Source organism: Podarcis raffonei, chromosome W (genome assembly GCF_027172205.1).
Source record: "Podarcis raffonei isolate rPodRaf1 chromosome W, rPodRaf1.pri, whole genome shotgun sequence".
NCBI classification, from domain to species: Eukaryota; Metazoa; Chordata; class Lepidosauria; order Squamata; family Lacertidae; genus Podarcis; species Podarcis raffonei.
The window spans coordinates 30,369,377-30,440,538 of NC_070620.1; the positions used below are offsets into that span (position 1 = coordinate 30,369,377).

Sequence of the window (71,162 nt, forward strand, 5' to 3'; positions counted from 1 at the left end):
ACGAAAAGATTATCCTTTTCATCTCCTCAACAGTAATTTGAAATTGTGTGGTTTTTGCCAGAGAAAATTTAAAATTTTCCTTTTTACAAACTTGGTGATCATAAAAAACAGCAGTAAAATGTGAAATCCAAGCCTCATCGCTTATATTAGGGAAATCAGTGATATCTTTTATTGAGAGAAGTGACCAAAAAGTTTTGGTATCTTTAATTTCTAATGCAGTAACAATTTTAGACCATTTGGCTAGTGCGAACTCAGATTTTTTTTCCAGGAGCATGTTCTTAAAAGCTTTTTTCATTTCAAAATAAGTCTTCCAGAGACCTTGAGAGTTGGTAATATAGGCTTCTTTTAGACAAGTTCTAAGTTCTTTCTTATAGTTAATACAATCTTTATCAAACCAGTTATACTTATTTGAAGGTTTGTTGCTGAACTGAGGGTCTAAAAAAGAAGAAAATAATTCCTGGATAGTCTTATAATAACAGTCATTATCCTCCAAGGGCATCAAATTTTGGTTAGCCACAGGTTCGAGAATAACTGGGTTATTTTCAAATACTGCTAATAGATCCTCCCTATTTTTATCACTTATATAAATTCTTTTGGCATAGATAGTCTTATCAATACTAATAAGAGGACTAATATCATTATTTCTAGGATTCCTGTGCATCTCTAAAACTATTGGGAAGTGGTCACTTTCTGAGCGAGGTACAACTGTAAAAGAGGCAACTTCATTTAACATTTCAACGGAAACTAGAGAATAGTCGATTACGCTCCTACCCCTTTTGGAGCTGAAGGTAAAATTTCCTGGAATATCCGGCCACATTGAGCCATTCAAAAATGAGAGGTTAAATTCTAAAACCAATTGTAAGAGTTTTCCTCCCGCTTTATTAATAATGATGTCCTTTGAATTCCTCCCTCTTCTCAATGGAAGTGGGGCATCTTCAGCTAGATTTGAGACATAGTGTTTATAGAGAGCTGTATTATCTGATCCAATTCGAGCATTGGTGTCTCCCATTACAATCAGGGGGATATTTGGGGATTTACTACGTATTAAATACAACTCTTCAGAGACTATATTCCAACCATAATCTGGTCTAATTTCTAACTCTAAGGGAGGAAAATATATATTTAAAAGAAGAATTTCCCTGTAAACAATGGAAAAGGATAACAGTTGTGCATACTGTCCAATATTTCTGATATAATTAATTTTAAGGTTAGAAGACTGTTTGATACCACAGATCAAACCAGCTTTAGGGCGACCTTTTGTTGACATTTTAGTAGCAGGTAAATTATAAGTAATAAAATTAGGAATATTTAAAGGTTTAAGAGACCAGGTTTCCTGCAGAAGTATTATATCATAAGACTCAAGAAAATTTATAAAATCAGAATCAGCTAATTTACATGAGAGTCCAGCTACATTCCAGGACATAATAGAAAGAGTTTGGAGAGATCTTTGATTTAAGGGTGCTAGTGAGGTATGCGTGGTGCATTCCGGATGTCACACCAAGTTCCTCTGGTTCTTACTATTAGCCCTTTCAGCGGGTTCAGATAGTTCAGATGCTAATTCGATGATGTTTAAAGATGTATTGAGTATGCTCACATTTGAGGAGGGTGGAATGCTAAGATTGCAACCTGGCGCACCCATGCTGGGGACTTTATTTGGGGAGCCCAATTCAGTCTCATTTAATTCTCTCATTTTATCCCATGCTAATGTAGTGACCAGGTTTGCCTCTGAGATGGGTTGCATGCGAGCTGGGTTATAGCAGGGGCGTTTCGGCTCCAAGATCTGAGAGGATGGATTCATCTTCGCAACAACCAATTGGCCTGGGGTGACGGAGGGTTTCCCGACCCATAAATCCAGCTCGTGACGATAGAAGCATGAAGCCTGATCTGGGACATAATCAGATATGTTTTGGTTGTGTGGTCCCAGTTGGTCCTTCGTCAGCTTTGTCAGACAAGAACGAAGGTTATTCAGTCTATAGAGTATTTTGTTCTGAGTTTCTTGGGGGAGAGCGCAGTAGGAGTTAATTAAGTTATTTTCAAAACTTTCGAACCCGTTACCTTGGCTCGCCTCATATAAAGTCCCAGGAGAGTCTGGTCTTTGAAGATCATTAGTAAGTAACTCTGGGTGGTGATTAGGCGAGTCCTCAGTGGCTTTTATATCAATTAAAGTGTGGTATTCAGCCTTTTGATGAGGTGCTGCAGTCGAGGTTGCAGGACTGGGGAATAGTGGGATAGGAGAGGCCTCATTTTTAAAGTATCTTGATATTTTTACACCACTTGTCTTTAGGTGTTCTCTGTGTTTATATATCAGTTTTGCCAATCTCCGATCATGGAATGTAGCCACCGCCCTGGCAAGCAAGCCATCAAAATATAGATATTCCACTTTGTCCAACTCTGAGGGATTACTCAAAGTACCTGGCATGTATGCCTTAAGGAAGTTCAGTAAATGGACTTTGCGATCCTCTTGTGATATAAATCCTGGAGGCTTAGGATAGCTTGAAAAAACAAGCTTGTTTTGAAGCAACACCAGCTTCCAGTTCTTATTTGTTGGAATGCTCTCCTTATTGGATTTGGAGTTGTCTATGGTTAAAACGTAGGACCATGGGTCTTGGGGCACTAAATCTTGCTCAGAGCTGGGTGGTGGAGCATGCGCTGAAGGTTTTAGACAATCCAGAGCTTTATCAGCACAGACGTTTGAGGGCAAATCCTGTTTAACTGACTTCTTGGCTAAAGACTTCACCAGGTTCCCTCTAGTCCCAGAGGCTGTTGTGCTCTCAAGTAGGTTAAAAAGCTTTTTAAAAACCATTTTTTTATAATGCACTGTCTTAAATTTTTTATGTTTTTACTTTTTTTAACATTCTTTACAACTATGGATCTCCTTTTACAAGCATTAGCTCTGCAGGCTTTCTTACCCTTCCTTAATGGGCCACTCCTACAGAGGGTGGAGGCGAGGCCATGGTTACTTTCCGATTCTGCAGGCATTCCGACGGGTTTTCTCCAGAGAGTTTTACAGGAGTCAGCCATGATGGTCAGAATTTTTGTGCAAATGTCCAGGTAGGACTTTATGGATTCAATGTCCTCAGTAAGGAGCACTAGCCATTTGATGATTGAGAGACCCTCTTCATTTGTCTCATGGGAATGAGGATAAGAGTCTTTCGAAGGTTTATTGTTTCCCGAGGCCAATTCCGAAATTTGTTTTAACATTAGTTCCTCCATTTTTTGATCTAACGATGGTTCGGGGGGAACTTGGGATTTGGCTTTCAGTTTCGGGGATGCCTCCTCGGCTGTATTGAGGATATTTTGTGTTGCTTCCAATATATTCAGGCTTTTATCACTGCTTTTAGTACACTCCTTTCTTTGCATAACCAGTCCTTCACTATGGCTGTAAGAGAGATTGGTAGGAGAGAGTAGAATTTCTCTTCCCTTCTTGTTCTTGTTCTCACTCATTTCAGTCGTTTCCTCATTTGTTCCACATTTTGCTTTGTTCATGTAGAAGCGAGTGATTTTTGTTTGCGCATTCTTTAGAGTGGTTCTTTTAAAGGTGGGTCTTACAGCCTTCAGAGAAAAGCCTGAGGTTTTGCAGCCACTCCTGGTCATCACCATTGTTTCTTTAAAGTTGTAAATTATTTCTTTATTGTTGTAATAAACACGCTACAATGCTCAGCTGCAGTAAAAGTTCACAGCAGGTTTCCTTCAGCTATTAGCCTTCCTTATCACTTAAAACAATGATAAAACACTCAGTGTATCTTCTTAAAAAGTTACTTTTTAAAAAGTTAGTAGGGGGAAAGAAACAATGGCCGCTAGGGCAACTCACTTTCCTTTTTCCGCTCTGCATATAGCTTTGCGTCTGTGCTGATTTCGGCTGTCAGCTGAACTCGAAACAATATAAATTAAAAGCCTTTGCTGATGATCTAGTTCTGACATTACAAGATCCAGATTCCAGTGCAGTCATAGAATCATAGAATCATAGAATCATAGAATCATAGAGTTGGAAGAGACCACAAGGGCCATCGAGTCCAACCCCCTGCCAAGCAGGAAACACCATCAGAGCACTCCTGACATATGGTTGTCAAGCCTCTGCTTAAAGACCTCCAAAGAAGGAGACTCCACCACACTCCTTGGCAGCAAATTCCACTGTCAAACAGCTCTTACTGTCAGGAAGTTCTTCCTAATGTTTAGGTGGAATCTTCTTTCTTGTAGTTTGGATCCATTGCTCCGTGTCCGCTTCTCTGGAGCAGCAGAAAACAACCTTTCTCCCTCCTCTATGTGACATCCTTTTATATATTTGAACATGGCTATCATATCACCCCTTAACCTCCTCTTCTCCAGGCTAAACATGCCCAGCTCCCTTAGCCGTTTCTCATAAGGCATCGTTTCCAGGCCTTTGACCATTTTGGTTGCCCTCCTCTGGACACGTTCCAGTTTGTCAATGTCCTTCTTGAACTGTGGTGCCCAGAACTGGACACAGTACTCCAGGTGAGGTCTGACCAGAGCAGAATACAGTGGCACTATTACTTCCCTTGATCTAGATGCTATACTCCTATTGATGCAGCCCAGAATTGCATTGGCTTTTTTAGCTGCCGCGTCACACTGTTGGCTCATGTCAAGTTTGTGGTCAACCAAGACTCCTAGATCCTTTTCACATGTAGTGCTCTCAAGCCAGGTGTCACCCATCTTGTATTTGTGCCTCTCATTTTTTTTGCCCAAGTGCAATACTTTACATTTCTCCCTGTTAAAATTCATCTTGTTTGTTTTGGCCCAGTTCTCTAATCTGTCAAGGTCGTTTTGAAGTGTGTTCCTGTCCTCTGGGGTGTTAGCCACCCCTCCCAGTTTGGTGTCATCTGCAAATTTGATCAGGATGCCCTTGAGTCCATCATCCAAGTCGTTGATAAAGATGTTGAATAAGACCGGGCCCAAGACAGAACCCTGTGGCACCCCACTAGTCACTCTTCTCCAGGATGAAGAGGAACCATTGATGAGCACCCTTTGGCTTCGGTCAGTCAGCCAGTTACAAATAACTGTTACAAAGCACTGGAGCTGATACAAGAGTTTGGTCAGGTAGCAGGATTTAAATTAAACAAGAGCAAGACCAAAGTAATTGAGAAAAATCTGGATAATGAAGAAAGAAAACTATTACAAGAAAATACGGGCCTAGATTTTGTGAAAAAAGTTAAATATTTGGGCGTGAACCTGTCTGGGAAAAATCTGAACTTGTACAAAGATAATTATGAGAAATTATGGAATGAAATTAAGAGAGATTTGGAGATATGGTCACATTTAAAATTGTCATTAATGGGCCAGATTTCTGTGATTAAGATGAATGTGCTGCCAAAGATGCTCTTCCTGTTTCAAGCCCTCCCAATTATAGATAATGCGAAATGCTTTAAAGAATGGCAGAAAGCACTCTCTAGATTTATCTGGCAGGGGAGGAAACCCAGAATTAAATATAAATTAGTTACGGATTCTAAAGAAAGAGGGGGATTTTCCCCGCCAGATTTAAAAATCTATTTTGAAGCTGCTGCACTTTGCTGGATTAAAGAATGGATGCAACTAGAAGACACAGATCTATTAGATTTGGAGGGATTCGACAATGTGTTCGGTTGGCATGCATATTTATGGTATGACAAGGTAAAGGCCCATAATGCATTTAAAAACCATGCAATTAGGAAATCATTGTATAATGTTTGTATAAAATATAAAGAACTCTTAGAAAGAAAGACGCCCAGATGGCTTTCACCAATGAAGGCAAAGGCCCAGAAAAAACTAAATATGGACACCAAATGGTTGAGATATTATGATTTATTAATAGAAGAAGAAGGAGGTTACAAATTAAAACCATTTGATCAAGTTAAAGATAAGCTAAACTGGCTACATTACCACCAGATCAATGAATTGTATAAAGTGGATAAGAAAAATGGTTTTGCTTATGAAAAATCTAAGTTGGAGACCGAGTTGTTGGATACTAAAGATAAAAAATTATCTAAAATGTACAAGCTATTGTTGGAGTGGCACACAAAAGATGAACAAGTTAAATCTGTGGTGATAGATTAGGCAAGAGATGAAGAAAATAATATGTTTGAGGACTGGGAAAGATTGTGGAAGAAAGGGGTCAAGTTCACCGCATGTAAAGGAAAATATAATGAAAATGATGTATAGATGGTATTTGACTCCTGTCAGGGAACTGCCATCGCAGCCAGGAGTGGAGGAAGGGCTCCCAAGCGATGCCGGAGAAGGGCTCAGCAGGGAACGAGGGGACTCAGCAGCCGGGGAAGGAAATCAGCGTTACACCAGGGAGAAAGGCGGGCAGAGGCGGGCTTCGGAGAGATGGCTCCAGGACTCTTCGCCAGAGACCAGCGGGGAGAGCACAGGTCCCCCACTGCCCACACCCACCCTGCGCAGAAGACTTCCGCGCAGGGAGGCTAGGCGGAGACTATCCGTCAAGGAACTTTTATGTTGGAAGAAGTTCAGGAAACGCCCACTGACGGATTCTGCCAGTGACTGAGACAGACGCGGAATCAGGACTGTCCAGCCAGGGAAAGGTTTATCCAGGCAACCTCGCCGAGAGTGGCGGCAACTTACGCACGAGCAACCCCCCAATTCCCATTACAGCAATCCGTCAGTCCTTGACGTTGCTTGTGCACAACGGCAAGGCAGGCAGCACCATGAGTCAAACCGGTGGAGCAGGCGCCCAGCAGGGAGCAGCGGCAGTGCCAAGTCTGGAGGAGAGAAACCGAGATTTGGAACAGCAGGTTGCTCTGTTGATGGCGCGGCTAGACGAAAGGAGGACTCAGGATGCCCAGGGGAGGCCCACCCCCATCGCAAGGAAGGTACCAGGACTGGTGCACAAGTTTGGGGGGAACCCCCGTGACTATAATGCGTTCAGAACGGAGGTACAGTACGCTTTGGAACTGCAGTATGATGACTTTGCTGACGATGGCGAGCGGGTGGCTTATGTTGTGGGGCATCTTCAGGATGCGGCCAGGGAATGGATCAGGCCCTTAATGGCAACGCAGAATGCTGCCTTAAAAGACCTTAGGAAATTTTTTGGCGCCATGGATACTATGTTTTCCAGTCAGGTGGAGCAAAGTGTGACTCGCCGAGAACTGATGGCTTGCAAGCAGGGGAGCCAAACAGTTAGGGAGTACTGGTCACGTTTTGCGATGATTATCCACAGACTGGGGTGGGATCTGGACTCGGAACCTGTGCAAATGTTATTTGAGGAAGGATTAGCCCCATCGGTGAAGGACGAACTTTCCCGCGCGCCCCGCCCGCAGTCGATGGATCAGCTGACCAAGACTGTGCTTGCGATTGGAATACGCCAGGAAGCGCGGGCTCAAGAGAAGCGGGAGGGGAGAGGAGAGCGTTGGCATGACAACCGCATTCCTGAAATACTGAGGCAGCCTTCCCAGCCAGTGGAGCCAATGGAAATCGATGGCGCGCGCGCGCGCGCGCAAAGGGTTTCAAACTCCAGCAAAGTTCGAAAAAAGGAGGGAAGGGAGGGGAAAACAGCCAAGAAGTGGTGCTCGCTTCGGCAGCACATATACTGAAAACAGCCAAGAAGTGTTTCCTCTGCCAACAGCCAGGACACTTTGCCAGAGTCTGCCCTCAAAGAAAGGCTTGGCAAGGGATGGTGGGAGCAGCTGGCTGTGAGGAGGAGGGGGACAAGGAGCAGGAGCAGGGAAACGCCAACGCTTGGCTGCCAATCATCGGGCACAGCAGCCAGGCCAGCAACCACTAAAGGTGCCCCAGCCAGACACCCCCCCCCAAGGCAGCTATAGCCATAGAGGTGGAACTAGAACTCCCAAACGGGCACCCAGTTAAAGTGAAGGCGCTGCTGGATTCAGGCAGTTCTTGCAATTTCTTCAGCAAGGACTTCGCGCTAGAGCACCAGCTCCACCTACTGCCCCTAGATTTTCCCTTGCAGGTGACAACTATTGGTTGAAGAGAACTGCTGGGGGGGGGGGGAAGTGACGCACCAGACGCCACCAATGAGAATGAAGGTTTCCAGACACACAGAAACCATTGCCTTTCGCGTAGCCACACTGGCAGGACCCCCAATCATATTAGGGATGAGCTGGCTGGCGCTACATGATCCAGTGGTGGCATGGCATCAGCGGACAGTCACCTTTGGGTCAGCACACTGCTTAGAACACTGCCTAGGGGGGGGAACCCCGAGAATGGCCGTGGCCAGGGTGGCTGGGATGGCTGTGGATCAGAAAGGGGAGGTACCACCTCAATACGCTGATCTGCAGGAGGTCTTCAGTGAGAAGGAAGCGGATAGACTCCCCCCCCATAGGCCCTTTGACTGCCAAATCAACCTGATCCCAGGGGCTCAGCTGCCGGTGGGTAAGCTGTACGCCATGTCGGACCGGAAAATGCAGGAGTTAAGGAATTTTATTGACAAAAACTTGAAAAGAGGTTTCATAAGAGAATCAAAGGCGGTGGGGGGCAGCCCTGTGTTCTTTGTGGACAAGAAAGACACTAATGAGCCCAGGCTCATTGTGGACTATAGGGCCGTCAATTTGGTGTCAGAACCCGTGACCTTCCCAATGCCCAGGATTGACGACATTTTAACACGAGTAAGGCAGGGAAATTTTTTTACTAAGCTGGACCTTCGGGGAGCATACAATTTGATTAGGATGAGGGAGGGGGATGAATGGAAGACCACCATGTTCACCCCTTTGGGGGCCTTTGAGTACTTAGTTATGCCATTTGGATTACAATCAGGCTCCGCCTGTTTTCAAGGTTTCATGCACCACGTGTTGGGTCCCCTGCTGTACAAGAACTGCGTAGCCTTTTTGGACGACGTGTTAATCTATTCGCACGACGAGGAGCAACATGTCAGAGACGTCCGGGAAGTGCTAAAGAGGCTACAGAAGCACCAGTTATGGGTCAAGTTGGAGAAGTGCCAATTCCACGCCCAAGAGGTCGAGTTCCTGGGGTACAGGTTGTCGGACAAGGGCCTAGCTATGGACCCCGGCAAGGTGCAGGCGGTGCTGGAATGGAAGACCCCCAAAACCCGGAAGGACGTGCAGAGGTTCCTAGGGTTCAGCAACTTCTACCGGAAGTTCATCAAGAACTTCGCCCACTTAACCGCGCCCATCACAGATTGTCTCAGTAGCAAAAGGAAGTTCGTCTGGACGGAAGATGCACAGCAATCCTTTGAAAGGCTGAAGAAGGCTTTCGCTTCGGAAGAGCAGCTCCTGCACGTAGATCTGCAGAAGCCAATGAGGCTGGAGACCGACGCGTCAGACCGAGCCGTCGGAGCGGTACTGCTCCAGCTGGGGGACCAGTCCAGCTGGAGGCCGTGCGCCTTCTTCTCAAGGAAGCTGAGCAAGTCGGAGCAAAACTACACGGTGTATGACCGTGAACTGCTTGCGATTTATGCAGCATTTCAACGCTGGAGACATTTGCTAATAGGAGCGCAGCACAAGATCCAGGTGTGTACGGACCGTAAGAACCTGGAATACTGGAGGACAGCGCGGGTGCTCAACCAGAGACAGGTGCGATGGGCACAAGAGTTTTCCAAGTTTTTCTTCGAGATTCAGTACGTGCCGGGAGAGGAAAACATAAGAGCAGATGCTCTCTCCCGGAAGCCGGAGTACATGGAAGGAGAGGGACCGCCAGAAGTTAGACACGTGATCCCCGAGGACCGATGGGTGTGTGGGGGAGTGTTGGTCGGGGGACGAGAACTAGCCGAACTTACGAGAGATGAGTTCGCTCAAACCAAAATCAGGGAACTCAGGGACACAGGGGAAAACCATGGCGGTTTTGAGGAGAAGGAAGGGGTGCTGTATTACAAGGGAGCACTGTACGTACCGGGGGAGAACTTGAGGGGTAGGGTACTCAAACAACTCCACGACAACCCGACGGTGGGGCATTTTGGTCAACACAAAACCATGTTGCTAGTCACCTGGCAGTTCTGGTGGCCAAGAGTGAGGGAAGATGTACGGGAATATGTACGGGGGTGCGACCGCTGCCAGCGGGCAAAGGGGGAGAGGGCTGCACCCGCAGGGTTACTGGAACTCTTACCCACGCCGGAAAGACCATGGGAGGTGGTGTCCATAGATTTCATGACCGATTTACCCAAGTCAAGGGGGAAAACAGCAGTCATGGTGGTAGTCGATCTACTAACAAAAATGTGCCATTTCATAGCCTGCTCGCATGCGGTGACGGCAGAGGAAACAGCCAGGTTGTTTATGGATCACATATTCCGGCTGCATGGCGCCCCCTTGAGGGTTTTATCCGACCGCGGGAAACAATTTACTTCCCAGTTCTGGAGGAAGCTCATGAGCCTGCTGCAAGTCGAGGTGAGCTTCTCGACGGCGAGACACCCGGAGACCAACGGGCAAGCAGAAAGAGCGAACAGTATACTCCAACAATACCTACGCTGCTACGTCAGCGAGAGGCAGAACGACTGGGTGGAGAAACTAGCGTTGGCCGAATTTGCATACAACAACGCTGAACATGTGTCCACGGGAATGAGCCCGTTCATGGCTAATTATGGGTGTCACCCCAGGGCATTCCCGGGGAGAGGGGAGGAAGGGTGGAGCGTACCGGCAGCTGAGCAGTTTGTGGAAGAAATGGAGGCCTTACACCAGCAACTCAAGATGAACTTGGAACGGGCCAAGGAAACTTACAAGAGGCAGGCAGACAAGCACCGTAGGGAAGGGGAAACCATACGGGTTGGGGATCGGGTGTGGTTGTCAACCCGAGGGTTACCCTTTAAGGGAGAGTGCAAGAAATTAAGGCCAAGGCGATTAGGACCTTTTGAGGTAACCCAGCAGGTGAACCCCATGGCATTTAAGCTCAAGTTGTCGGCCAGCATGAAATTACACCCGGTGTTCCATAGGTCTCTCCTCTCACCATAACAGGGAGGGACGGGAATTTCCGGGGCGAGAGGGAGAAGTCCCCATACACCCACAGGTGGAGGAGAGGGAACTTCGCAGTCAAGCCACGGAAATACTCGACTCAAGATGGCGAGGGCGCCAGGTGGAGTACCTGGTGGCTTGGGAAAGCGAACCCGAGTCAGAAAACACGTGGGTTCCCGCAGAGGCCATCAGGGATGAGTATCTTAGGGAGGAGTTTCACAGCAGGTTCCCAAGGAAACCCAAACCACTAGCGAGATTCTGGGAGGAGCAATTTGGAGTCACAGAAGGTGAAGAGGATTTTGTGGGTTTTTCGGCCTCTGAAGGGGAGGGAGGAGAGGTGTCAGAGGGAGAGGAATCAGACTGGGAAGGTTACCCCGCGGGAGGAGATAGGAGCAGGTGGGAAGCAGAGTTTGAATCATCAGAGGATGGGAGCAGTTCCTTCAGGGGATTCCCCGCATCATCGGCCGAGGAAAGGGACGAGATTGGGTCAAAGGAGAGGGCCGGAGGTGGAGGGGGTCCTGGGGGGGAGGTGGATGTCAGGGAACTGCCATCGCAGCCAGGAGTGTAAAATTAGCAAAGATATATCATAATTGTGACAATATATGTTGGAAATGTAAAGAAAAGAAAGGAACCTTTTATCATATGTGGTGGACCTGTCCCAAGGTGAAAGACTTCTGGGAAAAGATTTATAATGAATTGAAAAAAATGTTGAAATATACATTTATAAAGAAACCAGAGGCCTTTCTTCTTGGAATAACAGGTTTGGAATTGCCCAAGAAAGATGTTAAATTATTTTTGTATGCCACAACTGCTGCTCGTATTTTGTTAGCTAAAAAGTGGAAAACCCAAGAATTACCAATGATAGAAGAATGGCAGATGAAGATGATGGATTTTTCGGAGCTAGCCAACCTAACCGGAAGAGTCTGCGACCAGAAGGAGGAGGAGTATCAGGAAGAGTGGATTAAATTTAATGATTATCTAGTTAAATTTGTTAAGTTAAATTAACTGAAAACAGCTTGCAGATACTTGATTGGCTTAGGATTTTATTTATGTTAAGTGATGAATTAATATGTTTAATTCCATAAGGTGAGGATTTAAGGATGTTAATGTTGAAGTTAAATTTCATAAGAATTGGGATTTGGAAAACCGTTAAAAGGACATGCAATGAAATTCAACCAAGGGGAAGCGAGGAAGTCACTTAACAAAGTTAATAAGTGTAATTTTCAATAAGGCTATGATTTGTGTTTGTTGTGTTTGTTTGTTTATAATATTGTGAAAACCAATAAAAAAAATTGGGGGGGGGGAAGGAAAACGCCCTGGGGATGTCTGCAAGCCCCCGTATCCTCCGATGTGTGCAGCACTGGAAAAGGCATCTCCCTTCATCTCCAGGGAACTCAGCGACATATACCAGCTGGCATATGCACACTAATCTTCTGGCATAACACAGCAAGAAGCGTGAAACAACAGAGATCTAATCTACTATTTATTTACACACTATATACAGACTACAGCATAATGGTGTCCGTTCTCTTCCGAGAGAACAGAAGAAGTGAAAGTACAGTCCAAAGTACATACAACGAAAGAGAGATAAGGATGTCTTCCGTTCCCATAGTCTTCTCAGACAGGCATGTGATTTACAACAATCTCAAATGCAGCGACGGTGGAGTGAAATGCTAACGCAGCCACCCGCTCAATCACCTTGCCCAAGAATGGAAGTTTTGAGACTGGGCAATAGTTGGCCATATGGGCTGGGTCCAAAGATGCTTTTTTAAGAAGCGGTTTAATAATTGCCTCTTTCAGTGGGTCTGGGAAGGCTCCCTCACAGAGGAAAGCATTCACCACCCATCTCCCAGCCCAGCACTTCCCGGCTTGCTTTTATGAGCCAGGATGGGCTGTCAAGGAGACAGGTGGTTGGTTTCACTTGTCTAAGCAGCCTGTCCACATCCTCGGAGGTAACAGATTGGACTTGATCCCACGCAACTTGACTAGACAGGACTCTAGCACTCTCCCGCCCCGGCCCTGCTGCCACGGTGGAGTCTACCTCTTCCCGAATCTGAGTGACTTTATCTTTCCTGGTGTCCCCTTTAATCCCTCTTCAAAGAATAAAGACACAAGAGTCTTTCTGAGTAAAGTAACAAAATGTTTACTCACATTTCAGTTCATTTGATCCCTGAAAGGCAGGCTTTACTTGGTAGTTACACAATCAAGAGTCTGAGTTCATCTCATATGGAGACTGAACTCATGTGCTGCTGGCTGAGAGCCAGCAGACAGCAAAATTACATTAAGACAACAAAATGGATGGAGGAGAGCAGCATGGCAGCAAAAGATAAACAAGAGAATAGAAAGCAAGTGAAGCAAGACAAACAAGACTGAGAAAATGGCTGCATGACCCGGCACTTTTATGGAGTCAGCCAGAGCGATGCCCATCTCCTAGGTCACATGCAGGGGAGGGATGCTCCACACCAGTGGAAGAGGACGTTACCCTGACTGGATGTCCCCCTGACTGTGCCCACGCTAGGGAAATAAGGAATGTTGCATTTGACTGCACCAATGGATTACATCCCACAGGGATACTGTGCTGAGCTATCAGTATACAGACGCTTTACCGACTACCATCAACAAATAAGGAAGATCCCTGCCCCAGGGAACCAACAATGTACCGTACATTTTAGCAACAGGGAAACAACAGAGGGAAGTTTTTATTTTATTAAATAATAAGTTCAGGGAAGTGAGAGATAAGGCTAACGAGGGATGACTACGCACAAGCGTAGTCTCATTTGCTTGGGATGTACTTCAGCAGCATGCAAGGCCTCACAAGCGACATCACTTTTGGAGGAAGACAGGGGGGATACTTACAGTGCTTTTGTACACCAGGAATGAGAAACCCATGGTCCTCCAGATGATGCTGGACAGTATCCCGCATCATCGCTGCCAACAGGCCATACTGCCTGGGACTGATGGGAGCTGAAGTCCAGCAGCATCTGGAGGGCCTATTGCACACTGAATGCAGTATTTCAACAGCTTAATCATGATTCAATTGAGAGTAAACTTCACCTCCAGTAACTTGACTGACACTCTGCTGAATCAAGAGGCCCAGTTAAAGGGATTTTAATGCCATTCAAGGCTTGTGAAATTCTTACCTATTTTCTCCAAATTCTTTCTCCAGCTGGCTCAGGATCCTTCTTTTCTGAGCACTGCATGGGGTGATGATCCCAATGTTGCGAAAGCTGATGTCTCTCTTTTTGCTCTTAATTAACTTCATTAATTCTATTACCAGCTTAACTTCCTGGAGATTAATGAAGGAACTGAACAAGAAAGAAATAGAAGGGGAGGGAGAAAGGGATGAGCTGAAGGCCTTGTATTTGGATGTGTGCCTCATTTTAAAAGTTATCACAGATTCTCTCTCTTAGGGTTCTTTTGGGACATACACTCAAAGAACTGTAGAGTTGGAAGGGACCCCAAGGGTAATCTAGTCCAACCCCCCTGCAATGCAGGAATTCCAACTAAAGCACTCATGACAGATGGCCATCCAACCTCTGCTTAAAATCCTGCAAGGAAGGAGAGTCCACAGTCACCTGAGGGAGTCCATTTCACTGTCAAGCAGCTCTTACTGTCATAAAGTTCTGCCAGGTATATAGTTGGAGTCTCCTTTATTGTAACCTGAAGCCATTGGTTTGAGTCCTACCCTCCAGAGAAGGAGAAAACAAGCTTGCTCCATCCTCCACGTGACAGCCCTTGAAATATTTGAAGATGACGGTCATATCTCCTCTCAGTCTCCTCTTTACCAGGCTAAACATACCAAATTCCCTCAATGGTTCCTCATAAAACTTGGTTTCCAGACCCTTGATCATCTTGGTCACCCTGCTCTGCACATGTTCCAGCTTGTCATCACCCTTCTTAAATTGTGGTGCCCAGTACGAGACATTGTATTCCAGGTGTGGTCTGACCAAGGCAGAATAGAGTGGTACTATTACTTTCCTTGATCTGGACACTAGACTTCTGTTGATGCAGTTTAGAAGATCATTATATTTTTTTGCTGCTGCATCACACTGCTGACTCATGTTAAGCTTGTGATCTACTAAGACACATACTACTAACAATGCCTTGTTAGTAATATAAGATGGTGTCCCCCATCTTATATTTGTGCCCTGAACAGTGCTAGATGACCTCAAAGATTGCTTCAATCTTAGCTTTTTAAAAAACTTTTAAGTGTGCCCACCCACCAACAGCTAAGGAGAACATGGCCACAAAAGCTGCCACATGCTCTTATTGTGGTGGAAAGTGGGAAAACACCAGATCATGATTGCTGCAGCCTTCCCATTGGGACATCTGGTTGCTCACTGTGAGGACAGGATGTGGGATTTGATGGGATTCTGGCCTGATCCAGCAAGCAAGCTCTTCTTATGTTCTTGATCAAATCAATCTGTGGCAGGTAAGTTACCCAAAGATCAGATCGTGAAGCTGAGGCTCCAAGACTTTGGCCACCTCATGAGAAGAGAAGACTCCCTGGAAAAGACCCTGATGTTGGGAAAGATGGAGGACACAAGAAGGGGACGACAGAGGACGAGATGGCTGGACAGTGTTCTTGAAGCTACGAACATGAGTTTGACCAAACTGCGGGAGGCAGTGGAAGACAGGAGTGCCTGGCGTGCTCTGGTCCATGGGGTCACGAAGAGTCGGACATGACTAAACAACAACAACAACAAGTTACCCAAATTGTCCACCAAGCCAGAGTTCCACACCACACAGCAGACCTTTCAAATGTAGCAGGGATGACACCATATACCTGTAGTCCAGCAACAATCTGGGTTTATAACAGCACCTCTGGGAGGGAAACAGGTTCCCCCATTCCTGTCCTACAATAGAGTTCAGGACTAAATCAGGGGTGGTGCACCTTTTGTTGGGACTCCCAACTCACATAGCTCAGGGTGGAGATGGTAAGAGATTGCAGACCAGCCATGAGCTCCTTACTCTAGGATGAGAGAGGGACCCTTGGGGTGGGGGGCTAAGCAGGGCTCTTTAGCTTTTTCTGAGGGCTGGATTAGATGGCCAGTGTGTGGCAGCTGTGAAAATGCTATGCTAGGGAACATTAGGAAAGGAATGAAAAATAAAACTGCCAACATCACAATGCAGTTACACAAATCTACAGTGAGACTGCATTTGGAATACTATGTAGAGTTTTGGTCGCCTCCTCAAAAAGGAAAAGGTTCAGGAAAAGGGCAGCCCAAATGATGAGGGGGATGGAGTGACTCCCCTATGAGGAAAGGTGGCAGCATTTGGGACTTTTTACTTTAGAAAACAGGCGACATGATAGAAGTGTATGAAATTACACATTGTGTTTTAAGTTTTCATTGTTTTTATCTGTTTAGTTGCTTTGAGATTTGTTTGTGTAAAAAGCAGCTAACAAATGTAATTAATAAAAAACGGTGTTGGCTTTATGTGGGATTTTAAATTTTGTTTCTTTATTTTACTCCTGCTAGCCACTTTGAAAAGTGCGACTACAAATTCACAAAGCAAATAAATGAAAAACTTACTTGCTCTCCTGTTCTTCCTGGCCATCCAAAACATCAAAGAGGAGGTACGGTAGGAAGGGCCATTCCAAAGAGAATCGTCTCTCTTCTGTCCATCTATAATGCAATGAGAAATCATGATAGCTTTTAAAAAGCAGTGTGCTGAGGTCTATTTGCTCAATTCTTCACTGCAGGAGGAAACACTATCCGTCACATAATCATTCACATGATGTTCCCCACATAGAGAAAACTAGCATGTCAGGGAGGTGGTGTGAGGGATGACAGAAACTGTTCTCCCTGATGTCATCGTTTTCTACATGAAGGGGAATATTCAAACAGCATGACAAACATATTCAGTGAATAGCAGTGGAAGGGCAAAAAATCCAGAGGCTTATACAGATTTTCCCTGGCGATGGCTCAATAAGTTTTGGGGACCCTGGGAGGCTCTTTCAGCAGTCAGGGATTGAGACCTTAACACCTTGTTCTTTCCAAAGATTCTCATTCCGTGTTCCTAATATATCTGGGCTTCCTGCCCTTTGAATTGCAACAGGCTTGTTCCAACAGGCTTTTGAGAACTGATTGCTTTTAATGAAAGGGCCGGTGTCATGCTGTTGTTATTGTAATTATGTGCATGTTTTAAACAGTTTTTATATATGTATATAGTTTTAATTATATTAATGTTTAATTGTTTTAAATTATTGTTTCTATGTTTTTAGAATTTCTTGTTTTTATCTGTAAGCTGCCTTGAGTCCCATCAAAGGAAAAAAGCAGGGTGTGTTGTGTGTTTTATATTTTAGAAGTGTGGGAGGCAGGTGCCAGTGTCCTTGATTTTTCCTGGGCTAACAGAAAACCCTACCTAAGAAATTATGTCAAGTAAGAGAAATTACAAAAATAATTCACAAGCTGTATGCATAATTAATACACGTTACAGAAACCAGCTTTTCTTGGCACATTTTTTTTAAAAAAGCTCATCATTATCAGCTTGGCGTACTACAGCTATTTGCCATTATAAAAGATCAGCCATGTATCAAAACAGCAAATAATTCAACATTAACATTTCAGAAATGGGGGAGGAGGTGTGCTCAGCCAGTAATCAAGATGGCTGCATAACTCTGAGCTCCTGCCCGAGAGCACACAATTTATGTTCAAAACAGTCGATAAATTAGGAAGACTGGAAAGCTTTTACTCCCACTCGGAAGGGGAATGTCAACAAATATGCTGAGACAAAAACAAGGGAATATACTGAATTTTCTCAAGCTGCAGGGTTAGGGAGAAGCCAGGGCAATGAGTCAGCAGAAAGATAACATGGCACCTGGCCCAACTAAGACTGGCCCAAGCATGGCAGGAAAAGATACAAATGCACTACTGAGAAAGGAATTTGCAGCTCAACATGAAGAAAAAGCTTTAAAAATTGCTTCAAGAAAATATGGATATGAAATCAAAGCTGGATGATTATCAAAAAAATACTTAGAACAGGTTAATTTTCATTTCAGAGGCTTTTCAGAAGGGACAGAAAATGACACTACTGTGCCAGGGAGAAGAGTCGGTGGAAGAAGATTGGAAGAAATTTAAAGACTATTTACAAAAATACTGCAAAATTAATGAATGTTAGAATGATGTTGGATAAGAAGTTAAGTGGTTTTTAGCTATAATTCTATAAGGAATATGAAAAAATGGATTATTAACAGGTAAAAATTTAATGTTACTATATTTTAAGATTAAAGACTAGGATAAACAAAGAGTGAAAGGATTTGCTGAACTAACAAATTGAATTGGAATACAAAAAAGGGAGGTGTGAGGAGGTCCGGTGTAATGAGTATGGGGTTGCTCGTGCGTAAGCTGCCGCCTCTCCAGGCCAAATTGCCTTGTTAAACCTTTCTGTCTGGACAGCCCTTCTCTTCGTGGCTGCCTCAGTCGCTAGCAGAATCCGTCAGTGGGCGTTTCTTAAACCTTTTCCAACATAAAAGTTGTTTGACGCCCAGTCTCCTCCTACTCTCCCTGCGCGGAAGTCTTCTGTGCAGGGAGGGCGTGGGTAGCGGAGGACCTGTGCTCTCCCCACTGGTGTCCAATGAAGAGTCCTGGAGCCCTCTCACCGATTCCCCCATCTGCCCCCCTTTATCCCTGGTGTTGCGCTGATTTGCTTCCCCCTCTGCTGAGCTGCCTCTCTCCCTGCTGGGCCCTTCTCCAGCATCATTTGAGAGCCTTCCCTCCGCCTCTAGCTCCGATGTCAGTTCCCTGACATCCACCTCCCCCCCCAGGACCCACTCCACCCCCGGCCCGACCTGTAGATCCAACTTCGTCCCTTTCTTCGGCCGACGAGGCGGGTAACCCCTGGAAGGAGCTGTCGCCATCCTCTGAGGATTCGAAACCCGCTTCCCACCCGTTCTGATTCCTTCCCGCGGGGTGGGCCTCCCAGTCTGATTCTTCTTCCTCCGAAACCTCTCCTCCCTCCCCCTCGGAGGCAGAAAAACCCTCAAAATCCTCTTCATCGTCTGTGGTTCCAAATTGCTCCTCCCAGAATCTCGCTAGGGGTTTGGGTTTCTCCGGGAACAGGCGGTGGAATTCCTCCACCAGATACCCGTCATCGATTGCCTCCGCGGGAACCCACGTGTTTTCCGACCCGGATTCTCCCTCCCAAGCTACCAAGTACTCCACCTGGCGTCCTCGCCACCTTGAGTCAAGTATTTCCGTGGCCAAGTGGTGGTGCTCCCTCTCTTCTACCTGCGGGTGTGTGGTGACTTCTCCCTCTCGCCCCGGGAATTCCCGCCCCTCCCTGTGCGGTGAGAGTAGGGACCTATGGAACACTGGGTGTATTTTCATGCTGTCAGGCAACTTGAGCTTAAATGCCACGGGGTTCACCTGCTGTGTTACCTCAAACGGTCCCAGCCTCCTGGGCTGCAACTTCTTTCACCCCCCTTAAAGGGTAACCCTTGGGTTGACAACCACACCCGGTCCCCCACCCGTATGGTCTCCCCTTCCCTGCGGCGCTTGTCTGCCTGCCTCTTGTAAATTTCCTTGGCCCGCTCCAAGTTCATCTTAAGTTGCTGGTGCAGGGCCTCCATTTCTTCCACAAACTGCTCTGCCGCAGGTACGCTCCAACTTTCCTCCCCACTCCCCGGGAAGGCCCTGGGATGACACCCATAATTGGCCATGAACGTGCTCATTCCCGTGGACACGTGTTCAGCGTTATTGTACGCAAATTCAGCCAGCGCTAGTTTCTCTACCCAATCGTTCTGCCTCTTGCTGACGTAGCAGCGTAGGTATTGCTGTAGTATACTGTTCGCTCTTTCTGCTTGCCCGTTGGTGTCCTGGTGTCTCGCCGTCGAGAAGCCCACTTCGACCTGCAGCAAGCTCATGAGCTTCCTCCAGAACCGGGAAGTAAATTGTTTTCCGCGGTCGGAGATAACCCTCGAGGGAGCGCCATGCAACCTGAAGATGTGCTCCACAAACAACCTGGCTGTTTCCTCTGCCGTAACCGCATGTGAGCAAGCTATAAAATGGCACATTTTTGTCAGTAGATCGACCACTACCATGACCGCTGTCTTTCCCCGGGACTTGGGCAAATCGGTCATAAAATCAATGGACACCACCTCCCAGGGTTTTCCCGGCGTGGGTAAGGGTTCCAGTAATCCTGCGGGGGCAGCCCGCTCCCCCTTTGCCCTTTGGCAGCGGTCGCATCCCCGTACATATTCCCGTACATCCTCCCTCACCCTGGGCCACCAGAACTGCCTGGTGACGAGCATCATGGTTTTGTGCTGTCCAAAGTGCCCAGCTGTGGGGTTGTCGTGGAGTTGTTTGAGTACCTTCCCGCTTAGGGTCTCCCCCGGTACATACAGCGCCCCCTTATAGTACAGCACCCCTTCCTTCTACTCAAACCCTCCTTGGGTTTCTCTTCCATCTCAGAGTTCCCGGATTTTAGTTTGTGCGAACACGTCGTTTCTAGTAAGCTCGGCCAGTTCTCGCTTCCCCACCAAGGTTCCCCCCCACGCCCATCGGTCCTCGGGGATCACGTGTCGTATCTCCGGCGGCCCCTCTCCTTCCATGTACTCCGGCTTCCGGGAGAGAGCATCTGCCCTTACGTTTTCCTCTCCTGGCACGTATCGGATTTCGAAGGAAAACTTGGAGAACTCCTGTGTCCATCGAATCTGTCTCTGGTTGAGTACTCGTGCGGTCCTCCAGTATTCCAAGTTCTTGTGATCTGTACAAACCTGGATCTTGTGTTGCGCCCCTATTAGTAGATGGCGCCATCGACGAAACGCCGCATAGATCGCAAGCAGTTCGCGGTCATACACAGTATAGTTTTGCTCCGACTTGCTCAGCTTTCTTGAGAAAAAGGCACACGGTTTCCATTCCTGCTTGCTCCTCCCGGGCTGCAAAAGGACCGTCCCAATGGCTCTGTCGGACGCGTCGGTCTCTAGCCTCATGGGTTTCTCCAGATCTACGTGCAGGAGCTGCTCTTCCGATGCGAACGCCTTCTTCAGTCTTTCAAAGGATTGCTGGGCCCCCTCTGTCCAGACGAACTTCCTTTTGCTACTGAGACAATCTGTGATGGGCGCTGTCAAGTGGGCGAAGTTCTTGATGAACTTCCTGTAGAAGTTGCTGAACCCTAGGAATCTCTGCACGTCCTTCCGGGTTTTGGGAGCCTTCCACTCCAGCACTGCCTGCACCTTGCTTGGGTCCATCGCTAGGCCTTTGTCTGACAACCCCAGAAACTCGACTTCTCTGGCGTGAAACTGACATTTTTCCAGCTTGACCCACAACTGGTGCTTCTGCAGTCATTTTAGCACTTCCCTGACGTCTCTGACATGTTGCTCATTGTCCGAATAGATTAAGACATCGTCCAAGAAGGCTACGCAGTTCTTGTACAGCAGAGACCCCAACACGTGGTGCATGAAAGCTTGAAAACAGGTGGAGCCCGACTGTAATCCAAAAGGCATAACTAGGTACTCAAAGGCCCCTAGGGGTGTGAAGATTGTGGTCTTCCATTCATCCCCCTCCCTCATCCTAATCAAATTGTATGCTCCCCTGAGGTCCAGCTTGGTAAAAAATTTTCCCTGCCTCACCCGCGTTAAAATGTCGTCAATCCTGGGCATTGGGAAGGTCACGGGTTCCGACACCAAATTGACGGCCCGATAGTCCACAACGAGCCTGGGTTTATTAGTGTCCTTTTTGTCCACAAAGAACACCGGACTTATGGAATGTTTGATTTGTAGCTTTTCTTTCTGGAGCCCACACGCTTCCGCCTCAGCGCTCTGCTCCCACAGCTACTTGTAGCAGAGTGTACGCTGCGTGGAAACTGTTGCTGTGTGTGTGCGTGTAATAAATCAGGCTTAACGCACGGTGCCTTCCTTATCTTCCAAAAGTCTTTATTCGTGTAGAAAAACAACTCAGAACCCTCCTGGTGACAGAGCACTCATTTTTGCCCGTCTCTCCTCCAGTAACGGAACAACACTGAGACACAGGAAAAACACTCCCCTCAGTATACTAAACCACGCCTCAGAATGTGAGACGTCACTCAGAACTTCTTAACCCTGTAAGTTCTGATTCTCTCCACACCCCCTCTCGTATTGCATTCTGAGAGGAGTTGTGAATACACATTTACAGACCTCTGAGAGTTCAACACCTTCCCCACTGCCTTTCGCTCCTTCCTGGCATCAACGTCAGGCAACTGTTGAACCTCCTCACAAATCTCAGGTTCGCACTGTGCGAAACCAACCCACGCATTGGTGACCTGAAACCTCTCAGGTGGAATTCCCTTTGTTGCCCGAGATGATCGCCTGGGCACAAACTGGGGTGCTTCTTCTGACCCACTGGGGCCAGCAAGTGTGTCTTCTTCATCAGACGACTCCCCCTCTGACTTGACCCATCTGTGAGCTTTCTCCTTTATGCTAACAGGAGATGAAGGCTCACTCTTGGACACTCCTTTAACAACCTGTGGAGACGCCCAACCCTGTTCCTGACCCTCATCATCAGGTTCAGCCTCTGGCTCTCCCTCCTCCTCAGATTCAGACAGACAATCTGAGTGAACGTCAGGGCTCGCTTTGCACCTTGCCCAACCATCCTGCTCACAGAATTCAGCATGTTTACTGATCAGAAGCTTGGTCTGATCACCTTCTGGATATGCAAACCTCCACCCCTTTGTCGCAGGTTCATACCCACAGAAGATCATTTCCTGGTACCTTGGGCCACCTTCCTTCTGCTGAAACTTTGGTACAGGCACCAAGGCTCTTGCACCAAACGCACGGAGGAAATGCACCTGCGGTTTCTGTCCGTGGAGTGCAAAATACGGGGTTTCACCTACCACTGAATTGTAGCACCTGTTCATCGTGAAATTTGCGGATTTAATCAATTCAGCCCAAAACCTCTGAGGCAAACCAGAGTCACACAGCTGAATCTCTGATGCTTGAACCAGAGCTTTACTCCTAAGCTCTGCCACGCCCCTCTCCTGAGGAGAAGTCACCTTGTGACGTATCCCTCTCTGGTGAAAGAAACTCTTTAGAGCAGACCCAGTGACCTCTGAACCTCGGTCACACTTGAACCCCTGCACCTTGGTGGAGAACCGTAGTTCCACCTCTGCAATCCAATCTTTGATCAGTTGCGTTGCTTCCTCCTTCGTTCTCAGCGTGAACGCCCATGCGTTCTGAGTAAAATCATCTGACAGCGTCAGCAGAAACCTGGCCCCTCCCAGACTTGGCTTTGGCACGGGACCAAAAAGGTCTGAGTGCACAAGCTCAAAAGGTTTTGTGGTTACTCTCTCCACCCTGGGATAACTGTATCCCTTGGTCTTGGCTTTCCTGCAAGCCCTGCAATTTAGGGGTTTACCACATTCCTTTACTTTGCACCCTTTAGTGCACTCCGGTAACATCTGGATGTCTTCACAAGAACCATGTGACATTCTCTTGTGCCACACGCAAGCACATGAAACATGAGTGTGCATGGTGGCTTTCCCAGCATTCCCTTCACCCTCCAGAGGTGTTTCCAGTACAAAGAGGTTGTTCTGATTTTTCTCAACACTTACTAGTTGCTTCCCCCCTCTGGAAATTGTACAGACATTCTTTTCAAAACAAACCTTATACCCCTCCTGTAAGAGACAAGGTACAGATAAAAGACAATGTTTTATCCCTGGCGACACGTAGACTTCCAGCTGCGCCTGCAAAACAGAAACATAAACATTTCCAACATCAGACAATGGCTTTTGTAAACCATCCGCAAAACACACTGATTTCCCAGCTGAAACAGGTTTGCAGTTCCACATCTTGACACCAGGTGTCTCAGTTATGAGATGCCTATTGGCAGCAGAGTCCACAACCCAACGCATCACTTTGTCTTCACTGGAGCTGTCCTTCATTGTTGCCTTAGCAACAGACTTCCCGTAGCCCCCGTCCTTGGGGCCTTGGCAGGTGTCCTCTAAAACCGCCATGGATGCAGATAGCTGATAAGCGCTGTCTTCTCCCTCTGAGCCACGTACTCTCTGCGTCTTCCCACGCCTGCCTCCCTTGCTGGACTGGTTGCCATGGAAACCCGACTGGTTCCCATGGGAAGCGACCTTGGAAACATCCTGCCCTGTCTCCCTTGCTCTTTGGGGGCAGTAGCGACACAGATGGTCAGGAGAATTGCAAACAAAGCAACGACGAGTGGAAAAAGCCTGAACGGTGCCTTCTGCTGGCTTGGCCCCCCCTCTGCAACCGGATGGGCTCCCTGTGCCAGCTCGGCCCTCTCTTAGGCGGCGTTCCTCCTCGTCACACAAACAACTGGTGGAAAACTTTGCAAACTTGCCTTTGGTCTTCTCTGCCCCCCCAACCTTGCCAGCAGCTCTCCTTGAGGCTGTACTGCATCTGGGGACGTGGCTTTTGGCTTCCGCTGTGGTTTCTCGGCAAACCCTCTCCAGCTCCTGCCAAACAGCCTGGGCACTATCAAGACCCTCCACCAAAGGTAGCTGCGAGCCCTCCAAACTGAGCACTATAGCTCCCAGGGCTTTCTGGTTCCTCCTCTGCGACGCGTGTGTGTTTGCAACATCTGCTGCCGAAGCTCTGGCCGCCGCTTGCTGTGGAGGCCCTCGGACCGCCTCCCACAGACCCTTGGCTACCAGCCAGGCCTTCAGCTTCCTACTCCACTCCTCCCAGTTCTTTCCGTCCAATTTTTCAAATGGGACTGCGTACGATTCATGGCTGTCTGCCATCTTCTCCCCCGGGGCCCAGCGTACTCACGTAACAGCAGTAGCACCTCCGGCACCCGGTTCAGCATACCAGATCCTCCCCAGCGAGCTCCTCTCTGCCTCAAAGGTTAGGCACAGCTCCAACTGGCTCCAGCTTCTCCTCAGCTGGCTGCAACACACACACCGGCACGTCTCTGCTTCAAAGCGTTTGCTGACCACCCATAACCTATGGAATGTTTGATTTGTAGCTTTTCTTTCCGGAGCCCACACGCTTCCGCCTCAGCGCTCTGCTCCCACAGCTACTTGTAGCAGAGTGTACGCTGCGTAGAAACTGTTGCTGTGTGTGTGCGTGTAATAAATCAGGCTTAACGCACGGTGCCTTCCTTATCTTCCAAAAGTCTTTATTCGTGTAGAAAAACAACTCAGAACCCTCCTGGTGACAGAGCACTCATTTTTGCCCGTCTCTCCTCCAGTAACGGAACAACACTGAGACACAGGAAAAACACTCCCCTCAGTATACTAAACCACGCCTCAGAATGTGAGACGTCACTCAGAACTTCTTAACCCTGTAAGTTCTGATTCTCTCCACAGGACTGCCTCCCACCTCTTTTGATTCTCTTATGAAGCCTCTTTTCAGGTTCTTGTCAATAAATTCCCGCAACTCCTTCATCTCCCTGTCCGACATGGCATACAGTTTACCCACCGGCAGCTGCGCCCCCGGAAGCAAGTTGATTTGGCAGTCAAAGGGCCTATGGGGGGTAGTCTATCCGCCTCCTTCTCGCTGAAGACCTCCTGCAGGTCAGCATATTGTGGCGGCACCTCCCCTTTCCGCTCCACAGCTATCCCAGCCACCCTGGCCACGGTCATCCTTGGGGTTTCCCCCCCTAGACAGTGTTCCAAGCAGTAAGCGGACCCAAAGGTGACTGTCCTCTGATGCCATGCCACCACTGGATCATGTTGTGCTAGCCAGCTCATCCCTAATATTATTGGGGGCCCTGCCAGTGAGGCGACGTGAAAGGCGATGGTCTCCGAGTGCCATGAAACCCTCATTCTCATTGGTGGGGTCTGGTGTGTCACTTCCCCTCCCAGAAGCTCCCTGCCATCAATGGTGGTTACTTGCAAGGGGAAATCCAAGGGCAGCAGGTGGAGCTGGTGCTCTAGTGCAAAGTCCTTGCTGAAGAAATTGCAGGAACTGCCTGAATCCAACAGCCCTTTCACCTTGACTGGGTGCCCATTCGGGAGTTCTAGCACCACTTCTATGGCTATAGCTGCCCTGGGGGGGTCTGGTTGGGGCACTTCTACTGGTTGCTGGCCTGGCTGCTGTGCCCACTGAGTGGCAGCCAAGCGTTCCCGTTTCCCTGTTCCTGCCCCTTTTCCACCTCCTCCTCACCCCCTGCAGCTCCCACCATTCCTTGCCAGGCCTTTCTTTGAGGGCAGACACTGGCAAAATGTCCTGGCCGCTGGCAGAGGAAACACTTCTTGGTGGTTTTCCAATCCTTTCCCTCCTTCTTGCGACCTTCGCTGGAATTTGAAACTTCCCCCGCGCGCGCCCCATCTATTTCCATTGGCTCCGCCGGCGGGGAAGGCTGCCTTGGTATTTCAGGAATGCGGTAGTCATGGTAACGTTGCTCTCTCCCTTCCCGCTTCTCCTGGGCCCGCGCTTCCTGCCTTACACCAATCGCAAGCACAGCCTTGGTCAGCTGATCCATCGACTGCGGGTGGGGTGCACGGGAAAGCTCATCCTTCACCGTTGGGGACAACCCCTCCTCGAACAACATTTGAATGGGTTCAGAGTCCAGTTCCCACCCGAGCCGGTGAACTAACATGGCAAAGCGTGACCAGTAGTCTCTAACTGACTGGTGCCCCTGTTTACAGTTCATCAGTTCCCGCCGAGTCACACTTTGCTGTACATCACTGGAGTACATTGCATCCATTGCCTGAAAGAATTTCCTCAGGTCCTTCAAGGCGGCATTCTGCGTCGCCATTAAGGGCCTGATCCATTCTCTGGCCCCATCCTGCAGATGTCCGACAATATAGGCAACCCTCTCCCCATCGTCTGCAAAATCATTCTGCTGCAGTTCCAACGCGTACTCTATTTCCGTTCGGAACGCACTATAGTCCTGGGGCTTCCCTCCAAATTTGTGTACCGGTCCCGGTACCTTCCTTGCTACGGGGGTGGGTCTGACCTGTGCATCTTGAGCCCGCCTTTCGTCCAGCCGCGCCGTCAGAAGAGCCACATGCTGTTCCAAATCTCGGTTCCTCTCCACCAGATTTTGCACTCCAGCTGCTCCCTCCGTGGCGCCCGCTTCTCCGGTTTTGCTCATGATGCTGCCTGCCTGCTGCTGTGCACAAGCAACGTCAGGGACTGACGGATTGCTGTAATGAGTATGGGGTTGCTCGTGCGTAAGCTGCCGCCTCTCCAGGCCAAATTGCCTTGTTAAACCTTTCTGTCTGGACAGCCCTTCTCTTCGTGGCTGCCTCAGTCGCTAGCAGAATCCGTCAGTGGGCGTTTCTTAAACCTTTTCCAACATAAAAGTTGTTTGACGCCCAGTCTCCTCCTACTCTCCCTGCGCGGAAGCCGATTCCCCCATCTGCCCCCCTTTATCCCTGGTGTTGCGCTGATTTGCTTCCCCCTCTGCTGAGCTGCCTCTCTCCCTGCTGGGCCCTTCTCCAGCATCATTTGAGAGCCTTCCCTCCGCCTCTAGCTCCGATGTCAGTTCCCTGACATCCGGGAAACATGCAAATGAAAGATAAGTAATGGAAAGATTGAATTGTTTTTAACTATTTTTATTTTGTATTTTTCTTTTTGTAATACTTTGAAAATCTTAATAAATATCTTTTTTTAAAAAAGAAAATGACACTACTGTGGACTTTATATGGTTTAAATTGCTAATACCTGCCTTGGAACTATCTCCCGAGGATACTGAAAGAGCCCACAGAGCCCATCAATTCATCTGCATGTTTCAGCTCCTCCAAGATACATTATTATATGTTTCCATAGATTTATGAAAAAAAGATGAGCTCTGGAGAGCGCTTAAGAATGTGGAAAAGATAACTTTTAAAATTCAGCTAATTATGGTTCTCTGGGACCTATCTCAGGGCACATTGTAAAAAGGAGAGAATTTTACCCAATAACATCTAGATTACAAGAAGTAGGAATCAGATAGGAAATTATTAAAAAATCTTCATTTCAGTAAAAAAAAATATCACCACCTTTAGCAAGTCTCTCACTTGACATTGTTTAAGCATTTGATTGCGCAGAACCAAATTTAATGGAGGCAGTTAAGAAATTTCAACCTGGTCCAAAATTGGTAAAAGCTTTGGAAGGCGAATATGTTCTCAGTTGTTCTCAGTTGTGAAACAAAACAGGGATGTCCTCTGTCACCCCTGTTATTTGTCTTAATTGTAGAACCATTAGCAATCAAATTATGCAGTCCCCTCTCTGGTACGGGAGTGGTTATAAAGAAAAAAGAACAAAATTTAAGCCTCTATGCCAATGATATAATTTTGTGCACCTCTGACTCTATCACAGCACGTAAAATATTATGTACAGAATTGGAGCGATTCTCCAGGGACTCAGGATTGCAAGTTAATTTTCAGAAACCAGAAGTAATGTTTTTTCATACACCATCCCTTAGACAACAGACTTATGGCCACATCTAAAATATGATTGTATCTAAATTACTTTTTTTGTTCCAGACGCTGCTAGTTTGGCTACAAATAGCTCATCTGAACAAATGACAGAAAAAATTAATAAGTTTATATTTCAATTGGACCAACCAGATATTAGCATACCGCTCTATACCCACAGGTCTCAGAGTGGTTCACTGTATTATACCACTACTGGTTGGTTAATGGTTGAGGCATTCTGAATTTAAGTAGCTATTATGAAACAACCCAACTTAGCCATATGGTGGAATTGATGTCATCCAGTAAGCAAACCCAGTGATCAACACTGGCGGATATAGAAGTTGAAGGTGTTCCTATAGAGGTATTAGCATGAATGAAAAATAAGCTTTGCTTGTTGAGTTGGCTTACTAAGCCCTATGTACTCATGTCATTTAGAATATGGAAAAAATGGCCCCAAGTTTTAGCTCCAGGACTGTCACCTATAATTTCGATCCAACACCATCCTTTATATCAAAATAAAAACAGTTTATCTAATGTGAAGCTATGGAAAGAACGCCATTGATGTCACTTGAAAGATTACTATAGGATAGGACAACCTCTTAAAAAGGTAAAAGGTAAAGGACCCCTGACAGTTAAGTCCAGTTGCGAATGACTCTGGGGTTGCAGCGTTCATCTTGCTTTACTAGCCAACAACCTCTTACAATAGCAGAAATACAAGTACGTTTAGAAAATAATCAAATTTCATGGCTGTTAGGATATCAGCCGAGATCATTTCTTACAAATACACAGATTAAAAATGAAGCTACAAGTAAACTAACAGAATATGAAAATATAGTAATAAGAGATAGCATTTCCCTTTTATACAAAACACTTATTGAGAAGCAATTTTGCCCCCAACAAAATCTAAAAAGCTGGTGGGAATTAAATTGGGATATAAACACTGAAGAGGTTAAACAGAACAATTTATGGACAAAAGCACCATATAAATTTCTGTCAGCAACTACAGTGGTGCCTCGCAAGACGAAATTAATCCGTTCCGCGAGTCTCTTCGTCTTGCGGTTTTTTCGTCTTGCGAAGCACGGCTATTAGCGGCTTAGTGGCTATTAACGGTTTAGCGGCTTAGCGGCTTTAAGAAAAAGGAAACAAACTCGCAAAAACTCGCAAGACATTTCGTCTTGCGAAGCAAGCCCATAGGGAAATTCATCTTGCGGAACGACTCAAAAAACGGAAAACCCTTTCGTCTAGCGAGATTTTTGTCTTGCGAGGCATTCGTCTTGCGGGGCACCACTGTATTAGGGAACGTTCACTAAAAATTGTACATGGATGGAATTTAACACCATCATTTTTAATATACAGTATATTAAAAAAGAAAGAACAAGAAAGTGGTTAGAATGGAAGAAAAAAATTAAAGTATCAAATTAGGTTGCTGGAAAGAGTCAGGTTTGAGGCCTATGATCATGCACAGAATTTTCATTCAACTAAGTACTCACCAGTAGTGTCAGAGCAAGTACATTCATTCACACAAACACACCAGGTATGATGAGCTAAAGCAGGGCCCTCCAGGTGTTGCTGGAATACAACCCCCACCATCCCTGACCACCAGCCAAAATTCCAGGGTAATATGGAACCTATGTCCACACTTAGGTCACCTTTTCATGAAATGCCTGTTGCCTTGAGGCAAGGTAAAAAAATTAGTAAGATGTCTACACACCGGTCAGTTTTCAGGGCATGGTCGTAGATGTAATTGGAAGGGAAGAGGCAGATCTCTGGGTGCATCCTGTACTGAGTCCTCAAGCACAGGACTGGAAGCCTGTCACTGTGTTTTTCTTGGATTTGCCCATTCAGGTGTCTGCAGAGTCGGCCCATCAGAGACTGCCTGTAGCCGTAATCCTCAGCTTTCTCCCAAAGCAAGGGAGGGGAGGAGGAGTAAAACTTTCAGGGAATGGGTTAAGCACAGGCAGCAACAATTAAAGAACAAGAGATGAGAAGTAGAAGCATGCATATGTACTCAGTACTTGGTCTGGGCCCCTTTTGCATCAATTACTGCCTCAATGCGGCGTGGCATGGATGCTATCAGCCTGTGGCACTGTTGAGGTGTTATGGAAGACCAGGATGCTTCAATAGCAGCCTTCAGCTCTTCTGCATTGCTCGGTCTCATGTCTCAAAGGTCCAATATTGCTCTATTTGCAATCCTTGTTTTGCTGATTTCATTTAATATTCTAATTTTCTGAGATTGTTAATTTGGGGTTTTCGTCAGCTGTACGCCATGATCATCACAATTATAACAAATAAAGGCTTGACATATCTCGCTTTGCATGTCATGAGTCTATCTCATATATTAGTTTCACCTTTTAAGCTGAATTACTGAAATAAATGAACTTTTCCACGATATTCTAATTTTCCGAGTTTCACCTGTATTTGAACTAGAGATTAGGAATGAGTGAACTATTCTGGGCTACCCAAGAGGCTTGGGAAACAGTCCCACAAAATAACCCAATCTTTTATTTATTTGAAAGTGGGAAAGATGGCAGCGTAAGAGGGTGCAGGAACTTCTCCCCTCTCCTTATGCTCTTTGCAGCATATCAGAACTAAGAGAAATGGTGGTGCTTGAGAAAAATAAAAGTCTCTCAAAGACTACTGCTGTGGGAATATCCCTTGATATACTGTAAGGGGAAAAGGTGTTGCTCATGCGTAAAACTCCAAACTGCCTCCAAGCAGGTTATATAGCTCAAACTTCCCTGGTTTGACAGCGCCTCGCAAATGCCACTGTCTTAATCACTGCTAGAATCCGTCAGTGGGCGTTTCCTGAACTTCTTCCAACATAAGAATTCCTTGACACCCAGTCTCCGCCTAGCTTCTCTGCGCGGAAGCCTTCTGCGCAGAGTAGGCGTGCCAAGCGGAGGTCCTGCGCTCTCCCCACTGATCTCACTGGCAGAGTCTCGGAGCCTTCCCTCCGAAGTACTCTCAGCCTCCCCTTTCTTCCTGGTGTCACCTTGGTTTCCTTCCCCAGCGGAAGCTCTCCCTCTCTCCTTGCTGGTTCCCTCCCCTGCATCCTCGGAGCGTCTTCCCTCTCCGTTGATCTCCGATGTGAATTCCCTGACATCCACCTCCCTCCCAGGCCCCTCTCCCTCCCCCTCCCGTCCCGGGGACGGCGAAGCGGGAAAGCCCCGGAAGGAGCTATCCTCCTCCTCAGATGATTCCAACACCGCTCTCCACCTGCTGTTCTCTCTTTCCTCAGCCCAATCTCCCCAGTCTGACTCCTCTTCCTCGGATCTCTCCCCCCACTCCTCTTCTGAGGTGGGAAATCCCACAAACTCTTCTTCATCCTCCGTGTCCCCAAATTGCTCCTCCCAGAACCTCCCTAAGGGCTTGGGCTTCCTTGGAAACCTGCGGTGAAATTCCTCCTGCAGATACTCATCCCTGATCTCTTCTGCCGGAACCCACATGTTCTCTGATTCTGGTTCCCCCTCCCAAGCCACCAAATATTCCACCCTCCTCCCTCTCCACCTGGAATCGAGAATTTCAGCTGCATGGCCACTGAGTTCCCTTTCCTCTACCCAGGGATGCCTGGGAGCTTCTCTTTCTTGTCCCATATATCCTTCCCTGTATGGTGAGAGTAATGACCAGTGGAACACAGGGTGCAGTTTCATGTTGGTGGGCAATTGGAGTCTAAAGGTCACAGGATTAACCTGTTGTGTGACCTCGAAAGGTCCCAAACGCCTTGGTCGTAGTTTCTTACACCCCCCTTTGAACGGTAACCCTTGGGTAGACAACCACACCTGGTCCCCCACTCTTATAGTTTCCCCTTCTCTGCGGTGCTTGTCTGCCTGCCTCTTGTACGCTTCCTTCACCTGCTCCAGGTTGACCTTAAGTAGTTGGTGTAAAGCCTGCATTTCTTCCACAAATTGTTCGGCTGCCGGTACACTCCACCTACCCCCCTCCTCCCCTGGGAAGGCCCTGGGATGATACCCGTAATTGGCCATGAATGGACTCATCCCCGTGGACACATGTTCCGCGTTATTGTATGCAAATTCGGCCAGCGCTAGTTTGTCCACCCAATCGTTCTCCCTTTCGTTGACGTAGCAGCGTAGATACTGTTGAAGTATGCTATTAGCTCTTTCTGCTTGTCCGTTGGTCTCTGGGTGCCTGGCCGTCGAGAAACTCACTTCAACTTCCAGCAGACTCATAAGCTTCCTCCAAAATCTGGAAGTAAATTGGCGGCCTCTGTCGGATAAAATCCTCAAGGGGGCGCCATGCAACCTGAAGACGTGATCCACGAACAGCCTAGCTGTTTCCTCTGCGGTCAATGCATGCGAGCAAGCAATAAAATGGCACATTTTGGTCATCAAGTCAACTACCACCATAATTGCTGTCTTCCCCCTGGACTTGGGTAAATCAGTCATAAAATCAATTGAAACCCCTTCCCATGGTCTTTCTGGTGTGGGCAAGGGTTCCAGTAACCCCGCGGGTGCTGCCCTCTCCGCTTTAGCTCGCTGGCAGCACTCGCACCCCCGTACGTATTCCCGCACATCCTCCCTTACCCTTGGCCACCAGAACTGCCTGGTGACCAGCAACATGGTTTTGTGTTGACCGAAATGTCCCGCCGTGGGGTTGTCATGCAGTTGTTTGAGTATTCTTCTCCTCAAGTCTCCTTCCGGTATGTACAATGCACCCTTGTAGTACAAAGCCCCCTCCTTAACCTCAAAACCCCCCTGATTTTCGGCATCTCGAATCTCCCTGATTTTGTTTTGGGCGTACTGGTCATCCCTCGTTAAACCGGCTAGTTCTTGTTTCCCTACCAACACTGCCCCACACACCCACCGGTCCTCGGGGATGACATGACGTACTTCTGGTACTTCCTCTCCTTCCCAGTACTCCGGTTTGCGAGAGAGAGCGTCTGCTCTGACGTTTTCCCTCCCCGGCACGTACCTAATTTCAAAACAAAACTTGGAAAACTCCTGTGCCCACCTCACCTGTCTTTGGTTCAGGACTCGCGCAGTCCTCCAATATTCCAGGTTCTTATGATCCGTGCACACCTGTATTTTGTGCTGTGCACCTATTAGAAAATGTCTCCAGCGGCGAAAGGCCTCATGAATGGCCAGCAGTTCCTTGTCGTACACCGTGTAGTTTTGTTCTGACTTGTTCAGCTTCCTTGAAAAAAAGGCGCACGGCTGCCACTCTCCCCGCCTTCCCTGCTGGAGCAAAACCGCTCCCACCGCTCTGTCTGAAGCGTCTGTCTCCAGCCTCATCGGTTTCTGCAGATCCACGTGTAAGAGTTGCTCTTCCGAAGCGAACGCCCTCTTTCGATTTTCGAAGGATTGCTGAGCCTCTTCCGTCCACTCAAACTTCTTCTTGCTGCTGAGGCAATCAGTTATGGGTGCTGTTAAGTGGGCGAAGTTCCTGATGAACTTCCTATAGAAGTTGCCAAACCCCAGGAACCTCTGCACGTCCTTCCGGTTCTTGGGGGTCCTCCATTCTAGCACCGCTTGCACCTTGCCTGGGTCCATGGCTAAGCCTTTGTCAGACAACCTGTAACCCAGGAACTCCACCTCTCGGGCATGGAATTGGCATTTCTCTAATTTGACCCACAGCTGGTGCTCCTGCAGCTTTTTCAGGACTTCCCTGACGTCCTTTATGTGCTGCTCTTCGTTCTCCGAGAAGATTAGCACGTCGTCCAAGAAAGCTACGCAATTCTTGTACAGTAGGGACCCCAGCACGTGGTGCATGAAGGCTTGAAATGTGCTTGAGCCTGATTGTAATCCGAAGGGCATAACTAAGTACTCAAAGGCCCCCAGAGGGGTGAACATGGTGGTTTTCCATTCATCCCCCTCCCTCATCCTTATCAAATTGTATGCCCCCCGAAGGTCCAACTTGGTAAAGACCTTCCCTTTCCTTACTCTGGCCAAAATGTCGTCAATTCTGGGCATTGGAAATGTCACTGGTTCCGACACCCGGTTCAACTGCCGAAAGTCTACGACCCGCCTGGGCTCTTTAGAGTTCTTCTTGTCCACAAAGAACACTGGACTGCCCCCCACCGCCCTTGATTCCCGTATGAAACCCCTCTTCAGGTTCTTGTCAATAAAGTTCCGCAACTCCTGCATTTCCCTGTCCGACATGGCGTACAGCTTACCCACAGGCAGCTGAGCTCCAGGGAGTAGGTTGATTTGACAGTCAAAGGGCCTGTGAGGGGGTAGTTTATCAGCCTCCTTCTCACTGAAGACTTCTTCCAGATCTGCGTACTGAACTGGTATTCTACCCTTCTCTCCTACCGCCATCCCTGCCACCCTTGCTACTGCCATCCTTTGGGTCTCTCCCCCCTGGCAGTGCTCCACGCAGTAAGCAGATCCAAAGGTGACGGTTCGCTGGTGCCATCCCACCACTGGGTTGTGCAGTGCCAGCCAACTCATTCCCAGTATGATTGGTGGTCCTGCTAGGGTGGCTACATGAAAGGCAATTGTCTCACTGTGTCTGGCAACCCTCATTTTCATGGGGGGGGGTTCTGGTGGGTCACTTCCCCCCCCCAGAAGTTCTCTACCATCAATAGTAGTTACTTGCAGGGGGTGTTCTAGAGGCACTACTTGGAGCTGGTGCTCTAGTGCAAAATCCCTGCTAAAAAAGTTACAAGAGCTGCCAGAGTCCAGCAACACCTTCACCTTCATAGGATGTCCGTTAGGGAGTTCTAGTATCACCTCTATGGCTATGGCAGCTCGGGGAGGGTCAGGTTTGGGCACCTTTACTGGTTGCTCGCCTGGCTGCTGTGCCCACTCACTGGCAGACAGGCATTCCCGTTTCCCTGCTCTTTATTTCTTTCCTCCTCCCCCTCCACTGCCCCCACCATTCCTTGCCACGCCTTCTTCTGAGGGCAGACTCTGGCAAAATGTCCCGGCTGCTGGCAGAGAAAGCATTTCTTTGTCGTTTTCCCCTCCTTCTTGCGAGCCTCGCTGGAGTTTGAAACCCCACGCGCGCGCACGCGCTCCTCCAATCTCCATTGGTTCCGCGGGCGGCGCTGGTTGCTCAGGCACGTCCGGAATGCGGTTGTCATACCAACGTTCTGCTCTCCCTTCCCGCCTTCCTAGAGCGCACGCCTCTTGGCGTACTCCCACCGCCAACGCCATCTTGGTCAGCTGGTCCATCGATTCCGGATGGGGCGCGCGGGAGAGTTCATCTTTAACCCAAGGGGATAATCCTTCCTCAAATAGCATTTGCACTGGCGCAGAACTAAGTTCCCACCCAAGTCTATGAATCAGCATCGCAAAGCGTGACCAGTACTCTCTCACTGATTGGTTCCCTTGTTTGCACCCCATCAGTTCTTTGCGCGTCACGCTCTGCTCCACATCACTCGAGAACATAAGGTCCATGGCGATAAAAAACCTTCTCAAATCCTTCAAGGCAGCATTCTCCGACGCCATCAAGGGTCTGACCCAATCTCTGGCGCGCCCTTCCAGATGCCCCACCACGAAGGCTACCCTCTCTGCATCGTCTACAAAGTCCCCGTGTTGCAGGTCCAGCGCATACTGCACATCTGTCTTAAATGCATTATAGTCTCTGGGATTGCCTCCAAACTTCTGCACTAGTCCTGGTACCTTCCTTGCGATGGGTGTGGGCTTCCCCTGGGCATCCTGAGTGCGCCTTTCGTCCAGCCGCGCCGCTAGTAGGGCAAGTTGCTGCTCCAACTCTCTGTTTCTCTCCTCGAGAGTAGGTCCTCCTCTGCCCCCCTGTTCTCCGGCCCCGGCTCCTCCAGTTTGACTCATGATGCTGCCCCTGTTTCTCTGTGCACGAGCAACTCAGAGGACTGACGGATTGCTGTAAGGGGAAAAGGTGTTGCTCATGCATAAAACTCCAAACTGCCTCCAAGCAGGTTATATAGCTCAAACTTCCCTGGTTTGACAGCGCCTCGCAAATGCCACTGTCTTAATCACTGCTAGAATCCGTCAGTGGGCGTTTCCTGAACTTCTTCCAACATAAGAATTCCTTGACACCCAGTCTCTGCCTAGCTTCTCTGCGCGGAAGCCTTCTGCGCAGAGTAGGCGTGCCAAGCGGAGGTCCTGCGTTCTCCCCACTGGTCTCACTGGCAGAGTCTCGGAGCCTTCCCTCCGAAGTACTCTCAGCCTCCCCTTTCTTCCTGGTGTCACCTTGGTTTCCTTCCCCAGCGGAAGCTCTCCCTCTCTCCTTGCTGGTTCCCTCCCCTGCATCCTCGGAGCATCTTCCCTCTCCGTTGATCTCCGATGTCAATTCCCTGACATATACATATAAAAAAATACATTCTTAAAGCATTGGCCCTATCTACTCTTGCCTCTGCCCTACCAGCCATTGGAGTGTCTCCCAGAAAAACAGTACTTGGTATATACACTTCTTTTTAACCAAAAGGGATGTTGTCTACTAACATGGTAATCACACAGGCTGATTTCACAGAAACTCACAGAATTGTGTAAATAATTTGATCAGATAAACTAACTGAATCATTTTCACCGTAGGCAGCTCATACACCATTAAGGACCTGATAGATGTTTTACTTTATTTATGCCAAAAGCAGGGTCATTAGATGCTTATAAACAGCCTGTCAGTTTTCAGCTCTACAACTTTTTTCTGGGATAGTCAAAACACCTTAATTGTTGACATACTGACCATAGATTTAACTGTAGGAGGGAGCTGCTTTGGGTCTCCAACCAGGACCAGCTTTTTGCAGCCATGAATGAGTGGGATGATAGTTTCAACCTCACAAGCCTGCATGGCCTTTTAAAAAGACAAAGGGACCAGTTTAAATGAGAGAGATCGAGAGAGATCTTAAGATCTCGCCGCACAAGTCGCCTTGTATCAAATCCTGCTATACCACATCTGCAACTCATCCATTCTGACATAATAGCCTCCCCTGACCCTCTGGATCCAGTTTTCAGGAGTCTGGGGTGGAAGGGAAGAGGCCAGGATCTTTCGATCCAATCCATAGCAGGGAGCTACTCAAGGATCTTGCTTAAAAAAAATAAATTCCTAGCTCTCCAACATTTATTTGGTTGCCTCCAACTTCAATACAATTTGCTTTCCCTGTATGATTACTTTGATATAGTTCAGCTTTCCCACCCCAGCTGGTGCCTTCCAAAAATGTATCACATAATGCTAAACCACACATCTTAATGTTAGCGTGCAAAAAAGACTAGTAGAACACTGGCTGAACCCCCCCCCCCCAATGGGGTAGATCACTGCCAGTTTTTAGCTCTGTGAGTAGATCGCAGTCTCTTGGGAGTTGGCCACCCCTGGACTACAGCAACTGAATTCTGAAGTGTGTGTGGGGGGGTTTCTGTTTCTGTTTTTGTTTTTAAAGGGTGGCAGCAGCTTCTTCAACTTGAGATTTAAGTTACCTAGGCATGGAAGTCAAAATTTCCACCCTCAAAATGTGCAAAGCACTCATGACCAGGGCTAGGGATGGTGTCAACTTTTGCTAAATGGTACAACTGGGAACCTGCATGGTTGAAGACCGAGTGCTTTCAACTGATGGCCTACATTTATAATGCGGACACTTAATTTAGGCATCAGGCTGTCAGGTGAGAAGCGTGTCTTGGCAGCCTACAGCTGTTCATATAATTCTATAAAGCTGTTAATATAGTTCTATAAAATTCCATGCTCACCCCTTCCTGCCCCAGGTATCTTTGGGTATGACTCCTCTGGAAGAATTTTCAATGAGGGGCATGCTGCTCAGCACCAACATGCTTGGGCTGGATGAACAGCAAAAGGAAGGCTTTCAATGTAGTGATTAGGCCCAGGGTCAGAGAAAGAGGAGGCAAGCTACTGTGCTTACTGATTAAAGTTTAAAAAAACAAAACCAAAAAAACCCCAACAACAAACTGTAAACCTGATTCATTGTAGAGGTGCAGAAAGAAAAAAAGGTTGCTTCATAGATTATTCAGAGCCGTTTTCTGAGCTCAGGTTTACAGAAGAGAGTGTTTCTGGGTCTAAGGAATTTGTAAGCATTTAAAGCTCCTGAAGGGAGTTATGTACTCTGAAACGTATAGAGCAGCAACAGTAAAAATACATTTAATCAGTAAGCACAGCAGCTTGCCTCCTCTTTCTCTCTTTTTGTCTTCATGCACACACCAGGCCCACGGTACCAACCACTACAGAACAAGTGCCAATCAGGGATTTAGGTGAGATGCTTTCCCCACTGTGACATGCTATTAGGGTTAGGCTGGTCAGGTGAATTAGCGGGTGATCATCTGGTTGGATCAAGTGGTTCATGGCCTCCCAGGCTTAGAGCTTGACTGGAGCTGCTTCGCTGACATAAATGTTATTTAGTACTTATGTAGCAATTTTCCATAAGCATGCAAAGAGCTTTCTGTAATTTTGTAAAAGGTTCTTGCAGAGAGGGGCTTGCCTAAGGCTACTCATGGGTAGCTGACATGATGTCCTCCAGAAGGCAGCTGTCTTGTGTGCAGAAGGTCCCAGGTTCAGTCCTTGGCATCTCCAGGTAGGGCTGGGAGAGATTCCTGCCTAAAACCTCGGAGAGCTGCTGTAAGTCAGTGTGGACAATACTGAGCAAGATGGACCAACGGTCTGATTTAGTATAAGGCACATTCCTATGTTCCTAAGGAGTCCCCAACCTTTTTGGGCTCAAGGGCATATTTGGAAATCTACTGTATTTTTCGCTCTATAGGATGCACTTTCCCCCCTCCAAAAATGAAGGGGAAATGTGTCTGCGTCCTATGGAGCGAATGCAGGCTTCAGGCAGCTATCCGCAAGCCTTCGGAGCGCAGCGGGTGTTCCCGCCGGGCTCCAAAGGCTTGCGGATAGCTGCCTGAAGCCGGATAGCAGCCTGCAGCCTGAAACCCAGGGAGCGCAGTGCCAACTCCCGCTGTGCTCCCCCGGCTTCAGGCAGCTATCCGCAAGCCTTCGGAGCCCGGCGGGAACTCCCGCTGCGCTCAGAAGGCTTGCGGATAGCTGTCTGTTCTGGGGGCTGGGGTCGGGGGAAACTCGATCTTCCCCTGCCCCCAGCCCAGCAAGCTCCAGGAGTGGCGGCGAGGTTGCGCACAATCTTGCCGCCGCTCCTGGACCTGTTTTGGGGGTTCCCCTGCCCCAGCCCCACGGCTAAAAACGAAGCCGCGCACAGCCTCTCCCGGCTGGAGAGGTTGCACGTGGCTAAAGAGGAAGCCAAGACAGCCAGCAGGATGGATCCCACTCGCTGTCTTGGCTTCTTTGCTCTTTGGAGCTGGGGGGGGGGAATAATTTTATTTTTTCTTTATCCCCCCCCCCAAAAAAAAAACCTAGGTGCACCCTATGGTCCGGTGCGCCCCATGGAGCGAAAAATACGGTAAGTAACAGTTAAGGACACAAGAAAATACTTATTTCACAAAAGAAAAACTGGCAATGATCTGACTCCCCCGTCTGCCCACCCACCCCCCTTTGGCAAACCACCTATGCACGCCTTGAAATAAAAAAGAGGAAAAAAGCAGGCAACACCACAAAAAAACAGTCAAAACACATCAAACAAAAAAGCTGCCTTGAGGGCTTTTAATGTCAGAAGAGGGTCTGGTGGTGGGGAAACATTTGTATAAATACAAAACAAGGCAGCCAAAGTGAACAGGGCTGTTTCTGCAATCTGTAAAAGGTACTAAAGACACCCTCCATCCTCCTGCCCCAAATATGCCCTTGCTACTGTAGTGCCTATATCCCCCACTAACCATGTCCACGATGACGCAGCTCAGAGGATCACAGTCCAGCCGCTGGAATACTGCACCCAGCAGGCTGCTCCCACTGGTGCTCAGTGTGCAGCAGATGATGTGAGACTCCAGGATGATGTTCGTTTTCATGTCACTTTGCAATCGCCCACAAACCTGGGAAAGACAAGAGCCAGGAACTTCCTTTTTAAGAGCACCTAATTTTTAGACAGAGACCAGTTTTCTTTCAGCTGCCTGTTTTGTTTTTGCAACAGCAGCCATGGTCAGGCAGGCAAAACAAGTCCATGCTCAGTGTGTGGTTGAAGATGAAGTCAGCTGCTTTTAGAAGAAGAACTGGATTGGATGCTAAAATGACAGGCCATAGTTCTGTGAAGGGGTGCCCATTTTGCATGCAGGAGGTGTCAGCTTCAATCGCCAATATCTCCAGATAGGGCAAACAATACTGACCAAGTTAGATCAATGGCCTGACTCAGTATAAAGCAGCTTCCCAATGCTCCTATGACTCAGGATAAACACAGCCAAATACCTGCTTAGAGTCCGTATGAAGGTGTATGTGTTCACCCATGTGGTGCTCAGGAATGCAACAGTGCCCCTTAGAATTTCTCTCGGTGCCCACCAAGCCACAGCCTCACCTTCTATGGCATGAGGTGGTGAGGAAAGTTACCCTAACCCAGCTTGGAAAGCACATAGGGTTGTATCCAATCCAGTGAATGAACATGACGAGCCCATTAGGCTCATTAATCTAAGTGGGTAAAAATTAATTGTATACAGTCCATAGAGCTGAAAGAGGAAGTGGGAGAAAGCCACCAGCGCCCAAGCCTCCCATGCCCAAGCCAAACACAAACAAACAAACAAGCAAACCAGCCCCCCCCCCAACCCAGACATTTCCTTTAAAATGTAAAAATCCCCCGGGGTGGGCATGTTGGCCCAACAAAAGATGACATGTCCAGGATTTCCCAGACCTATGGCAACCCTAGTCTATGATTTGGCTGAGATAATGGCACGTGGCTGATGTGCAACAGAGTAGCAGCACAATCAGTGATCTGTACTAACAGGAGAGATATTCTGATTTCCTAGCTGGAGCTAATCCAAGACACAAGCACTTTTTTGCATGATGAGATGAAGCAGTTCACCAAGGTTGTTTTTAAGAGCATCTTAGTGATGAAACTCATACCTCCTTCAGTTGAACAGTGAGCCTCTTGCTCTCTTCTGCAAGCCTGCGAGTTTCCTGCTCTAACTGTTGTTTCTGAAAGAAAGATGAGGTGGGTGGGAATTTACTCGTTTTTGACATGAATACTCAACCAATCATGGGGAAGGGCATAGCTCAGTGGTAGAGCATCTACTTTGGATGCAAAAGGTCCCAGATTCAATCCCCAATGGTATCTCTAGGTAGGGCTGCCAGGTAACCCTGTCTGAAACCCTGGAGAGTTGCTGCCTGTCAATGTTGACAATAATGAGCTAGATCAGGCTTCCTGAACCTCAGCACTCCCGATGTTTTTGGCCTACAACTCCCATGATCCCTAGCTAGCAGAACCAGTGGTCAGGGATGATGGGAATTGTAGTCTCAAAACATCTGGAGGGCCGAGCTTGAGGAAGCCTGAGCTAGATGGATCTATTTTCTGACTCAATAAGGAAAGAAAGAAAAAAGTTCTGAACAGCCTCCCTGCTACTTGATCCCCACTTTAACTGAAGACTGAGCATTTGAGCAAGTAAAACATGTGTCTCCCCACTACCCCACAGCAGGTTTCGGCCCATCCGCTGTGCCTCCAAGCCTTCACACTTTTAACTGAAGAGCATGTCTGAACTACAGTTTCAGACCACAGCCTACCGGACAGACTGAGTAGGATATAATAATCCTGGTCAAATTACACATGGCAACTAACAAGTACCTTCTCTTTGCTTTGACTTTCGTCTATAGCACACTGGCAAGAAAGAGCATCCAGTCGTTGATCTATCTCTTTCTTCCGCTTGTGGATGTCTTGATCTTTCCCAAGGGCTGCTCGGCCTAAGGAATCCAACCAAATGCTTTTAATTTAGAAATTGATATCCCACTTTCAAAATGGAACTTTGGTTGCTTACCATTCTCACACTGAAATTCAATGCTTCTGACATTCATTAAACTGTGGGTTTATACTGTTATATTGTTATATGGTGGGGGGGATCCCTAGAAATTAATAAATGGTAAGGTTTTGATTATTTGGGATATGAAGGGAATATACAAGCTGCAGAGGAATTCCTGGGCTAGCCTATGCAAAGCCAAGCTATGGCCATTAAGAAACAATTGTTGTTGTTTAGTCATTTAGTCGTGTCCGACTCTTCGTGACCCCATGGACCAGAGCACGCCAGGCACTCCTGTCTTCCACTGCCTCCCGCAGTTTGGTCAAACTCATGTTCGTAGCTTCAAGAACACTGTCCAGCCATCTCGTCCTCTGTCGTCCCCTTCTCCTTGTGCCCTCCATCTTTCCCAACATCAGGGTCTTTTCCAGGGAGTCTTCTCTTCTCATGCGGTGGCCAAAGTATTGGAGTCTCAGCTTCAGGATCTGTCCTTCCAGTGAGCACTCAGGGCTGATTTCCTGAAGAATGGATAGGTTTGATCTTCTTGCAGTCCATGGGACTCTCAAGAGTCTCCTCCAGCACCATAACTCAAAAGCATCAATTCTTCGGCGATCAGCCTTCTTTATGGTCCAGCTCTCACTTCCATACATCACTACTGGGAAAACCATAGCTTTAACTATACGGACCTTTGTTGGCAAGGTAATGTCTCTGCTTTTGAAGATGCTGTCTAGGTTTGCCATCGCCTTTCTCCCAAGAAGCAAGCGTCTTTTAATTTCGTGGCTGCTGTCACCATCTGCAGCGATCATGGAGCCCAAGAAAGTAAAATCTCTCACTGCCTCCATTTCTTCCCCTTCTACCTGCCAGGAGGTGATGGGACCAGTGGCCATGATCTTCGTTTTTTTGATGTTGAGCTTCAGACCATATTTTGCGCCCTCCTCTTTCACCCTCATTAACAGGTTCTTTAATTCCTCCTCACTTTCTGCCATCAAGGTTGTGTCATCTGCATATCTGAGGTTGTTGATATTTCTTCCGGCAATCTTAATTCCGGCTAGGGATTCATCCAGCCCCGCCTTTCGCATGATGAACAATACAGGGCCATTAAGGGCCATTGGCAATGCAAGAGAGCTGTCCTTCCCCACTGTCCTGAGGTGTGAACAGTAACCAGGGATTTAGAAGGCTTCCCTGGGTGACTGTATTTGAGGTAACATGAAGAGAGTGCCTTTAGCAAGGTGTGCTGGGAAGAAGAAAGGGAGGCGGAGAGAGAAAGTTCCATCTTGAGTAGGCAGGCTGGGAGAACAGGGAACAAGCCCTTCTTGAGATGACCATGCTGTAAGATCTGGACTCCCTTTATCTAAACTCAGGTGTAAATATGTGAATAAATCATATTTCTTAAAGCTACACAAGCCTCTGCCGCACCTTGATTCTCAAAGGAACACAGATCCTGGGTGAGCACCTGGAACACCGCCTAGAAGTTTGCTACTGCTTAGCAGAGTGGGGGGTGACACCCAATCTTTATAAGAATATCCAGTGTCAGTCAGCTCCATTGATTTCAATGGGTCTACTAACATTACAACCCAGAGGTTCCTGTTATACCCCAATTACGAAACTGATTTAAAACTGCTGGGAATGACTTTTAAGAAGACTTTATAGCTGAAGTGATTTCAGTTATATTTTTTGTTTTGTGTGTGATGCTTTCTTGTTGAATTATGCTTAGATAAAGCCAGAGTAAAAGCCAGAGTATAAATTTGATAAAATAAACATCTTTGGCTGCAGACCAGGATAGGATGGGAGGGATAGGATGGTGTTACGGGATTTCATCCCTGCTCACAATCTGGGAAAGGTCTGTCCCAGATAGAACAGAGACTGGGGGCTATGAAGAACCAACTTTTGAACCCCACTGTTAAGCAGACTAATTAGGAGAGAGCAAATGGTGTGAGGGAGGAACCCTTTACAAACTACTCACTCATTCTGCGATTGAATTTCTGTACGTCCTTGCTGATCCATTTTTCTTCCCCCAGCCTCACCAGGTTGATGTCACCACAGTTTCCTGGGTGTGAAACAGACACTTAGAGCCCTGCTGAAGTACAGCTAGCTTTTTTAAACTAGAAAGACATTTGGCAAATAAATACTTTTGATCTGCTTAGCAAATCCTGAAATCTGTATCTTGCACATCCTCAATAACAGTTAGAAAAAGTTCAAGAAATGGCAACCAAAATGACCAAGGGGATACAGCAACTCCCCTACAAGGAAAGGTTGTAACATTTGGGACTTTTTGGTTTAGAGAAAAGGCAAGAGGCAACAAGCCAGATGTTTATAGAATTATGCAAGGCATGGAGAGAGTGGCTACAGAAAAGTTTCTCCCTCTGTCTCATAACACTGGAACTCGTGGGTATCTTAAAATGCTAAATGCTGGAAGTCTTAGGACAGATTTTAAAAATTACTTATTCACACAGTGCACAGTTAACTAGGAAACTCGTTCCTCGTCAAGGTTCTTTGGCTGCAGACACCCTTAGGGCAGCTTACAGAAAACAAGACAAAACAACAAAATAAAAATACAACACTAAAACCAGTAAAAATAAGTGCAGCAAAGCTTTTAGTAGGTAAGTGCAGCACTAAAAGGATCCCAAAGAACCTTTAAAAAGTGTAAGGATGTACAAGAAAGGCTTTGCTTGGAGTCTACAGGATAAACAGAGGGCATCAGGGAGATTAGATTGGGGGCCTTCAGCATTCCAAACACATGGTCCACCACCAAGATCCAACCCTGTCCCAAAGGATTTCAGATGGATTCTCTGCAAGGACAAATGCCTTAGGAAAAGCAAAGCACCCACTACCTATACTGGCAGGTGGGGGGGGGGCTAAGTGACTTAAACGCGGAATAATGTCTTATTCTTCAGTTATGACCAAGCCAATTGCTCCCTCCAGCTATGAATTCCACAGATGAGAACTGGCCAAGAACTCATCATACCTGTGATGGGATGATGAGCTGCTTGTGCATAAAGTCCTAGTCCCTCAGAGTTTGGCTAAGTCCACAAACCTCTGTCTGTGACGGAGCTCCTTAAGCATGGCTCCATCAGTCGCTCGTAGAATCGGACAGTGGGCGTTTACGGAATTTCTTCCAGCATAAAAGTTCCTTAACGGAAACGCGTCTTCCGGACTCTCGGCGTGACAGTTTCCGGCAAGGAGTGGGTGTCCCTATGGGAGGTCCTGAAACCTCCCCGCTATTTTCGCTGGAAGTGTCTCTGAGCCCTCCCTCCGACTCACTTTCCCTTGGAGCTCTTCCTCTCCCCCTGCTGGTTCCCTCCTCAGCTGATAAGTCTCTCTCAGCCTCTGTGAGCCCTTTCACCTCCTGTTTCTCCGATGGCAGTTCCCTGACATCCACCTCCCCTCCAGGGCCCCCTTCACCACCTCCCCTTCCCTCCTCTGCGGGAGGTGAGGGAGCAAAACCCCTGAAAGAACCTCCCTCATCTTCCGAAGTTTCGAACACTTCCCTCCACCGGTTGCTGTTTCCGGTTTCTAAGTACTCCTCCTCATCGGAGTCTGTACCTTCTTCCAACTCCGATTCCCTGAATCCTTCCAGTTCCTCCTCCTCGTCGGTGGTGCCAAAGTACTCCCTCCGGAACCTCGCTACTGGCTGAGGTTTCCTGGGGAACCTTTGGTGGAACGTTTCGATCAAGATCTCGTCACTGACCTCCTCTGCCGTCACCCAGGTGTTTTCCGACTCCGGTTCCCCTTCCCACGCGACCAAATACTCCACCTGATTACCCTTCCACCTGGAGTCGATGATCTCCGCCACATGGTTGCTGCTTTCCCTTTCTTCTAAGACTGGCCCCCGTGTGGAGACCCCTTCACCTTCCCCCCTATATGGTGACAGTAATGACCTGTGGAATACTGGGTGCAGTTTCATGTGGTTCGGTAACCGGAGTCTGAAAGCCACTGGGTTGACCTGTTGAATGACCTCAAATGGTCCCAATCTTTTGGGTCTCAATTTCTTGCAACCCCCCTTGAACGGCAACCCTTGGGTTGACAGCCAGACCTGACTCCCCACCCTAATGGTTTCACCTTCCCTTCTGCTCTTGTCTGCCTGCCTCTTATATTCTTCTTTGGCCCTTTCTAAGTTGAGTTGGAGTTGACGATGGATCGCTTCCATTTCTTCTACAAAATGTTCGGCGGCCGGGACACTCCATCTCTCCCCTCCTCCCCCTGGAAACGCCCTGGGGTGGCACCCATAATTAGCCAAAAAGGGGCTCATCCCGGTGGACACATTCTCCGCATTATTGTAGGCAAATTCCGCTAGCGCCAACTTTTCGACCCAATCGTTCTCTCTGTCATTGACATAACACCTCAGGTATTGTTGGAGGATACCGTTTGCTCTCTCCGCCTGCCCATTGGTCTCAGGGTGCCTGGCAGTCGAAAAATTGACCTCTACGTGCAGTAAGCTCATAAGTTTCCTCCAGAACCTGGACGTGAACTGTTTTCCTCTGTCGGAGACCACCCTCAAGGGGGCGCCATGCAGCCTAAAAATATGTTCTACAAACAATTTCGCTGTCTCTTCCGCCGTGACTGCATGTGAGCAAGCTACAAAGTGGCCCATCTTAGTTAACAGGTCTACTATGACCAGTATGGCGGTTTCCCCCTGGGATTTCAGCAGATCAGTCATAAAATCTATCGATACCGCCTCCCACGGTCGTTCTGGTGTGGGTAACGGTTCTAATAACCCCGCCGGCGCCCGCCTTTCTCCCTTGGCTCTCTGGCATTGGTCACACCCTCTTACATACTCCCGTACATCCTCCCTCACCTTGGGCCACCAAAATTCCCTGGTCACTAACCACATGGTCTTGTGTTGCCCAAAATGCCCCGCTGTGGGGTTGTCGTGCAGCTGTTTGAGTACTCTCCCCCTCAATTCCCCTTCGGGTATATAAAGTGCCCCTTTGTAATACAATACCCCGTTTCTTTCTTCAAAACCTCCGGGGTCTTCTCCCTCTCTCCTTAAACCTCTGAGCTTATTCTGGGCGTATTCATCATTCACCGTTCCCTCTACCAGTTCCCTTTGCCCCACCCAGGCCGCCCCACACACCCAGCGGTCCTCTGGGATGATATGTCTCTCTTCAGGTGCTCCCTCCCCCTCCAAATATTCAGGTTTGCGTGAGAGAGCGTCCGCTCTGACGTTTTCTGGACCTGGCACATAGCAAATTTCAAAATGGAATTTGGAGAACTCTTGGGCCCACCTCACTTGTCGTTGGTTGAGCACTCGTGCCGTTCTCCAATACTCCAAATTCTTGTGGTCCGTACACACTTGCACCTTATGCTGTGCACCAATTAGTAAATGTCTCCATCTCCGGAACGCTTCGTGAATGGCGAGTAGTTCTCGGTCATATACGGTGTAGTTCCTCTCGGATTTGTTTAGCTTACGCGAAAAGAAGGCACACGGTCTCCACTCCGACTTATTCTTCCCCGGCTGAAGAAGCACCGCCCCCACCGCCCGGTCTGATGCATCAGTTTCCACTCTCATTGGTTTTTGTAAATCCACATGCAGGAGCTGTTCTTCCGAAGCGAATGCCCTTTTCAATTCCTCAAATGCTTGCTCCGCCTCCGCCGTCCAAACAAATTTCTTCTTGCTGCTGAGACAGTCCGTGATGGGAGCCGTTAAGTGGGCAAAGTTCTTGATGAACTTACGGTAAAAGTTCCCAAACCCTAAGAACCTTTGCACATCCTTTTTCGTTTTCGGTGTCTTCCATTCCAGCACCGCCTGGACCTTGCCTGGATCCATGGCTAATCCCTTGTCTGACAAGCGGTACCCCAGGAATTCCACCTCCTTGGTGTGAAACTGACACTTCTCCAATTTCACCCACAGCTGGTTTGCTTGCAGTTGGCTCAGCACTTCCCTGACATCCTTTACATGCTGCTCCTCATTCTCTGAATATATCAACACGTCATCTAGGAAGGCCACGCAATTCTTGTAGAGCAGAGGTCCCAGGACGTGGTTCATGAACGATTGAAAACATGCTGAGCCTCCTTGTAATCCGAAGGGCATAACTAAATATTCAAAAGCCCCCAAAGGGGTGAACATGGTGGTTTTCCATTCATCCCCTTTCCTTATCCGTATCAGGTTGTATGCCCTTCTCAGGTCCAATTTAGTGAATATCTTTCCCTTCCTCACCCTGGTCAAAATGTCATCAATTCTGGGCATGGGGAAAGCCACTGGTTCTGACACTGCATTCAAGGCTCTAAAGTCCACTACAAGTCTGGGTTTATCCGTGTGTTTTTTGTCCACAAAAAACACTGGGCTGCCCCCCACCGCTCTGCACTCTCTGATGAAGCCTCTCTTCAGGTTTTTATCAATAAACTCCCTTAACTCCTGCATTTCCCTGTCTGACATGGCGTACAGCTTGCCCACTGGGAGCTGGGCTCCAGGGACCAGGTTGATTTGGCAGTCAAAGGCTCTATGCGGTGGTAGTTTATCTGCTTCCCTTTCGCTGAAGACCTTGCTCAGGTCAGCGTATTGTTTGGGCACCTTCCCTTTGTCCATTACTTCCGTCCCTGCTAGAAAGGCTTTTGCCCCTTCCGGCGCCTTTCCCTCTTTGCAGTGTTCCAGGCAATGTGCTGACCCAAAGGAGACCACTCTCTGATGCCAGCCCACTAGCGGATCATGCAACGCTAGCCAGCTCATTCCCAAAATAATGGGAGCCCCTCCCAGGGTGGCCACATTGAACGCTATCCTTTCGGTGTGCCTGACCACCCTCATAACCATTGGGACGGTCTGTAGGCTAACTTCTCCTCCCAACAGCTCCCTCCCATCGATCGTGGTCACCTGCAGGGGGTTACTTAAAGGGAGTATCTGTATCTGGTGTTCAGCTGCAAACTCCTTACTCATAAAATTACAGGAGCTGCCTGAGTCCAATAGCGCCTTTGTCTTTAGTGGGTGTCCGTTTGCCAGCTCTAGCAACACCTCTATCACTAGGGCTGGTCTTGGAGGTTCCGGCGTGGGCACTTTTACTGCTCCTTGGCCTGGCTGCTGTGCCCTGACGGTGTCAGCCAGGCGTTGGCTTTTACTTGCTCCTGGACTCCCTCCTCCTTCCCCCCAACAGCTCCCGCCATCCCTTGCCATTCCTTTCTTTGCGGGCAGACTCTGGCAAAGTGACCTGGCTGCTGGCAGAGATAACATTTCTTGGTGCTCTTCCCCTCCTTCTTCCGCCCTTCACTGGGATTTGAAACTGCGCGCGCGCGCGCTGTTCCAATTTCCATCGGCTCTCCTGGTGGGAAATTTGGCTCCGGAATCTCTGGAATGCGGAAATCCCTCCAACGCTCTCCTTTCCCTTCCCGCTTCTCCAAGGCTCTCGCCTCCTGGCGCGCTCCAATGGTCAGCGCTGATTTGGTCAGCTGGTCCATAGACTCCGCCCTGGGCGCCCGGGAAAGTTCGTCTTTCACCGCCGAAGAAAGCCCCTCTTCGAAAAGCATTTGAATGGGTTCCGCCGATAGGTCCCACCCCAATTTATGTATCAGCATGGTAAACTCAGTCCAGTACTCACGAACCGATCGGCTCCCCTGTTTACAAGCCATCAACTGTCTGCGCACCAGTCCCTGCTCAATCTCGCTGGAAAACATCAAATCCATGGCGCGAAAAAACTTCCTCATGTCCTTCAGCATTTCACTATTCCCTGCCATCAGGGGTCTAACCCAGTCTCTCGCCCCCCCTTCGAGATGGCCAACCACAAACGCCACTTGCGATGCCTCGTCGGGAAAGTCGTCAAACTGCAGCTCGAGAGCATACTGCATCTCTGTCCTAAAGGCTTGATAGTTCCTGGGGTCCCCCCCAAACTTCTGCACCAATCCTGGCATCTTTCTTGCTAGTGGGGCGCCTTTTGCCTTTTCTGCATCCTGCGCCCTCCTTTCCTCTAGCCTCGCCGTTTGCAGCGCTAGCTGGACCTCCAACACCCGGTACCTTTCTTCCAGGCTTGGACCCTCTCCAGCTCCTCCTGCTCCCCCGGTTCCGGCTGGGTTGCTCATGATGCCTCTCTGCACAAGCTGCTTTCAGGGACTGTCCGATTGCTGTGATGGGATGATGAGCTGCTTGTGCATAAAGTCCTAGTCCCTCAGAGTTTGGCTAAGTCCACAAACCTCTGTCTGTGACGGAGCTCCTTAAGCATGGCTCCATCAGTCGCTCGTAGAATCGGACAGTGGGCGTTTACGGAACTTCTTCCAGCATAAAAGTTCCTTAACGGAAACGCGTCTTCCGGACTCTCGGCGTGACAGTTTCCGGCGAGGAGTGGGTGTCCCTATGGGAGGTCCTGAAACCTCCCCGCTATTTTCGCTGGAAGTGTCTCTGAGCCCTCCCTCTGACTCACTTTCCCTTGGAGCTCTTCCTCTCCCCCTGCTGGTTCCCTCCTCAGCGGATAAGTCTCTCTCAGCCTCTGTGAGCCCTTTCACCTCCTGTTTCTCCGATGGCAGTTCCCTGACAATACCCAAAGGCTTTTCCTTGTCCTGACATTTTTCCTTGAACTCAACAATCATTATTTTCATGAGGTGATCTAGAGCAGCGTTGGACAGAGCACAGACCAGCACACGGTTCCTCTTGATCTTGCTTTCTACAGGATTCTCTTTCCCAGATCTCTGGAGATTTAAAGGGGGGTGAAAGTCATAGGGTTGTAAAATATACCTAGAATATACCCATTGAAACAAATCAACCATATAGTCATGCCCAGACTAGGAGTGCATACGGTAATTGAAGTTGGGTCTTTCAGAGGTTATCTAGTCCAATCCCCTGCTGGACAAAGGGTCTAAAATGCAGGCTGCAACCACAACATCCCTGAAAAAATAGCTGGGTAAAAGACCCACTGTAATGGAAAGCCTGCCCACCTCCAGAGGCAGTCCTGTGCACTTTTGAAAAGCTCCTGCCCCTGTGAAGTACCCTCTAATATTTAGCCATTAGTTCTAGTTCTGCACTCTGGGCATAAAGAAGACTGAGAAAAAGTTAAGTGCAATAATGCAGGGCAGTCGTCTTCCACCTTTTCAGATCAAAGTCCCTTTTTAAAGCCCAAGGGTCATATCCAACTGAAATATACTCGGAGTCGAGTGTGGATTTCATGCTCTTTATTCAGCTCATAGTGGTGAGGAGGAATGGAAGTTCCCCCAAACTGTCTGCTTTATATACATTATTTCAACAATGGGTCGCACGTGATTGGCTAATTCCGGGATTCTCCTGTAGGCCAATCAGGTTGCGGATTCACTTCCACCTGGAGCTGGATTGGGTGGCTCCTGCGGACCAATCAGACTGCTGCATTTTGGATCCTATTCAACTCAGTACATAGCACCAACTAAGTTTTATTCAAAGTGCACACATTAAAATTATGGGGCCTACGGTATGTTACTCATGCACAGTAATTTCAAAGGGTCTATTCCAAGTAGGACTAAAAAGAGCCTGCTGGACTACTCCAATGACCCATCTAGTCCAGCATCCTGTTCCCATGGGGGCCACCCAGATGCCTGTGGGAAACCAGAGAGCAAAACATGAGCATACGAGCACCTTCCCCTCCTGTGGTTTCAAGAAACTAGTATTCAGAAGGATTACTGCCTCTGACAATGGAAACAGAGCATAGCCTAGCCATCATGGCAAGAAGCCATTGATTGCCCTTCCATGAATTTATCCAATCCTCTTTTAACATCACTGCCTCCTATAGATACACCCCAGATGTGCACTCTGAAATTTATTTTTAAAGGAAAATGACACAAAAAAGGAGTCCTTAACCATTTAGAGTTGTCACTTCCCCCCCCCTTGCATCTTTTGTGTCCTTGTGTGACCCAATACATAGCAATTTAGAAGGCTTAGTATTCTCCAGCATTTTACAGTGCTACCTCTGGTTACGTACTTAATTTGTTCCGGAGGTCCTTTCTTAACCTGAAACTGTTCTTAACCTGAAGCACCACTTTAGCTAATGGGGCCTCCTGCTGCCGTTGCGCTGCCGGAGCACAATTTCTGTTCTTATCCTGAAGCAAAGTTCTTAACCTGAAGCAATATTTCTGGGTTAGCGGAGTCTGTAACCTGAAGCGTATGTAACCTGAAGCGTATGTAATGCAAACCACTGCATTTCTGTCCAAAGAAAAACAGTGCCTGCACATTTTCTGTTTTTTTATTTAACATGTTTTATATACTGCTTAATTAAAAATATATACATAGAGTGAAATAAAACATTCATACAAAATAGCAAAAAAATCAGACTTTAAAAATAGTAAAATAATAAAGCAATAAAAGAAAGAGATAAAAATCAGCATTTCACTCCACCGTCGCTGCATTTGAGATTGTTGTAAATCACATGCCTGTCTGAGAAGACTATGGGAACGGAAGACAGCCTTATCTCTCTTTCATTGTATGTACTTTGGACTGTACTTTCACTTCTTCTGTTCTCTCGGAAGAGAACGGACACCATTATGCTGTAGTCTGTATATAGAGTGTAAATAAATAGTAGCTTAGATCTACAATATCCCACGCTTGTTGCTGTGTAACGCTAGAAGTATAGCGTGCATAAATCAAGCTGATTTATGTCGCTGGAGCACCCTGGAGAAGAAGGGAGATGCCTTTTCCAGTGCTGGGAAAGGGTCATCGCACTCTGGAGCAGCGACGCCGGTTTTGCGTCCGGGGGGAGCCTGCCGATCGGCACAGAAGCACGGTGTGAAGCTGCAATGAGCCATGAGAAAGAGACCTGCATTCCAGCCAGGAGTGGGGAGCTGCGAGTACTGTGATTTACGAGGCAATTAAAACCTCGGGAAGTGAGCACTGCCACTGGAATTAGCGAGCTGCTTGTTGAAATTTATGGCTGCTGACTGCTAGCTGCTGTTTGATGCTGCAAAGGCTTTTGGCTATAAAGTAAAAGCCAAGATGGATTCCAAGCACGGAATCGGAACGATGTCCTGTCTGCTTCTGATGGGCAATAATTATTCAGGATGGTGTGTAAAAATGGAAGCGCTTTTGCTTCGACAAAGACTGTGGTTTGTTATAGATGACCCAATGCCACAGGTACCAACCAGACGGTGGTGTGATGCCAATAAACAGGTGAGGGCTGTGATCATGTTGCATGTATCAGATAACCAACTGATCCATATCCAGGGTTTGGTGACAGCACAGGCAGTCTGGCTTGCTCTAAGAGAAGCGCATCTTCGCATCGCCGCAGGATCCGCCCTATTATATTTCCAGAAGCTTTCCAATATGAAGCTGAGAACTGGGGGAGATTTGCAAAAACATCTTACACAGATGAAGTTTCGGTGTGACCAGTTGGAGCAGAGGGAGGTCCTGCTTCCGGAGTCCCTTTTCTGTTTTATGATAATCAACAGCATGGATACGTCATATGCGGTTGTTGCATCGCAGCTTGGAGCTCTGCCAGCTGCTGATTTAACAGTCCAGAGAGTCTGTTCAATGCTTCTGAATGAGTCTGACCGCCAAATGGCGCTTGTAGCTGATGAGGGGGAGGCCGAAGCCTCAAAAGCACCCCTGTCGGCGGTGCAAGGTGCAGAGGGGGCCGTTGCTTTGAAAGCCCTGTCGTGTTTCAAGTGTAGGGAGAAAGGCCACCTGCAACGTGACTGCAGGAAGCGCCAGAAGCCCAAGGAAGCTACAAGGAGCGGAGGGGTCGGAGGCAAGAATTGTGCCAAGCCCAGCTCTACCCAGGCACTTGCTTTGATCATGCAATGCACCACCTCACCTACTCATAATGCTTTTGTGGTAGATGGGGGGGCGGCATTTCATCTCTGTAGTCAGAAAGGTTTGCTTGTTACCTTTAAGGAGCAGAATGACACCATCAAACAGGCAGATGGACGTTGTCTGCGAAGTGAAGGCATTAGGAAAATATACCTTGAAAGCATCCAGACCTCAGTACAAAATGTACTATATGTTCCGGGACTGACTTATAATTTGCTCAGTGTTTCTCAGCTAACTGCACAAGATTTCTGTGTTTCTTTTGACAGGGAGAAGTGCATCATCGCAAAGGATGGAGATGATCTTCTGTTTGCCTACAATGAAGATAGGCTGTATTTACTTTCATTTGACGGTAATGAATGTAATGATGATGTTGATAATAATGATGTGACACGTGTGATGTGTAGAAACAAAGGTCACTGTGGCTCAAAAGGGCAGAAAGCCTAGTAAAATAGTCAAAAGAGCTTTTCAGCAGGTGCATGCTGATGTAATTGGTCCTCTATCACCCTCTAGAGGCAATGCCAAGTACTACCTGGTTGTGGTTGATTCCTATTCTGAATATGCATGGATTTATATGTTAAAAAGGAAGAATCAGATTCTAGGTTTCAGGTTCCAGCTTCCCTTTGGCTTCCCTGCCAGATATTTTTATCCCACTCCCTAAGTTACGTAGAGGAAATGGGAAAAGCTGCTTTTCGACAGAGAGAGAAAAGCTGCTTGGTGCTGCAAGCCTTTGCCAAGAATGTAGCCCTGATTTATGTGCTACAAAGGGAGGACATTTCCCGATGCTTCTGAATCATTCCCTGAGCAGAGAATGGGTAGTGGCAGAAAGTGAAAGCTGGAGGAGTGCTGCGGCAAGACTTGTGAAGCTATGGGGGAGTAAGTCCCCCGATGAAGCTGCATAATAGCAGACAAGGCAAAAGGCCTGGGAAGAATTGGGGGGGGGGCGGGGCGGGCGGGTTGTTTTGTTCCCAGAACTGAAAAGGCAGTTTGAGACAAAGGCTGTGTCTTATGCCAGACAGTGTGTATGTTCAGCAGGAATTGAAGCTGCGTCACACGATGGACACTTCAAGATGGCGGGGGCTGCTAAACGGGATGCCAGAGAGGTTCAGAGGGCTAGATTTGCTGTCTCCGACGCCCACACGCAGTGGGAGGCAATTGCTGAGCGGACTGCCAGAAGTAATACCCCAGGGAAAGCTGATACAGTATCCCAGAGAGGGTTGCGTTCCTGACACTGAAAGCTTCACAGAAGAGAGGCTTTTGAAGGAAGAATGCACAAGGGGGGTGTTTCCTGTTCCTGTTAAGGGCGAGAAATCTCCAAAGCAGGAGTAGCAAGGGGAGTTGACTGCCATGTCATCCCAATCTTCACTGCAACCAGCAGGTGGCACTGCTGTGTTTGAAGCAGTGGAAAGTTTTTCCTGTGAGAAGTTTGGACAGAGTTCAAAAGTCAGGAACATTTGCAGCGTTTCCAACAGGGGACATGAAGCAAGGCCAGAGATGCAAAGATGCAGCGCAGATATGGTGACTAGCTGTTCCAGTACAGAGATGCAAGAATCTTTTGTGCTAGATTCTGAGGCAAAGAAACACCTTTGTGGAAGATGGAACTGGTTCACCGCGTGTACACCACAGAAGGGTCTGATCCACCAGTCGGGTGGAGACTTCTTGGAGGTACATAGCACCGGGATCGTGGAACCGAAAAGCTGTAAAGTTGTGATGTCTAATGTGTTTTTCATTCCAGGTTGAGAAGCCCAGCTGATGCAGCCTGGATGTTCTGTTTATGTCAACAAACAGCGTGCAACCATCCAGAAGAACGAAAGCGACATTATAAATGGCTTGTTCTTACTATGTTGTGATGTTAACATGGGGGATGGTGGGAAAGTTGGAGAGACAAGTGATGCCATGTCTGATAACCATCTTTTTCATGCAGGATGTGTGCATGGGTCTTCCAGGTTGCTGGTGTCTGACACAAAGATGGTCAGGTGTACCAAATGTGCTCAGGACAAAGCAAAGGAAGGAGGCGATATGGGTATCTTACAAAGGCACCCTATTGGTAATGGAGATTCTGATGTATGGATTCAGAGGCAACAGAGTGACACGCTCAGCAAACATAGTTTGCAAGGCCTTTCCCTGGATTCAGACAAAAGTTCTGCTAGGGACTGCGACAAGGTAAACCCAAGATGTGCAAAGGGACCAACAGATGGGTCTGACATGTGGGTGCAGACGTCACAAGGCAGGAAGCATAGATTCTTCCTCGGGTATGGTGGCTTGTACAAAGTACTGAGACCTCATGCCAAGATGATTTTACTCACGAGGGATGTTGAGTGCAGTGAAAAATGGGGAGGAAATGTGTGTGTTTTCCAAGGCAACCCCATTGCTTCAGACTCAGATACTGAGTCTACTGCTGATGCTGAAAGTGAGGCGAGTTCCACTGATACAGTGAAAGACATGCGCCTGGTGTACAGATCTGAGACAGCTACCACCAGGTATGCTCAGGAGTTTGCTAACACAGCTATTGCAGTTTTAGCTGTGGCTAGTGGCTCGACACAGGTCTTGGAATCCGAAGTCTTGAAAGGGATACAGGGTTTGTCCTCAAAGGACGGGAAACCACACCCAAAGGCTGTAAGGGTAGACACTGTTTCCTTGGAGAAGAAAGCTGAACCATGTCCAAAGGCCATGTGTGCCAACACCGATTCCTCAGAGAGGAACGAGGCTAGGGTTCGAGTCCCAACAAAGCCAGGTGTGAAACTTCTTGATAGTCAGGAGAACTATGACGCCAAGACTAGTCAGAAGTGCAAGATGGTAAGGCCCAAGGCCAATCCAGTTGCATGTAGTTCCAAGGGTGGAACGGATGGTACAGGGGTATACTGTGTGTATGACATCTGTATGGTTGTTGCAGTTACACTGATGACTACAACACTGCTCATGCATCGGGGGAGGATGTTAGGATTCTTGCTCCGTGTCTGCAGTCATGGGATTGTTGTCTATCACATGATGGTGTACGTTTTCATTCCACAGTATGGGAAGTGACGGAGACAGGATGTTTATGTTACTGTGTTCCGTGAAGTGGGACTATTGTTTTTTGTTCTTTTTCTTTTTGCTGTCTGATGAGAAAGAGGAAGTATTATATGTAAATAAAAGTAGATTAGCCAAAATGCTGTGCTACTGAGTTCTGTTATGCAAACTGCAAATACTCTGTAGGATCCCTAAGTGTGCTGATGCTTCTTGGTATCAGCCACTGTGATGTTTGGGCTGAAGAAAGCTTTTGAAGCTCCCGAACGACTGACCAGGAGGGAGAGAACATGCCAGTCAGGCATGTGTCTCTGCCAGTGTCCTACACGTGAGTAGGACGATCCTAACAGTCTGTATATAGAGTGTAAATAAATAGTAGCTTAGATCTACAAAGTCCCACGCTTGTTGCTGCGTAACGCTAGAAGTATAGTGTGCATAAATCAAGCTGATTTATGTTGCTGGAGCACCCTGGAGAAGAAGGGAGATGCCTTTTTCAGTGCTGCACACATCGGAGGACGCTCGGAGTTTCAGGGGCTTGCAGGCGGCCCCAGGGCAAATTCCAGCAGTTGAATCCCAACACTAAGTAAAAGCAAAAACAAAAGAAGTGCCATGGTCGGATCACTTCCTGCGATCCTTCACTTTTCTGCGATCCATCACTTTTCCTTTTTTTTTAAAAGATATTTATTAAGGTTTTTAAAGTGTTACAAAATGAAAAAAGAAAAAAAGAAAAATATAAAAATAGTTAAAAACAATTCCATCTTTCCTTTGCTTATCTTTCATTTGCTTATTTCCCGGACCTCCTCACACCTCCCTCCTTTGTATTCCAATTCAATTTATTAATTCAGCAAATCCTTTCCCTCTTTATTTATCCTAATCTTTCATTACATTACCTTAATCTATTATCATCTTATCTTGTAGAAAACCTTCAAACTTAAAGCTTAAGTCTTATTTTTACCAACTTCTGATAACCATAATATTTTTTCCTAATTCTTTAAACATTTTTGCTAGGGCCAAGCCATTTCATTTCAACATCCTTCTAACATTCATCAATTTTATAAAACAATCCTAGTAACAAAAAAAAAGAAATAAAGACAATCCAATCTTCATCCAGCGTCCCTTCCTCCTGGTCCCAGGTTTTGTCAGTCCTTTTTATCCCATTGATCTGGCGCATTAACCTGGTAACCTTATATCCGAGGCCCTTAAGTCTCTTCCATGTCCTTTCCGCGGCTCTTCTTCATGTTCTCCTTTCACTCGTGGGAACTCCAGCTCAGTGATGTTTTTGACCCTTTTCAACAAATCAGCCCCTTTTCTATAGTCCAAACTAAACTCCGTGTGGTATTTAAAAACGTGTTTCAAAATCCTTCCAAAATTGAGAGCCCCCACAGCTCCAAAGCTCTCACGGCCCATTGCCAGACTTGGGAAGTCCAAACATCCCTGCACAGGGGGATCAATCCAACCCCCCATTTCCAAGCCAGTCCAAGCTTTATCTTCCCAAGTCTGGTTTTTTCCAAGTTTATTTGTCAAGTCCAAAGGCTCATGTTCCTGCAGGTCCGCAGCTCCCTCCATCTCTGGCGCCCAGGATTCAGCAGCATCCTCTTCTCTCAGCTGTTCTGTCAGGACACACTCCTGATTTAATTCCTGGGTGGGCTCCATATATTTTCCCACTGCCTGATCCAAATTTCCCACTGCCTGTTTAAAATTTCTGATCGAGTCAGACATCAAATTCGTCTTCTCATGTAATTGTTCCAGTAGGGCATTTGTTTTATAAAAAGCGCACAACAGAGCTTCTGAATACATTGTCCTACAAGGTCACAAGTCTATTCCCATGATTGTAATCTATGACAGCTGTAAGCTCCCTGGAATTAGTTACAGTTTCACAGTCTCCCTCTAGGGGGAAAAATTCTATTTGTTCTTTCTTTTGAGGACAAATCTAGCAACAAAGTTTCTTTTTTTGAGATATTTTGTCGATATTTGTTCCTTTAAAATGCGGAAGGAAACAATGGAATCACTATGTTTCTCTTCTTTTGGCTATCTGTCAATTTTTTTTTGTCTCTGGTCAATGAGCTTCAAACGTCAGTCCTGACACCCCGCTCCAGGATCAGGACGATGGAAAGTTACTTTACTTTAAACTCACTTCTGCAGGTTCTCCTGCTACCGAAGGGGGGTTCAACAATTTTAGATGATGAAAGCCAATCCTTTAGAGATGATTTTCTGAGCTCTAGTTTACGTTGTCTTTGCTTTATTCAATCTACAAAGAAACGGAAGGCTGACTTCCTGTTTAGACCTTCCCGTCTCAGTACCAAATTGAAATAAATTTTAAGACCGATTCCTTTCTGCTCGCAAGTCCTTATTTAAAGTCCAATTGTTCCAAGTTCAAGTACTCACGGGTGATTATTTTAGAAGCCAAATTGTCCCAAGAAGAAGGCAGCGCTCTCCGGCAACGGCTATGCGGCTTCGCTCCACGGAAATAGCAGTTGACTCACAGCACCGCGCCACTTCCCCCTCTTCGCTTCGGAGCCCGTTAGTGGGTTCCTTTGCGGGTTGGGGGGGGCGCTAAAGGTGCCCGCCGAGTCCCATGGTCACAGGCTTCACCTGACTGTGATTTTTAAAGGGTCCCCGCTTCGCTGTAGCGGGAAAGACCAGTTTCGCGCGGAGCTAGTCCCTCCAGTTCAGAGGGAGTCAGCCATTGCCGATGGCGCCACCCCGGAAGTCTGCGATCCATCACTTTTCCGCGACCCTTCCCCTCTGCAGGGAGGTGGGACCGATTTGGATGGTCCGCCCCCGCCACTTAATGGATCCAAATGTGTCAGGGGTCTGCCTTCAAGGGAGGGAAGAGAGACAGGAACGTACAGACAGCCTCCTCCTTTGTTGAGCAGCTGCACCTTGTCAGAGTCTGGTGAAAGCGAGCCTTTAGGAGAAACGGATGACGAGAGAAAGGGGGGGGGAGGATGCAAAGGCTCAGTCAGGCTGAGATGAGCCACGACACCGCTCCCAGGGTGTTGGAAGTGCCTCTTCTGTCGCATAGTTTTTGCCAGGGAATTACACGTAAGGAATAGAGGGGGAGAGGGGTTTTCCCGGGCTTTTATGCTGGAGGGCAAACAGGAAAAAGGCACTTCCGGAATCTGCTAGTGATTGAGGCAGACATTGATTTTGGACCTCTGGACTGTACATAGTTTTGCACTCAATAAAACCTGTAAAAGACAGGTGGGAGTCCTGGCTGTTATCTTCGTGAGCAACCACACACACTCCTCACAAAATGGTTTCCAGAGAGTGGTAGGGAATGTTTTATCCCATGTTGATGGCCTTTCAGCGGATTCCCTGGTGGACTGCAGAGTTAACCAGGGCTATCGACTGTCTGGCTCCAAAGCGCTCCAACTGAATGGAGCCCAGACAGCCCCGTGATGTTCTCCAGAGCTGAGGGCGATGAAACAATCACTGAGACAGCTAGAGAACCAGAACCAGTGAAGGGGGTGAATGTCTTGTGTGAGTGTCTGGGGGCGGTTGGAGGATGGATGGTGGCTAACAGATTGAGATTGAATCCTGACAAGACAGAAGTACCGTTTCAGGGGGGCTGGGGGACTGTCACCACCAGTGTTTCTGCTGGGTTTGCATCAACCAAATTCAGCCTGGTTAATACACCAGCAATTTTCTGTGTTTGGTGTACCAGAAAATTACCTGCTTGGTCCTTCTCCACCTGCAGAGAAAGATAGTTGGATACCTCACCAAGATCCTTCATGTCAAAGTGCTCCTTCAGCTGAGCTAGGGTGCTTTGGTACAAAGCCTGATTCTTCCAAAACAAAAGATCATCAAAAAAACATAAACAATACCGTTTGTTTTGCCCCTCCTCTTTGACAAACACACATGCCTTGGTGAAAACCTAGAGAAAGCAATGTCTCAGTGAGTTTTGTGTCACAACACCTGGCACTCTGCTTGAGGCCATATAGGGACTTCCGTAGTTTACAGACCATTCCCTTCTGTACCTGCACTCCATCAGGTAAAAGCATAGAATCATAGAATCATAGAATCATAGAGTTGGAAGAGACCACAAGGGCCATCGAGTCCAACCCCCTGCCAAGCAGGAAACACCATCAGAGCACTCCTGACATATGGTTGTCAAGCCTCTGCTTAAAGACCTCCAAAGAAGGAGACTCCACCACACTCCTTGGCAGCAAATTCCACTGTCGAACAGCTCTTACTGTCAGGAAGTTCTTCCTAATGTTTAGGTGGAATCTTCTTTCTTGTAGTTTGGATCCATTGCTCCGTGTCCGCTTCTCTGGAGCAGCAGAAAACAACCTTTCTCCCTCCTCTATGTGACATCCTTTTATATATTTGAACATGGCTATCATATCACCCCTTAACCTCCTCTTCTCCAGGCTAAACATGCCCAGCTCCCTTAGCCGTTCCTCATAAGGCATCGTTTCCAGGCCTTTGACCATTTTGGTTGCCCTCCTCTGGACACGTTCCAGTTTGTCAATGTCCTTCTTGAACTGTGGTGCCCAGAACTGGACACAGTACTCCAGGTGAGGTCTGACCAGAGCAGAATACAGTGGCACTATTACTTCCCTTGATCTAGATGCTATACTCCTATTGATGCAGCCCAGGTCTGACCAGAGCAGAATACAGTGGCACTATTACTTCCCTTGATCTAGATGCTATACTCCTATTGATGCAGCATATACAGCTCTTCCCCCAAAATCCCGTACAAAAAAAGCTGTGTTCACATCATGATGAGAAACGTGCAGTTTCTCCTCTGCAACAATCTTGAGCATTACAGTGGAGCCTCGCAAGATGAAATTAATTCGTTCCGCGAGTTTCTTCGTCTTGCGATTTTTTTCGTCTTGCGAAGCACGGTGTTGGGAAAGTTTTGGAAAAGCTTCAAAAATCACCAAAGTCTTCAAAAACCTCAAAAAAGGGGGGTGCTTGGGAGGGAGGGAGAGGCGGGCGCGGGGCGTGGGGGGAGGTGGGGTGGAGGTTGCTGCCTGAGCCCCCGGGATCGGTTCGGCTCGCCTTGCTCCGACCCTTTGCACTACAGTTGGCGCCGTCTTGCTGCTGCCGCGGCTGTCGCCGCGGTAATCAAAACTCCTACCGGCCTAAAAGTTGTCTGCCCGCCGCGGGCAGGAGGGAGGGAGGGAGCGTCAGCGACGGTGGATGCCTATTGCCCCTGTTGCTGCTGCAGCCGGCCGGCCAGCCAGAAGCGCGCGAGCGGAGAGGGGCGCATCCAGCCCCAGCCAGCCAGCCTCCCGCCGCGGGCAGGAGGGAGGGAGGGAGCGTCAGCGACGGTGGATGCCTATTGGTCCTGTTGCTGCTGCAGCCAGCCAGCCAGCCAAAAGCGCATGAGCGGAGAGGGGCGCATCCAGCCCGTTGGAGAGGAGCACGGGGACGCGTCCCCGGTAGCTCCCAAGCTGACCTTGCCTTCCGCGCTGCCAAAGGGCGACTCACCTGCTGCCTGCGCTGCGCCGGGACTAACTTGAGCGGGGCGAGGAGAACACACACTCGCGCGCACACACACACCGAGAGGCAAACTTGCCGCAGCCGTCGACGTCGCGGGGTTGGAAAGCGCGGAGATGCAGGTAGGGGGCGCCCCTCGCAGGGCGAGCGCCGGAGGGCCCGGGCAGGCGCTCTTGTCACTGCCGGGGCGCTGGGGGGGGGGAGAAGGAAGGAGCCCCGTCTGAAGAGCCCCGGAGCCTGGCCTCCCTAACTGGGAGTTGTGGGGAGGGAAGTGTGAGCGCCTTGCTATTTTTCGCCGAAACAAAGCTCCCTCTTCCTCAGAACCCACCTTCACGCATTCTTGCCCCTACGGAGACGCACACCGCGTGCTATGAGTTGCTCCTCGAAGTCAAGTCGCAACTGTATTAACGGTTTTAAGAAAAAGGAAACAAACTTGCAAGACGTTTCCGTCTTGCGAAGCAAGCCCATAGGGAAAATCGTCTTGCGAAGCAACTCAAAAACGGAAAACCCTTTCGTCTTGTGAGTTTTCTGTCTTGCGAGGCATTCGTCTTGCGAGGTACCACTGTAGTCTAATGCTCTCATACTTGACGGTGGGTGAGTAGGTCTCGTGGTATTCCTGTCCTGGTATCTGTGAAAAACCTCTGGCGACCAGTCTGGCTTTGTGCCTGACAACCTTGCCATTCTGGTCTGTCTTGGCCTTGAAGACCCATTTGCTGCCAACCAGCCTCATTCCTGGGACTGTTGGCACCAGCTCCCAGGTTTGGTTCCTATTCAAGGAATCAACTTCAGCCTTCATGGCATTAAGCCATGGTTCAGCATCCTTCGAGGTTAACTCCTGGACCTCTTTGAAGCTTGAAGGTTCCCACACCTTTTCTGAGCTACCAAGAACAGCAGTTGCTGTCTTAGCAAACTCATCAGCAAATCTCTTTGGAGGTTTGCCTTTTGTGGCCCTTTCAGATCTGCGTGCTAGACGCAAGTCTTCTGCACTCATCTCCTCCTCCTTAGGAGAAAAGTGGCTAATGGTGAACAGTGGTTCTTCCAGTCCAATGTCAGACGCATCAGATGGTCTGACTGAGGCCTTTGCGCTCTTGTAGTCTGCTGCGTCATCACTGTCGCTGACAGCAGCACCAGCGCTGCTCACTGAGCTGGAATCCGAATTCTGATCATCATCCTCAGCTTCCTCTTCTACCTCATCATCTTCATCCTCCTCTGAGTGACTGAAAAAATCCCACATTCCTCCCCCCCATTTGGGATTGTACTCAACACCCTTTGGGACCCTAATGGTCTTAGAGTCAGTCATGAATACCCTGTATGCACCTTTTTCGTACCCCATGAACAAACTATGTGCCCCACGCTTCCCAAGCTTGCTGCTCTGTGGGGTGCGGACCCACATGTCAGAACCAAAGATTCTCATGTGCTTGACGTAAGGTTTCTTACCAAACATATTCTCATAGGGAGCACAACCAATAGGCGATGACAGTCTCCTATTATACGTATAAACAAAACTATTCAAAGACTCCGCCCAATATTTCTCAGGGAGATTGGCATCATGCAACAAGGTTTTTATATTGAGCCTAATGACGTCCGGGGGTCCGGCACACTTCTCTGCGCGTCTCTGACCTTCCCCAAAGACCTTTGACTCCAGCAGCAAGTAAACACAGCGGAAGCAGAAGCAGGAACGCTCTTCGTGTGAGGGCAATAATTCAGGCTGGATGCAGCAGTCTCCTTATCTTTAAAGTCTTTATTCCTTAGCAAAACACAACAGCTATAAATTTCCCGGCGACAGTTCACTCATCGCTGCTCTCTCCACGGAGCAAACACGCACACTGAGAGACGCAGTAAAACCCTCCCTTCAGTGTTCTAAACCCGCCTCAAAATGTGAGACGTCATCACTCAGAACTCTTAACCCTGTAAGTTCTGAGCCTCTCTCCATACCCCCTCTCGAATCATATTTTGAGAGGACTTCTGAGTGTTCAACACCTTCCCCATTGCCTTCTGCCCCTTCCTGGCATCGTTGTTAGGCACCTGTTGAACCTCACAAACCTTAGGTTCGCACTGTGCGAAACCAACCCACGCATTTGTGACCTGAAACCTCTCAGGTGGAATTCCCTTTGTAGCCCGCGATGACCGCCTGGGCACAAACTGGGGTGCTCCTTTTGACCCACTGGGGCCAGCATGTGCGTCTTCCTCATCAGAAGACTCCCCCTCTGACTTGACACGTCTGTGAGCTTTCTCCATTATGCGCACAGGAGATGAGGGCTCACTCTTGGACACTCCTTTAACAACCTGTGGAGACGCCCTACTCTGTTCAGGGACCTGGTCTCCACCAGCAGGTTCAGGCTCTGGCTCTCCTTCCTCCTCAGAGTCAGACAGATAATCTGAGTGAACGTCAGAGCGCACTTTGCGCCTTGCCCAACCATCCTGCTCAAAGAACTCAGCCTTTTTACTGACCAGAAGCTTGGTCTGATCACCTTCTGGATATGCGAATCTCCACCCTTTTGTCGCAGGCTCATATCCACAGAAGATCATTTCCTGGTACCTTGGGCCACCCTCCTGCTGCAGAAACTTTGGTACAGGCACCATGGCTCTGCTACCAAAAGTGCGAAAGAAATGCACAAGCGGCTTCTGCCGATGAAGCAGGAAATACGGGGTGTCACCTACCACTGCATTGTAGCACCTGTTCATCGTGAAATTGGCTGTCTTTACCGCCTCCCCCCAAAAACTTTGAGGCAAACCAGAGTCATCCAGTAGAATCTCTGATGCTTGAACCAGAGCTTTACTCCTAAGCTCTGCCACGCCACTGTCCTGAGGAGAAGTCACCTTGTGACGTATCCCCCTCTGGCGAAAGAAACCCTTTAGAGCAGACCCAGTGACCTCTGAACCTCGGTCACACTTGAACCCCTGCACCTTGGTGGAGAACCTTAGTTCCACCTCTGCAACCCAATCTTTGATCAGTTGTGTTGCCTCCTCCTTAGTTTTCAGCGTGTACGCCCATGCGTTCTGCGTATAATCATCTGTCAGCACCATCAGCCACTTGGCCTTGCCCAGACTTGGCTGTGGCATATCAGAAAGGTCTGCATGCACAAGCTCAAAAGGCTTTGTGGTTACTCTCTCCACCCTGGGATGATTAAATCCCTTGTTTCTGGCTTTTCTGCAAGCTTTGCAATTCAAAGGTTTACCACATTCTTTTACCTTGCACCCTTTGGTGCACTCTGATAACATCTGAACGTCCTCACAGGACCCATGTGACATTCTCTTGTGCCACACGCAAGCACACGACACATGAGTGTGACCAGTGGCTTTCCCAGTATTCCCCTCACCCTCCAGAGGTGTTTCCAGAACAAAGAGGTTGTTCTGATCTTTCTCAACACTTATTAGTTTCTTCCCACCTCTGGAAATTGTGCAAACATTTTTTTCAAAACTCACTGAATATCCCTCCTGTAAAAGACAAGGTACAGATAACAGGCAGTGTTTTATCTCAGGGAGAACATAGACCTTCAGTTCATCCTGCAAGAAAGAGACAAACACGTTAGCAACATGGGTCACATGTCCCTGTGAACCTGTAGCAAATTTAACTGTTCTCCCAGTTGAAACAGCCTTGCAGTTCCACATTTGTCCATCAGGTGGCGCTGTTACCAGATGGCCGTTAGCAGCCGAGTCAACAACCCAACGTAGGACCCCCCCCCTCCGGAGTTGTCCTTCTTTGTTGCCTTAGCAATTGACTTCCTGCTGCCCCCGACCTTGGGGCTTTCGCTGCAGGTGTTGTTGTTGTTGTCCAAAACTGCCATAGACGCAGACAGCTGATAAGCGTTTCCTCCCTTCTCTGGAGCACGTAGCGTCTGCGGTTTCCCACGCCTGCCTTCTCTGTTGCCATGGAAACCCGGCTGGTTCCCATGGGAAGCAACCTTGGAAACATCCTGCCCTGGCTCCCTTGCTCTCTGTGGGCAGCTGCGACGCAGGTGTTCAGCCGAAGCACAAACAAAACATCGCCGAGTGGAAAACTTTGCAAACTTGTCTTTGGTCTTCTCTGCCCCCCCAACCTTTCCAGCAGCACTCCCTGAAGCTTTTCTGCTGTTGGGGAAATGGCCTTTGGCTTCTGCTGTGGTTTCTCTGCAAACCCCCTCCAGCTCCTGCCAAACAGCCTGGGCACTCTCAAGACCCTTGGAATGGCCTGCACTTCCACTCTTGGGTGCAACTCTCTTCTCTTCTCTCAGCTGCTTTCCAGCACGCAGCTCACGTAGTGGGGCATTCCGGCAGCCCTCCAACACAGTCCCAGCCCCCTCTGGGCTTCCTGGGCATCCCTCAGCCCCTCTTGGACTTCCAGCCCCCTCTGGGCTTCTTGGGCATCCCTCAGCCCCTCTTGGGCTTGGTGCTTCCTCAGAGCAATTCGCAGCCCCCTCTGGCCTGGCTCCCACTGCTTTCTTCAGTGCCTGCCAGTCCCCCCAGGGCTTGCTCCCGTCCACCTTATCAAAAGGGATTGACGACTTCTGGCTGTCTGCCATCTCTCCCCCGGGGCCCGGCCTACTTACAGGTAACGGTAGTGCCTCCCGGTCCGGCAGATCTCAGCTCCTCCCGGCTGGCTCCAGCTACTCCTTAGCTGGCCTTTGGCTGCTCCTCAGCCTCTCTGCCTGCAGTCACCCTTCCCAGCGTCTCATCGGCTGGCCTCTGGCTGCAGTCTCTCACACGCACGAACGTTGCTTATCTTAATTGCTGATGGTCCATAACCTATTGAGCCTAATGACGTCCGGGGGTCCGGCACACTTCTCTGCGCGTCTCTGACCTTCCCCAAAGACCTTTGACTCCAGCAGCAAGTAAACACAGCGGAAGCAGAAGCAGGAACGCTCTTCGTGTGAGGGCAATAATTCAGGCTGGATGCAGCAGTCTCCTTATCTTTAAAGTCTTTATTCCTTAGCAAAACACAACAGCTATAAATTTCCTGGCGACAGTTCACTCATCGCTGCTCTCTCCACGGAGCAAACACGCACACTGAGAGACGCAGTAAAACCCTCCCTTCAGTGTTCTAAACCCGCCTCAAAATGTGAGACGTCATCACTCAGAACTCTTAACCCTGTAAGTTCTGAGCCTCTCTCCATATTTTAGGCCTTGCAGGAAAGTTTGGTTTGCCCACTCGCAAAGTCCATTCTCCCATGGAGATCTGGGACTTGAGAGGTCGTGCTGGAGTCCCTTCTCAGTCAGGAAAGCTTCAAACTGCTGAGAAGTGAATTCACTGCCTCGATCAGTAAACAAACAGCCAATGCGTTTACTGTGAGCATTCTCCAACCAAGCACAGAATGCCTTGAACCTAGGAAACACTTCTGACTTCTGCTGGAGCATAAACACATGAATGTACCTAGAAAAAGAATCAATTAAAACCATGAAGTACCTTGCTCCACCCAAAGAGGGAGCAAGTGGACCAACCAGGTCTGTGTGGACTAGCTGGTAGGGTTTGGAAGCCTGTCTGCTAGACACCTTGCCTTTTGGAGCAACCTTCACCTTGTTCTCTGCACAAGATACACATTTCATGTGAAACTTACAGGGCTTGATGTTCACACCCTGAACCAACCCAGGCATTTTGGCCAGTGCCTGCCAAGACATTTGACCAAATCTTCGGTGCGCCTCGTCATCATAAGTTATCATCCTGCATGAAGAACTTTGTTAGTTTGTGCAACACAACAAGATTCAACATTAGACACACCAACAGCTTTGTCATCATAAGTTATCAAGAACAAGCCATCAACAAACTTTGCATGCAAAATGTCCTCTTTGCCCTTCCTGATGACACAGATGCCCTTCTTGAAAGAAATCTCAAAGTCTTGCTCAGTCAGCTGTGGGATGCTGATCAAATTGTCTGCAGAATCTGGAACAAAAAGTACTTTGCTGATGATTGTATGCAGACTTGCCAGTTTCACTCTCCCGACTCCTGCAACTCTCAGAGTCTTACCATCAGCCTGCTGAATTTCCCCATCCTGAGGTGTGAAGGAAATAAACAGATGCCGATCCTTTGCTACGTGCGTCAACGCTCCTGAATCCACAACCAATCTGCCTTTGGCCTTTGGAGAAGCAGTTCCACCAAACAAAGCCTTGTTTTTCACCAGCTTGGGTTTCTTGCCCCCCTGCTTCTGGCCATCTGCAGGCTTCTTCTTTTGTTTCCCTCCAGCCTTTGGGCAATGACACTGAATGTGACCTTGATTTCCACAGTTGCAGCACTTCACAGCTACCAACGCCTTGGCTCCCCCTGGAGGCTGGAATGCTGTGCCACACTGCTCCCCCTGAAGCACACAAGCTGGTTCAGCTGCATTCCTCCAATCATATTCGTTTTGCAAGGTCACCAAAACTTTTGAAGCAGTGAGCTCCTGCACAGGAAGAGTTGCCAGCTGGCTCGCCACAGCGCAGCAGCTCACATCTAAAGAATCCAGGGTAAGGATTGCAAACAGAGATTCTGGCATGTTGAAACCTCTTTGAGTCAATTCCTGTCTGAGTTTCTGTAACTCTAGGACATGACTTCTGAGGTCCCCCCCCCCGGCTCCAAGCACTTCTTGTGCAGCTTTTTGAAGTAAAGCAACACAGACCTAGCTTCTTGTTGGAGATGTGAGGCCTGAAGCCCCTCCCACATCTCACGCGAGCTGGTCTTGCCAGCCAGGGTAATTAACTCTTCTGGAGCTACTGAGAGCAAAATGATTCCCATGGCTCTTGAATCTTGTACAACCCATGCATCAATCAGAGGTGCTTGGGGGTCCTCAGAAACAGTGTGCCACACACCAAGCCTTCTCAACTGGCCCTTGCAGTACCTTGCCCAGGTCTGATAACTGTGGCCATTAAGCTTTGGGCATGGAACCCCATCTGAGGCTTGTAAAAGATCCATTCCTGCTCTTCATGCAAGCCTTGGAACTGGATACAATTTACAATCAGCCTTATCTTAAGCACGTCGTAAATCAGACATAGCGTGCTTCTCTCTCCGGCCTAATTGGTTCTTGGCACAGACTTCAAAAGCCTTCTAGCTGTGGCCGGGACAATCAGCTTCACATACCTCTGTCTCTGCTGGGAGCCATCAGCAGTCTTACTCTCCTGTAAGCACCATGGATCTAGGCCCGAAACCCTTTTGTTGGGATACCGCCAGGAGTCGGGGGGCATCAGGCAAGCATCAGACAGGCCCCCAGCTGACTCCAGCCACCAGTTGGCAGCCGGTCTCCCTTGGAACAGCATCAAACAGTGACACAAGCCTCAGATACGTTTAGAGACCCATGCACGCTCTGTCAGCAGAGTGTGTAAATCACCTCACAGCAGAAGAGGCAGACAGAGAGATTTGCAAGCATAATGTACAGCATTTATTCAGCATAGTTCAGGAACAAAGGAAAACATGTCTGCATCCCTTCGTGTCCAGCAAAACAGCAAAGCAAAAGCTATATGCAAATGGAAGTTCCCAGCGAGTGCTGAAAGTAAACAGGCATGTGACACACAACAGCCTGTTCCTGAATGGGGCAACTGTGCCCCTGAAGGACCAGGTGCGCAGCCTGGGAGTCATTTTGGACTCACAGCTGTCCATGGAGTCCCAGGTTAATTCTATGTCCAGGGCGGCTGTCTACCAGCTCCACCTGGTACGCAGGCTGCGACCCTACCTGCCTGCGCACTGTCCCACCAGAGTTATACATGGTCTGGTTATCTCCTGCTTGGACTACTGCAATGCGCTCTATGTAGGACTACCTTTGAAGGTGACTTGGAAACTACAACTAATCCAGAATGCAGCAGCTAGACTGGTGACTGGGAGTGGCTGCCGAGACCATATAACACTGGTCCTGAAAGATGTACCTTGGCTCTCAGTATGTTTCCCAATACAATTCAAAGTGTTGGTGCTGACCTTTAAATCCCTAAACACCCTTGGCCCAGTATACCTGAAGGAGCGTCTCCACCCCCATCATCCAGCATGAACACAGAGAAGCAGCACGGAGGGCCTTCTGGCGGTTCCCACTGCGAGAAGTGAAGTGACAGGGAACCAGACAGAGAGCCTTCTCAGTAGTGGCGCCCCGTGGAACGCCCTCCCATCAGATGTCAAGGAGATGAGTAACTATATTACCTTCAGTAGATATCTGAAGGCAGCCCTGTATAGGGAAGCTTTTTAAGGCTTAATGTTTTACTACGTCTTTATATACGCTGGAAGCTGCATATGGAAGGCAGGGTACAAATAAATTATATTATTATTATTTATTATTATTATTATTATTATTATTATTATTACTGGAATGCCATTTGTTGTCCAGCCTTCTCGATATTCTCACACATCTTACAAGGACCAGCACATGCAGGGTGTTACCAACCTGACCTACCTTGCTGAGGATTCGGTAAAGGAGCCCAAGGATAGTCTTAGATTTCCCAGTCCCAGGTGGCCCATGGATCAAGCAAACTTTGGGCAATGAAGGCAGCTTCATCACAAAGGTGTAAGCAGTTTCAATAGCTGTCCTTTGATCTTCATTAAGCTCCTTCATGTACGAAGACTGTGGGGCAAAGGAGAGGACAAAGGTGCATCTCTCACCAGAACGGACCGTTCCAAGATTTCTGTGACCTAGTTCACACTAATACAATGCCAAAACATGGCTTAGTGTGAGCATGTGGGTTCGCAGAACAGGAGACTGTGATGGCTTTGCTTACAGTATTCTACTGCTGTGAGCTAGGTCTTGGTTTGGGCTACAGCAAGTTTTCCAAACTTAAGCCTGTGGTTTGCCTCTCTTAAAGTTTGAACCACATGTCCAAGTCCAGAAGACACATGCAAGCCAAACCATGGTTTAGCTCACAGTAGCAGGACCTCAAGGCGAATCAAACTAGCCACCATCTCCTCTTTGAGCACCTGCAAGTTTGCACTAAGCCATGGTTTGGTTTAGCATTTTGTGCAAACTGACCCTGCGTTATCTGTCCTCACTTCAGAGGTACAAAAGCCCCAAGGATTTGGAAGTCTCTCTTCAATGGACCTCTCATTTTGCAGAAAATTGCCACAGGAATGTTATCACAATGTCATTCTCTCCTAAGGCCCAAGTTCAACTTTCAGGAGGAAGAGTGGGATATAAATTGAATAAATAAATGAAGACGAAGGAGGAGACTGTGGAAGACTGCTGCTGATGTTCATCAGCTTTGTGCCAACCAGATGTTTTGGACTAC

The 71,162-nt window shown here is 48.2% G+C and overlaps 1 protein-coding gene and 1 long non-coding RNA gene across 2 annotated transcripts; both read right to left on the reverse strand.

The window, feature by feature from the left end:
* Positions 1 to 13,928: 13,928 nt before the first annotated feature.
* Positions 13,929 to 40,391, reverse strand: LOC128406011 (probable helicase senataxin). Its single transcript, XM_053373060.1, has 6 exons — positions 40,353 to 40,391; positions 39,830 to 39,982; positions 36,789 to 36,896; positions 29,875 to 30,062; positions 16,403 to 16,495; positions 13,929 to 14,173 (listed from the first exon to the last, which is right to left on the reverse strand). Exons 1-6 carry the CDS (start codon positions 40,389 to 40,391, stop codon positions 14,005 to 14,007), a joined length of 750 nt encoding a protein of 249 aa, XP_053229035.1. The 3' UTR covers positions 13,929 to 14,004.
* Positions 40,392 to 40,986: 595 nt separating this feature from the next.
* Positions 40,987 to 43,857, reverse strand: LOC128406126 (uncharacterized). Its single transcript, XR_008328405.1, has 3 exons — positions 43,845 to 43,857; positions 41,716 to 41,831; positions 40,987 to 41,072 (listed from the first exon to the last, which is right to left on the reverse strand). It is a non-coding gene; the product is annotated as an uncharacterized LOC128406126 (long non-coding RNA).
* Between the last annotated feature and the right edge of the window lie 27,305 nt (positions 43,858 to 71,162).

Bases quoted from the DNA above. Each gene is read 5' to 3' on its own strand.
- LOC128406011 (XM_053373060.1), bottom strand. From the start codon at position 40,391: ATGGGTGAACACATACACCTTCATACGGACTCTAAGCAG. The intron at 39,983-40,352 runs GTATTTGGCTGT...TGTCTTTCCCAG, and splicing joins TTCATACGGACTCTAAGCAG to GTTTGTGGGCGATTGCAAAG. The intron at 16,496-29,874 runs GTGTGTAGACAT...ATTGCATTATAG, and splicing joins CATGCCCTGAAAACTGACCG to ATGGACAGAAGAGAGACGAT.